Raw genomic sequence first — 72,089 nt, 5'->3', positions numbered from 1 at the left:
ATAACGAGAACTTTAATGGGTCCCTGTGGAGCATAGGCTAAGCTGGCTTGTTTGGCTAAACTCTGTCATAAATATAAGCGCAGTGGAATTGTGCACACAAGAACAATAAAGTCGAGTAACTGCCCAAAGAAGAGAACCAAATAAAGGTGGACAAAGCAAAGTAGTATAAATAAATGTAAATCCAGTGTATCAAATATAAATGAGAATTAAAGACGACTGCATCAGCATATAGTGAGGAAAGCAGCTGAACAACCACTGCTGTCTCTCAGCCACTACCTTTACCTCCTGCTTCCTGCCTGTTTCATGTCACAAAACCAAGACAAAAGCAATAAAAGTAACTTCTGAAAAAAATCAGATACATACCACAACACAGTACTGAAACGTCAGCATATATAAACCGCTTTTTCCAGATGAACAGACAGTCAAAAAGTTTCCCTGCAGTCCACCTCTCCTGATGCTGTAAATGGACCCAAGTTGGCTGCTTGTTAGACAACTAGTTTGCATCAAAGCAAGCAGTCCTCCCTCACAGGAGTACCTTTTAACAACCTCTTAAGTCTTTTAAGCACCAATTTTCCAAATATGCTCCAAGGACACAAAAGAAGTCAGTCACTCCAATCCCTGCTTTAACTGAAGGATTTGATTAACCATCCAGAACGTATTACCTTGGGACACATGACAAGCTTACATCTCTCTATCTCCACTGAATGGATTTTCAAACTGTTTGTGAAACAGCTCCCAAAGGGCTGTATTACAGTACAGTTTTAAAGCACATGGAAATGAGTAATAGTTCTCTGCAAAATGTTACATTTTAAGCTAAAGCATAAGCCCCTGAATCATAAACAACTTGGACACGGACAGAGGAGGACAGGAAACTTGGAGAAGTTACGGCAAAAGTTGTCCCAGCATAAGCCTTTCCTGCTTATTTTCAGAGGCCCGAGAACACCCTTCGTTAATCAGGCAAGATCCACAGTGGAACCTTCAGAGCACTTATTTTTCAGCACTTCACAGTCTAGTACAACACACAGCCTTTACTCAGGACTTAGACTTCCATTATGATGTGTGGAAAGATTTGATAAGTAAAAGTGGACCTACAAAAAACAGTCTTGGGGTCGCGTCTGCGTGGAAATCATGGTCTTGAGCCTACTCCTGGGATTCGCCGTCTCCAACAGCCATTGCTCATAAAACAAAACCAGGAGACCAAGCAGTGGTTTTTCTGTTTCATCCCATAGCTAAATGGCTGCAACGTTGATTTGACACACAGAAGAGTTGTGTCCGGACCCACTCTCCTCTTGAGACATTTTGAAATTTTTTTATCCTACCTCCAGTGACGGTGCAGGCTGCTCCAATGGCTTTTTAAACTGGGCTTTGAATCTTTGCTTCTACTAACATTTACGTACATTACATTAAGTATGGACAGAAAGGAAAAGCAGCGGTGACTTGGTATTTTTTTAAAAATGTGAATTATTTTAACCTGTTGCAAGTCAAAAATATTCAAAATATTCAAATCATTTCAACATGTAGTAATGTGTATGTGTAGACACAAAGCCACAGTAACGATGTCTGCACCAACAAAACAAAACCCAGTAATATTAATTTCCATTATCTGTGGTAAATGGTGCTGATGCAGCACTAGAAATCTTCTAAATGGAAATAACCTGCTCAGACACATCAGTTTACGCTTCTCTCTATCAACAGCTTTTTGCAATATTTACTTTCATCAGCATCAACCTGCCTACTCACACTTTTGAATCGCATCAGGTTCCTGCGGTATAAGAGCCTTAAGAATAATAAAACAAATGGCTTTCTGATTCAAGAGATTAGCCCCTAGCACACAGAACCATTATTCTAGCTATAATACAATTCACATCTGCTTAAAAGAGATGTAATGTGCAGAGAGGGTCTGTCCATCATGCAGACCTGATGCATTAAGTCTTTATTTTTCCTGTACCTATATATTTGCTGTGCTCTAAGGTTCAATAGTGAACGTGAATGGAGGTCTCACAGCTCTTTTTTTTTCTTTTTAGCTTAGAGGTCAAACCTATTGTAAGAAACTTAGGGGAAAAAATCTTTTCTAAAACTAACCCATGGTGAAGATTATTTTTTCTTACATTCAATTAAACAGGGATACTCAGTGTTTACAGTAGAGTCATTACTCAACACAGAGATATTTTACTGAAGCATTTGTCTCAGTTGCATTGCTGACAACATAAAGTAACAGTAGCAATGGCAAGTTGACATTTGTTTTCATAAAGATAATTATTTAAAGCGGCAGTAGTGAGTCTCTCACAGTGGTAGAGAAAGAAAATCTGCTTTCTTTACAGCGCAGACCTGAAGAACTATAGGCACACTAGGGACACCACAAGATAACAGCCAGCACAAAAATACACATGAATGCCATGAGTCCTGGTTTATGTCCTAACCACAACAAATGCTCATTTTCTGACCATGAACAGGCTCAAGCAAAGACTTTTTTTAGATTACAGAAAGGAGGAATTGATTTAGAAATATGAAAATACTTAATTCTCTGGTTTTCCTCACAGTCAAAAATAACGCTTAGAAGAAATCTCAGGTTGAGTCACGTGTGTGCTTCTGAGGCAAACAGCAAGGCAAAACATGGGCGAGGATAAATCTGGATGAAGTCCCGTGCCAGTTTCAGGAAAAGGGTACATAGGATACCACACTGAGAACTGAATGGACAGCACTGTCCACTTTGCCTGAGGGATTACACTTGGCCTAGTTATGTTAATGGAAGGAAAAAGTTATTTTACAGTGAACAAGACTGTTACTCTACCTTCCATAAAACTGAATGAGTTAACTCTAAATTCTAGATAGTCTAGAACAGCTAGATGGGACCTCACAAGAACATAAAAACCTCATTAAAAAAAAGAAACTATACCGAAAATCATAAATATGAGAATCAAAAAGGTGAACCCCCCCCCAAATAATTCATAAATTTCCATGTAATAATGACATATTATCCAGTGTTTTATTGGGTTTGCTGCTGGTGGAAAGGGGAATGACACGACTTTGCTCACTAGGCTGCACAGAAATTGGCCACATAGGGAGACAGAGTTGATCAACAGCAGATCTGAGATGATACCATGCGTAACTTTTCTTTTTTTTTTTTACAAATGAACATCACATATGATGAGAAGACCTCAGACAAAGTATTAGTAAAACATTCGATACAGTTATTCCAGAGTCTTTAATTGCGGGCTAGTCCAGCTGTGCAAGTCACACAAGCAAACACTGGCTGTACAGTCATACACAACAGATAGCGGTAGATGACACAGCATCATGCTGAAACTTGTATCACAGCATTGCATCCCAGAGACTCATACTAGCCCTATTCTTTCTAACAGCTATATTGATTAATTGAAAGGAGCATGCCAAGAAGAGAGCAGCATGTTGGTCAAATCCTTAGTCAATAAAACATCTCATGAACAACACCGTAACCAAAAGAAGAGATTCAGGAAGGTTTCAGCATTGGCAGAATAGAGATTTTTAGCCAGGCAAAATACCAGATAATCCATCTGTGAGAAAAGAAACTGAAACACAGCAATAATATACAAGCGAACATTCAGTGGAGCGTTGTGGCCACGGGCAATCTGGGAGAAAGTGAAGAAAGGAACAGAGGTGTATGAATTCTGCAGGGGTCGGCTCTCCAGGGGCACGCTCGCAGCACTCAGCCAGTTTGCTCACAGGGGCTGGCAGCATGCCAGCTCCCAGATGTTCACCTGGAGGTCTGAGTGATGATATCGAACCTCTGAGGGAAGGCATCCTGCCCTCCTTCCTACACAACATATGCACTTGGGGCTAGCTGACCTCCTGGCCTTTAAGCTGCCTATAACAAACTTGTCTGCTTTACTGCACGTCTCTCTGCTGGACTCAGATGTATCCTGTCCCCTAGCAAATATTGTGTGGCCGGAGGCCTGCAGCCAATACAAACCGTCACCTCAAAGGAGTGAGAGTTGAGTGCCAGAGAAAGAAGGAACTCAGATGATGTTGCTCAACAACCTACCGGTGCAGAAGGTCTGCAAGACTGCTGGATTTGCTGTCTGAGTTGCTGAGCAGCACTGCTGAGCAGAACCACCACTCAGCACTTGATCCCTTCCCAAAAAAAAGAAAGGGAAGAAAGGAGGAAGGCACTCAGACTGAAAAGGTAACATGAGGATCACTTGTACATCTAATTCAGCCTGAGGAGACCTGAAGCTGTTGGCAGCAAATGCTTTCAATGATGAACATCAAGATGTGCAAATCTGGTTAAGAGAAGGAACATGAAAACTGGCCAAAGTATTTTAAGCAAACAGGAAAGTGATTTTTTGGAATGGTATGACTTTTTAAGGTAATAAATTAATTTTACAAGGAGTGAAATCTCATAGATCAAGCAATTAAGCATGCATTTTTAAATAAATTAACATTTTACCTTTAAAACGTTATTACTGAAACCATGTGTAGTGAAATATTTCACAACTCTTATTTCTTCCCTGAAAGCATTATGGCATTTCATAAAGAAGGGAAGGCTAGACGAAAAAGAGAAATAATTTCCTATCTTTCAACAGGAATGTTTGGGGTTTGTTTTTAACTTGCCTAGTTACATGCTTTCTTTTTGCCAACTTCATTATTAAAAAGAAATTCATTCATTGAGCTTTGAGGCCCAGCTGTGAATCTCAGCTGAAGGCAGCTTAATTGCAGTCCACAGACAGTACTGGGTCTACAGCTGGAAACCCCATCTCACATGGCCCCTTATCCTGTCTTCACAGAGAGCACATCAGCACGTGCCAACCTAGAACAACCTCGCTGCTGAGGCCCAGCCGTGGGCTGCTGCTCAGAATAAAATAACCACTTGCAGGCCAAACAAATAATAGTACATCCAGCTAGCTAGTCATCAGATCCCCCAGACCGCTGAAACAATGATGAAGGAAGCTTATCTAAACCATGGTCACAGCAAAGCCTTTGCTAGCTGAAAGAATTCACCCATCCCTGTTACTTACTTTTTTTTTTTTTGTACCTATTCAAAGCGGCACAGTGTAAGTAAATAGCCTGAGTGCATTGCTAGTTTTCCCCTTCCACTCCAAACTCAAAGACACATGACCTTTGATAATATGATCAGTACCCCAGTAAATCCCCTCTTGGTTCCCAGACATACCATAACAAAGTTCCAGTTGAATACTGATGGCATAATTGGGGTAGAAAGAAATCAATTTCATCTTGTGTTAGTATCTCAACAATACACAAGCATGCTACATTGTGAAAAATAAATCTATTGATATATACTTTATTGTACATGTACTAGTGCTTTCTGCAGAGGCTTTGCAATCAATTGGTCCTATGGTTATCCCACACTTCTGTCAATAAAACTTTCACATTCACACCACAACGGATTGCATTTCTAGAACAATATAGAGTGCGTTCATAGATATCATATCATATCATGTGTGCATATCTGTATCTATAAATATATCAACAAGAACATTAGAGAAATATGCTTCCTAATAGGATATTTTTCTCAAAGCAATCCTTTCATGTTATTACTCTTTACAGGTGTACTGCAAGTTGTTTGCCTTGTCATTTAAGAAACTGCTACTTCAATGTTTTGGAATGCACTGTCAACACTAAAGGCTGAAGGGAGTGATATTGATACCACACTCCAAAACCAGCTTAACTTGATTAATGGCCTCTATTGCAATGAGGAGTCACACTGCAGTGCTATGGATTTACCTTCCTATGAATGTAAAGGAAGTGAGAAAAATAAAAAGGAGGACAGCTGTGTGTTTAAAAGGCCAAATCACAGACTTCCAGTGGTCTTTATTTCACAGATTGAAGGGGGTTTTTTTGTTGCTTTTGTCTAGCCCTGGAACTGACAAAGACAGCCATAAATTTAATAGTCAACAAACCTTATGGAAGCATGACATTAAATCTCAAATTAGCATGTACTAAATGAGATCTTTATTATGGGATTTAGTGCCGAAGATGTCTTCATTGTTTATACAACTTCACTTATATCTTTGCAGACAAAGCTAAAAATGCTGCAAGAAAACTCTCATTTCTTTCCATTTTAGAATAAGGAGTTATAAAATGTTAATTAGGCACCCTGAGAAATGGGAAGATTTTAATATTTTGGAAAGAGAGAAGTAATTCAGAAGCAAAGACATCTACCTTACGTCCCCTAACTATATTTCTCTCTTGAATGTTAGGAGGATCCACTGAAGAACATACATTAATTCTAGAATCCTCACAGAATGAAGCAATATTAATATTTTTTTAAAGCGAGCCAGCCATGATAATTGAGGAAAACAGCACACCTGCATTAAGTATATATGCTTTAATTAGAGACACATCTTCTATTCCTCACCACTCAACTCAGTAACCATTTTGAAAGGCCGCCTTTGCTGTTATCCAAGGCTCACTGTGTCTTTTGTGTTTTCTCTACCATCCTTCTCAATGACAGCACTGGATTTCAGAGTTGTAGTACGACTTAATAGCTAGTGTCTCAGGAGCAGCTAATAATAAAGCTGCCTGCCTCTTCTTTGAAAGGCAGAACTACAGAACACCTCATCCTGCTTCTTCTTCCAGTCACTCACGTGTTTACTGAGGAGGTGCCTGTAACCCCAACAGTTCACACCATTTCAGTTCCTGGAGTGGACAGAAACATGCACTGAACAGTGACATAGAACAACTTGGGTCTCAAGAACTTCAGCTAAAACCATTCCCCATGTTTGAATGGTACCACTTTAAAAGTGCACACACTGGTAATAAAATTCAGGGTTTATAGTCTATTGGCTTAGGAGCTAATCAGCCTTACGTGTTAGTTACAAGATACGAGACAGATTACACTGGTGTAATTTGTATAGTAGAGTGGTCAGGACTGTGCTCAGTTTGGGCCACCAATATACTTGAAGGAAAGGCAACAAAAATTGTACAAGGTTTATAAACACAAACTATAAAAAAGCTTAAAGGAATGTGTTACTTGGACAAAGAAAAGACAGCTGTGATAAGCAGTGAGAGAGAAATGGGACACAGCAGTCTGCCGGCATCTAAAGATCACCGTAAAGGTGACACTGGTAAATATTCACCACGTCCACTTGCAATAGAACTAGACGAAGTCAGTTTATCTTGCAGTAAAGAAGATTTAGCTTGGCTACCAAGAGAATCTTTCTTCCCGTAAGGATCCTGAATCACTGAAATAAGACACGGAGAAAGGTGTGGAATCTATTTCACAGGTTTAGAAGAAAAAATATAAATTAATTTCTATCAGAGATACAAGAATGATTAAGACCTACATTTGTATATTCAAAGATTATTATAACCTCTTATGGGTCAAGAGTTGTTGTATCTTAATACCTGTATAAATTTTAAAACCTAATGATCATTTGTATTGATTAAACAAGCACAACAATTTAAATACAAAGTAGCCACATAAACCCACTTGCTTACCCTGAGCTAGAACCCTTACATTAAGACATGCAGCCATCCCCTCTGTTTGAAGTAGACTAACTTTTGCACCTTGAAGTGGATCTTCACCTTCTTTAAAACCTAAGTTCTTCCCCCTTTGAATACTTTTGTCTTAATTTGGTTCCCTATTTTATGGCCTTTCCTTAATAATATTATATTACGGTTTTCTCTTCTCTCTCCCCCCGTACATTTCTTAAACAATCTGTGCAGGCTCCACGACTTCCAGAATTTTGTTAACAGTAAACACTATCTGGCCATAGAGGTCTACCACTTAAGCAAGAGAAAACAGAAAGAAAATAGGTTGTCACATAAGGAAAAAATGCACTTCCAGAGGATCAGCCAAAGATAAAAGGGGGGGAGGCAATGAGTGAAGATAGAATCATTACAAGACCTCTCAATTCTAAATGCAGTTCCTGTTGCGTGCTTACTCATTCTAGAAAATATAAAAAGTTATTACAGTGCTATTGGTATTGTATCCAATGAAATTTTGCCAGTATGATTTACAAAAACAAGCATAATCCCAGTTTACTTTTTTTAATGTACAGGTGTGGCCCCCAGATGCACATCCAAGGAGGTGCCAAACATCCCACAGCACGACAAGTTCCTTGTTCCCAAAACCTGTGATTTAAGTACAAGACAAGAGACGACAGCTGGCTATAACAAACGAGCAAGGCAACACACAGCGTAACAGCGAGTGACACGAGTCAGGCAAGGTCGTTCTTCACTACTTGTTTCATTTGGGGCAGTAGGGAGGGCCAGAGAATTGTTAGCAGTAAGCTTGCAAAGAATATAATTTGCAGTTCTTGTAACAAACCCAAGGCTGAGATCAGATCCCTAGGTTTGAGAAGATCATTATACTCATGCCAATACATTTTTTTATACACATCTTTAAAACAACTATTTTTCAGAGTCAAAAGGGAAAAGGACTTCATTATTTTCTTTTCAGTAAGTATGTGCACATGAAGATCTCATGCATGTATTTGAACTTCTTTCTTACATTTTACCATTCAGTTATTCCCGAAACTTGTTTACACAACTCTTTATCTCCTACATGAATTGAAATCAGAAGGATCAGGGAAAGTTTGTTGTTCAGGAACAGTACTGTGTTCCTTTAAGACTCTTGCGGAAAAGGGCAAATACATTGCTGATGTGAAACAAAAGGATAGTTCCCTAAACTTATTTTCAGAATCAGAGGGAGAGATCTTTCCCTCTGCAGTGTTTAAAGAAGGCAGTACACAGCCACATACCACAGGTTTTTGAGGATACAACTGCACACAAAAGGCCAGCCTTTGAGCCTCTGCCCTGCCTAGAAACAAGACACAAGGGACCAGCTACCCAGAGCGCACCTGTAGGAACGGGGCGGCTGGATCTCTTCCACAGGCATAGCACAGGGGCTGATCCCCAATACAGAAACTCCCAGATTTTTCTGAAATTCAGAGGTAAAAATTACTCACCTTTCATTTCTCCTCTGCTTCTTGAATACTTGGATAAAGCATGGATGCTCTTCAGGAAGCAGACACAGACTAAAAATTCATGCACTCACAGCAAATTTGAGTTTTAGTTTCCAACACAAGGTGGAAAACTCAACATATTGTGCCATACATAGCTGAATCTGAGACATTTGGGGACACAGAAATTATAGATTGAGTAGAGAACAAGTGTCGGAGAGCCATTTTCATAACTCCCTGTGCATACGCGCACATATGTGAGACTTCCCCTGCTCAAGTAGAAGCTGCCTGCTGGGACTTTACAAGTAAATGAAAACTGTAATTCCTTCCTTGCTAACTGAACCTTCAACAAAGCAGACAGTGCAACATTTCCTTCTCAATTTAGCTTCTAGTTCAAGGTGAAGGAGAGAAGCAATTTTAAGAATAACATAGGACTTGGTCTAACTTCATCAGATAAACTCTAACCAAAGACTGTTTTCTGACAACATTCACTAAACCTTCTAAATTGAGCTAATACGGCCATTGAGGTAATATGATTTTGTACATATGTAGACAACTTCTCTCCTAAAAGAAACCAGGTACAGGTCAGAAACGAGGATACAATGAATGTAGGAACACAAGTTTGATACTATTTTTGAGAGACAGGGTAGAAAATATAAATCTGACGTTTATACTCGGCCAGATTATGGGATAAGACTATAAAACAGGCTATGACAGTCATTTTTGTAGTCAAATTTCCAGTAAGGAAAAATGAAGAAATGCTTTTATCTGCTTTATCTATTGCTTCTCTCTTCAAAACGTTACATTCACAGAACAGGCTCTCTTTCCTTTGTATGTGGGTGCTCCAGATATTGCAGTTGCAGTAGTGCCGGTTGCAGCTGAAAACAAACTTCTGCCAGTTCAGGCTAAAAAGGGCCCCTAGCTGTTCTTTAATCAGGAAGAATGTTAGCTGTCTCCTTTTTGTATTCTCAGTAAGAAATCTGGATCCCTTTTAGTCACCATCAGAATAAAGAATTTTCCAAAGCCTCCTATAAGCAGATACCTTCACACAAGATTTTTTTCAAACTACTGAATGCAATTGTAGTAGTTTAAAAATGGCATTCATACACCTGCAAATAAAATATACAAAGCCATAAGGAAGAATCTGGTTGCTAGTCCGAAAATTGTGATGCAACTAGGAAACCTAACAATAAAAGGTTCTTCTCTTCGATGTGAATACTTCACTGGTATTTCCAGAGGGTTACTTAGCTTATTCTAATACTTTCTTTGAATAGTAAACCCCACATTCACACACACCCCCCAATGTTTTTTCCAATTCAACAAAAAACCCTGCCTATTAGTGGTTTTTTTGCCCTCCTTTTTATTAAAAAAAAGAACAACCCAAACAAAAAAAAACAAAACAAACCAACCCACAACCCACCCACCAAAAACCACCCAACGCAACCAACCCAAAAAACCCACAGAAACTGTCGAGATTGTGGCTTTGGTCAACAATGTATATTCCTGAGAACTTTGTCTGGGTGGGAAACTCTCTTATCCTACATGAAACCAGAAGAGACTTCCTGTAAGCAGGAATTTCTCTTAAAGCTCTTGGTTCTTACAGTGAAAGGGAAAAGGCTGGTGCAAACTGTCTTCATCACGTCCTCACCAGCCTCCTCATCAAGCATACCACTGGATGGCTGTTCAGAGCATCGCAGCACTGAGAATGGAGTGTGTTGGAACACGTCCTCATAGTATAAACATGCAGAAGGCAGCCACTGAAAACACTAGAAGGGAAAAAATGCCCACCATAAATATTTCCTTTAATTCAGTTTAAAATTTGTAAGCTCTTAAAATTCCCACTCTTTCTTAGCTTCCTACTGATGAGCTAAACTAGTCGCACATCCTATTTGCTCATATTTAGCACCCTTTCTAGTAGTCCTTCACTTCAGCTGCATGTGCAACACTTACTGCAAGAAGGCAACTGCTTACTTTTTTTTTTCAACACAATTCAGAATATAGAGACATTTATCATCTAAACCTACTTCAGAACATCCTTCTTACTAGTGTTCAGTGCAAGAATAGCTGTAGGCTTCCTTAACTAGTACATCAGAAGGAAGGAGACTCATAGAAGTGAGCTTTTTTTTCCCCTTTACATTTCTGAAGTAATTTTGCCATCCTAAGGCTCTGGGCACCTGTCCCATAAATTAATGCACAAAGATAAATAACTGCCTGTAGACATTAGCTTCAGCCCACAACTTGACAACTTTGGGAGGGGGGGGGGGGGAGGAATAGAGTTTGTAGCAAGCCCAGAAGTTAACAAACATACATTACTGTAGTGCAAAGGAGTAGAGGAGATCTAAAGCCAAGCACTCCCAAATGAGAATGCCCTGCAGCAGAATCCTTTCTTCATATTGAGGGAACTCTAGCTGAGCAGTTCTGCTGTTTCCAGGGCTGGTAAAGGGGGAGAGAAAAAAAATAAAGGGAAAAACAAAGGAAAAAAGGGGGGGGGGGGGGGAGGGGCCAGATGGGTAACATTTCAGGAAATCGTTCTCAACCTACTTACAGAGAAGTAGCTTAAAAACACATTTATTATGGCCAATGATTTAAGTAGGATACTGGATGTGGGGCAGTGATCAAACTCCAAAGGGAGCTCTGAGACCCTGCCCCTCAGCTCGTAAGAAACAGTCTTGGAGAAAAACAAGCAGCATCCAGTTCCTCACGATACTTCGAGTGCTAGGATTGGAAGCAGATGTCTGCAGAGTCTTTTACCGTGTTTCTGGTGTCAAATCGTTTGCTCATTTCTCCGTTCAGTCAGAGGACAGCTTCGACAATCACATTACACACACACCAGTTCACCTCCCTTCTAGAGGGGAACAACAACAACAAAAGTATTGTTTCCTTCAAAGGGGATCTATAGCCATGATTGAGAGGATAATTTGTTCCACAATTCACTTACTGTGCCACGGACTGACTTCCAAACGATTCCAGCAGGATGCACGTCTTCATACATTACGTCCACATCTTCTCTGAATGAGCTGGGCATTTACTTCACGGTGTCACTATCAGGCTACAAGCACACACCTCTGACAGACAATAGTTCAGCCCCCTCATTTTTCTTAGAAACTACCTTTTTTGAAAAGAAGAAAGAAAACAACATACTTGATAGCACCATGTACAAGCCCAAGGAGAACAGAGCTTGACTTCTACTTCCTCAGAAGCATCTGAGGTCAGAAAAGGTTCGTATCCTGGTAAATAAATCTGGCCAGCTATGAGGAGATGGAAAGATGGCTCAGAACCACAGATCGTGGCGGTAATACCACCGAAAACTATTTTATAATTAAAAAAACCAACAAAAGACTCTCAGAGCGCATGCTTCTGGAACAGGGATGCCGAGGAACAATTTGAGGGCGGTACGTATGTCCCCACTGTTTAGCTGTACCAGCTTTGGTTGAGGGCCACAGGCTAATCCATGACCCTCCTTCTGTGGGGCCAGAACTCCACATCAGACATAGAGGACTTGGTGCCCCAAACTCCGCAAGAGCACCACTGGCCCTTGAGGTTAGAGAGAAGGGTACAGGGAAGAGCTTTCCCATCTCCCCCAGCCCTCACACTATCAGTGGAAGGCTTGAAAGCTCCTACACACAAACCTCTAGCAAAGAAATGAAGCCCAGCTGAGGCGCGCCTCTTCATCTCACTTGACACACTGAGAACTTGCAATATTTATCCTTCATCGTTTTTAAATGGTCTCCTAGCCGCTCTTTCCTGCACTCTTTCATTAAAAGCAGGTTAGAATATGGAAAAGAACCACCCCAATAACTACCTCCTAGCGATCAGAATCTCCAGACACGGAGAAGTTCCCCAGGTCCTGCGTATCCAAAAGAGCAAATGAGTGCACACAGACAAGTGCAGACAGAAGGGGACAAGAGAGTATTGACAGGCTTTTATAAACTTTCCATGGGACCCAGTATGTTTTACAGGAGACAAGTATTATGATCATGTTATAAATTGTAAGCTTTGACTTTAAGAGTAAGTCAGTCATAAAGAAATACTAAGAGAAGAAAGAATAAAGCAAGTAGTCATCTGTGAAGAGATAAAGAAACTTTTCAACTCTTGTACAGTTAAATAGAGGACATAAAATCAGGCTTATTTGTGTGGCCATATAGGGCAGGAAAATTAAACCAACATTAGAGCTAAACAACCGACAGATAGGTTATCAAAATTAGATACATCTGTTTGCATTCAGTTTTCAAAACATAACATCTGATTTGTAAGCAATATTTATCAGTAGCAGGCTGGCCACCTGTTGCTATGTTAGACCCACTATATCACCATCTACATCTTTCCTAAGTTAAAAAAAAGGATACATGTATATACATACATATTTCAGTAATGAACCACAAACATTTTATTCTGGTTTTTTTTTTTTTTTCTACATTCTATGTTTAATAATTTCATCTGCTTAAGAGGCAGCTGTTCAAAGTACATGATTTTTCTGAGGCAGGTTTTGCGATCTCTTCTTCATTCCCAATGTGCAGGGGGTCAGTACGACCAAGGAAGGGCAGCCGCTGCAGAAACTCGGTCGCGCTGCCGGGTATGGAGGGTGGAACCTCCAAGGGGAGACCCCACCGCCTCCAATTCAGCAGCACAACTTGGCTTTCTTTTTCCAGACGCTTCACCAGTCCATCACACTCAGTGTCAGTTAACCAAATAACTTCCACTCGTATCTTACCACTCTGTACATTTACTACTTTTAATTCAGTAAAACCCTGTGAGAGCAGTTTAGGAGCCCCTGACAATTCTCACCGGTGGCAAAGCTGAGAGAACTGCAGGAAGAGAGGAGAACAGCTGCTTTGCCTTCCCTTCACTTCTCCAGTTGTGAAGCAGAAAAATCTGTAAGGACAGAGATTGTGATACCGTAGTTCTGGGGAAAATCCACGCTACTGCGACCCTACATAAATCAGTCACATAAGCGGCCAGAGGTACTCTTCAAGTCAGCGTACCTGCCCCTGAAGCACTGACATGCAGTCACAGCTAGAAGTACCGCCATGAGACTCCCTTCCCCTCTCTTCTTAACTCAAACAGCTCAGAAGTAGCAGCAACAGCCTTTCATTATTATCACCCTCTAAGACTGAAAAACCAGTTACTACAGTGTAGGCGTTCAGTGAAATTATTTAATTCTCTGTATTTTCTAAATCACACCAAATAAAAAACAGTAACCGACAAATTATTATTAATGTAATCAGGTATATTAAGCCCTATTCTGTAACATAAAAGCACCAGATTGTTGGCTAGGCATCAACGACACTCAATCCAGCAACAAGAATACCAGGTCTAAACACACGTGCATTGTATTTTGTAAGGAAGATGCGAAACACATGGGCAACAGCCGTAACGTGCACCATCTACACATTTGGGAAAGAAATTGTCAGTAAGAGAAGGAAGTGTTTGCTTTCACCAGCTATGATGACAGATTAAATTAATCCCTCCCGCTTCCATGGAAACTATGAATTAGTTGAAGGATCGAATCTGACACGAGTGAACACTGAAGTTACACTTTGGCTCCCTAGGACAGCGCTCGCCGGACACCGGCGGCCTGCTGCAGAGCCTGGGCGCGGCGCTCTGCTTCGGATTCCGCAGAGGCGAGGTTTGATACAGCAACCTAAAAAACTGAGATTTGCACACTGGGTAAATTAGAGGTAAGACACATCCTGTTTGAGATTAAAACGCTCGTGTCTGAAAGTGTTAAGGTACAAAATAAAACCTGGACAGTGTCCAGATTTGAAGGCTGTCAGGAAGTTTCTGCAGTTATTTCTGCATCGGCCATGCCTCAAGATGCTCTGAAGAAACAAGCTAAGTATAGATGGTGCACGCACAAGGACTAAAAGCAGTATTATTATCAAAGTTGGATTTATCCCCTATAGTTAGCAGAATTATCACCAATAATGCACAACTCTGAAAATGCAAAGCTGACCTCAAAACCCATGGCTTTAATTGCACAGGAAAAATAATTTTCAGAGACCCGTTCCTTTAGCGTGGTAGGAATCTGATTCCCATAACCACAGCCTTTCTTGCTGAGCAGCTCAATCAGGCGAAATACGAGGTCACACGAGCCACAGAACTTCCCACGCGCCGCACAGTTAAACAGAACATCTCACACTCCGTCCCTGTCAGGGTCTGCTCCCGAGGGCATGCAGGTACCCCTCCTGGGGGGCTGCGTTACCTGCAGAAGACTCTTCACCGCTTCCAAAATTCAGCAGCTTAAAGGACATATCAAAAGCAAGAGAGACACCCTCCCCCCCCAGGAACACCTTAAACACTCGGTGCACTCAGTTTAGCAAGATTTACTGCTAAATTTCACCTCCGTGTATGTGAAAGATAAGGTGCTTTTGCCTCTAAAAATTTAGTAGGCAACTAAACTGAACATTATACACAGTAAGCATCTTAGTATTTTATTTGTTGCATCTTTTATACAGAATAAGCTTCACTGATACTTAATTCACTGCAGTATTCTGCTGATGTAGCAACAAAAGATTACATTATAAACAAAGAACAAAATTTTGACTTGAAAATTTTTTTTAAATGTGTAATTTTTTCAGTTGACAAACAGCATCACAATTACTGAAAAGACCTGAAATAAGCACGTAAACTAAGGCCAATTTTTTAAATCTCCAGATAGTTTTTCTATATTTAATCATAAATATCAGAAGCTAAACTCCAGCAACTAAAAATAAACATATCTATAATTTCCTAGCAACCAGGATTCAAATAATGGAGAGAACATACAACAACAAAAAGGTTTCTTTTCACTGAAGTTGACATCTGCGATCTATTTACACCATGTATGTTAAAACTCCGCAAGATCACGGAGGGTAAGGAATTTGGAAATAACCTGTTAAGCATTACTTAAAATGGCACTTTTGTAACTCAGGTCCAGGAATTTAAAAATCGCTAAAACATTGAAAGACAATACACTGCAGTATGTCTGTACCAATATTACATAAAAAAGACAAGCTACTCCATAAAGTGTCACTGAGATGCTCAACCAAAAATAATATACATTTGTATCTTTACCAAGATAGATATTACTGTAAAAATGCTCACATTAAAAAATATAGTTATTATTGTTTGGATTTTCATTAAAACTAGAAGGGACTACATGAGGCAAAGTATGAGGAATTCGTATATAATGACATGCTTCCTCATTTTATAGCACTAATAAAAATAATAGAGAAAGCTCTATTATAAATCTTTAATAACGATGGTACAATTTCCTAGTATCTTTTGAAAACTTTACGACGTGGGCGTATGTGCGTGCAAGTCTGGGCACACGTGCTCGTGTGCACAAACACACAGACCACACCAAGGCGTATGTATTACACACCCGCACATACCCACGTTCCTGCACGTAGCGCTTCTGTAACGCAACCAGAATGCAGGGACTCTTCCACGTGACAACCAAGCGCCACATGCCACGCTTTCTACTCATTTCTCTTTTTATGCTTTATCTAGTAAATGTAATAACACTTCCATATTTGGCCAAACGTAAGCGTTACGATTTTTAAAAGTCGTGAGATGATTTGGACACCACATCATACACAAGAAATAAATGCTACTGCAAATACTTCTGATCACAAGTTCAACGTGAAAGTTCGTCACGAAATGGAATGTGAGTCATTCTAAAAATTAGTATTCAAAGATTAGTTAAACATTATGGCGAACAACCTGGGATTTGTAGAAAGTTTAAAATGTAATTCACATTACAAAGACTGGAGATACTTTATAGGTAGAACTTTTAAATATGGATATGACTGGCATTTATTTTTAAGCTTACTTCTATTAGAAATAGACTTGTTTCCTGTACAGGTGATGCTTTGCCTATACCATATACAGTAGAAAAATAAATTCTTTAGCAACCTAGAAATAGTTTATAAAACTCTTGAAGTTTCATTTTCTTTGCTAAACATGCCAAGATTAGACTGACAACTATAAATAAAAGCTATATAGACAACAGGTAAAGTAGAACAAGTTAAGAATACTACAATTTACAGGACAGACTTTATTGTACTATTAATTCCTGTGTGCTTTGCAATAGGAATAGGCTTGACTTCTCTTTTTTGTTTATGTTTTCTTAGAAAAGATAATTACTTGCAAGAATATAACACAATATCAAGATAATTTATAATATACATGTACTTCAAACAGCAGCCGGGTTTATGGTATCATAGTAATCCAGAATGATAATCCAAGTCATAATTAGAAGTACAATACCTAGGACATAAGTGGGAAAGGCAATTTTTATTTTGGGAAAATGGAGCAAATCAAACTCTTAAAAGCCTTAATTCTCAAAATCATCTATTTACTATAATACATACAAGACGATCTTAAATCTTGTTATAAGTGAAGATTACAACAGTGACCATCATAAAGCTTTTTTTTTTTCTTAAACTACACAAAACATTCTAGCAGCTGAATGAGCCAAAACGGTTTTCTTCTTTGCAGGCCTAAAAAGGTTTATTTTGAGCATGAAAGGAAAAAAAGCTGCTATGAAATGTCGCACAGGTAGTGTTTATCTGTGGTCTCCCCTCTGCTACAATTTGTAACCTTCTAAATCTTTTACCACTAACAAAATATTTAACCAAAAGATTTGTTTAAATTAAGCAGCATTCTTTTACAGCAAAACTGGTACCAATGTAAAAGGAAAATAAATGGGGGGGGGGAAAAAAAAAGATATAATTTAAAAATATGGTGCAAAAAAAAAAAAGAAAAACCTCAGTCATTTGACTTTTTAGTACAACATACCACAGGAAAAAAATATGAATACAAGCTTATGTGATTTTATATATACACACTCCAAAGAGGTTAATTGTCAGTACCCAAAGTATTTATTGCTATGTATTAGCAATGCATTTTTGTATATCTTTAAAGGGTCACATAAAAATAGATTTAAAGAATAGATTAATTGAAGTCCTAGATTAAAACGTTGTTTGGTTTAGAGAATTTTACTACAACAAAATTCATGTTTATGTATGAAAAGTTATACAACCTTATATGAAAAGTGTCATGAACTATTTTCTAAACACTACATGTATTCCCAAGTGGGAAAAATTAAAATATCTAAAATATATTAGATTAAGTTTACAAGACCATCAATGATCTTTTAAACATGCAGCTGTTTACAGAATTAACAGTTTTACAAAATGTTTAGTTCAGTAATGGAACATAAAGAAATAAGTAGGCGACATCAAAATATTTGTACAATATTTGAAACTCACTTTTACAACAAGCATGTCCTTGGTATTGTGCTGTAAGAAATAATAAGCAAGTTCACCCACCCTTAACAAACTGTCCACAGGTTTACTTACAAGTAAAGATGGATGGTGAGGGATTGTAAAATTCTCAACAGTGCATTTTGCATTCTTCCATAAACCATCCTAAGCATACCGTCACATAAGTAGCCAGGAGATTACAAAATAAACTATAGCTGGGCTTTAGTTGTTTACACAGAATGCCTTAATGTGAATAAAATTGCCAAAAATAGCATGTTAAATAACAAAAACAGCCATAAAGCAGGCTGTAAGCATTGAATGTTTCATAAATGTATTTTTTTTAAATCATTAAATTTCTATAGAAAAATTTTATTCACAATATAGTGTGACAAACCGTCACAGGAATGATATAGTGATTGCAATAAGGTATCATGCAGCAGCAGCTTTGTACTTTATAGCTATTTTTGCTTTTAAAAATTAAACCTCTCCAGTCATGCTTATCACATAGGTTTTTTATCTGCAGTGTGTACAAATGAGGAACACAGTACGGGATATAACAAAAAGATGTCCAGTCAGCTGGATGGGAATTATTTTTCATAAATATGAAGTACATTACTGTATCCTGAAACATGCATGTCTATAGCTTGACGTTACTGTCCAGTGCCAGGCTGCCTGCAATCATCATCTATTCATATAATACCAAGAGGGTCTGCTGGTAGTTGTGACTGTATCAGCTGAGGCTGCAGTGGTGGCGGTAACTGAAGAGGTACCATGGGTTCCACCATCTGCACTGCGTTGGAAGGCGGCGGCTGACAGGCCACTGGGTTGGGCGCTTCTACGATCTCTCCGTTGTAAAAGAAAAATTGACACTGTTGAATGAAGGTCTCTATAACCGACTGGTGGATTTTGGTGGTAGAAAGAAACTCTCTGTTTTCAAAATCAGGTCTCATCAAAGTAGGCCAGAAACAAATCGATAAGTTATCTGCAGTCATAAAGTTGGTTTTATTTTGCTGACTAACCCTGAAATGAGAACGACATGCACAGAATGAATCAAAACTGGTATGCAATCAACTGAAAATATTTTCATAACTCACTGTAACCATTATTACTAAACAATCACAAGATTTCTGTTACTTTCCTCCATTCAAACAATCATTCTTGTTTTCCTTAAGCATTATGCAGAAGAAAGTTCAGAAACCAAGACTTCTCCAGATTTGGATAGCTAACAAATATAAATCTGATTAAGCTTTTAGCAGAGAAAGAAATTCAACATTCCACCAACATTTTCAAGTGACAACAATAAACAAACTTTTAATTTCTCAACCAGCTACAGGATTTTTCAAAATTAAAATTTCTTCCATTAAAATGTATAGAAAAATGACAGAAAGGGCTTCGTAATGCAGGGCAGTCAGATATTAACTAACATCTAGGGTACTCAAAGAAAAAGGCATCTCGTTATATCACATATTAAAAACACACACAAAAAAACCCCAAACACAAAACAAAACAAAAAAATAAAGTGTTGATTAAAAAGCACATCTCTGCAGGTTTTTTCATACTGGCCAGCAACAGAATTTGGCCAGGTTGTAAAGAACATCATCAGTGGAAATGCCACCAATATCAACACATTAATTTTATTTTCCAATATATAATGCAAAGGTTTCCAACTGGGTTTCTCCTCCTAAAAGTTTCCTGCTTTTAAGCAGAGGCTGAAACAGGTTCTTCACTTATGATCCAAATTCCTTATTAAAATACTATTCCAAGAAAAAACAACACACATAAAACCCAACAATTTATCATCTACAATTAAATGTCTCCTCAGAAAAAACCACATTGCTTTTCAGAGTAATAGGCTAAAAAGAGCCAGGATATTTTGTTTTCAAATAAATACATTCTGAAGTCACATCACAATTTTATCTAGAAGTAATAAGTGAGAGATACACGAAAAATTGTGTGTTAATAAATCTGACAAACACCTATGATATTCAGCTGGGAACATGCAATTCCTATGTTCCACTAGACAGCACAAAGATCACTGAGCTACAGTTGCCCTGCAGAAGTATATGGAAAATATAACTTCAGCAACTTGTCAGTTACAGTTTTCATGATTAACAAGAGCAGACTGCAAGAATTTCTGACAGCTGGCTGCAGTCCATAGATTCAAAAGCTGTGAAAACCATAGTAAACAGTAGAATTAATGCTATAAGAAAATATTTTCACTCATTTACAATACACGTATAGTTGGTAACTATAAAGGGTAGACTTCCATTTTAGCATGCACATTACTTATTTCAAATAGCGTGTGGGCACACAAATACTGCCTCTCAATCTGTTTTGAATAACTTTGGTCCAAAGGATATTTGGACACTATTTCTGAGTGACAGTAATATTCATGCTCTCTTTCCTAAAAGCATTACATTTTAACTTTATTTAAGGATTTAAAAAGCCTATGAAAATATAAACGCAAGCTTACATTTTGCTTAGCATTTAATTAGTTTTCTTCCTATACCAAATTCTTTTGTGTACAAATTCCTCCTAAACTATATTCTAGAGAACAGTGAATGAGGCTGTCACAAAGAATTAAATAAAATTTAAGTGTAGGACATTGTGATGGGACAATGAATCTGTCAGAGTTTTGAATCAGAACTGCCTGTACCTTCTCCCTCAAATGAATACAGTGAAAAACACCAAAAGAGATTTCAAACTCTATAATGGTGTTTCATTAGAGAACAAACTACAACAAGGTAAGTTATAAAACTGGGGAAGACAATAGCACCTGCTATGTAATAAAACTGAAATAAAAGCCAGATCATCTCTTTCGCAGACTGCTTTTTTTCCTGTCATTCTTCCTCTGATTTTACCATCTTTCAAGGGGCTTCTTCAGTTGCACAGGATAAAACACAGACCCTCCAACATCCTTAAGCAAACCTAAATTTGATTATGTGTTTGGTCTTCTCATGCACCCTTTTCCCCCCTGCCTTGTCATGAGTTCACTGCTTGCTGTCTCATATTGTTTCTTAAAACTAATCTGATCCAGTTATAGACTGCTGCTGCTGTGGACAACAGGTGAAATTTGATTCTTCCCCTCTTCTCCCTCTCCACCAGCTTTCTGGCATCAGACCACAGGGTGGCTGCAGGGTCTCTGAGATCAGCTAGTGTATTCTGTGAAAATTATATTTCTCCCATTTCTGTTTTCCTTCAGAACATGCTGCAGCTGAGTAATCATTAGATCCAACAAAGGAAGCAGTGGGAACCTATGGCTAGGAGGGAGAGAAAAGGGGAAGAGCATTGTACCTCTTTCCCAATTGCAGCTCACAACAAGATTAAACATAACGAGCAATCAACTTCATTCTTTCCTGTGTTTGAGCTTTACCTCTGTCCTTTCTAAAGGTAAATAAAAACCTACCAACCTGTATGTCATCTCCTACCAAACCTTTTTAATACGGTCCTCCACAGTCTCGTCCTGGAGAAATTAATGGGTTATGGCCTAGACAAGTGGTCTGTGCAGTGGGTGGGGAACTGGCTGACAGGCCGCACCCGAAGGGTGGTGGTAAATAGCTCTGTCTCAAACTGGCAACCTGTCACTAGTGGAGTCCCCCAGGGATCGATATTGGGCCCAATGTTATTCAACATCTTTATAAGCCAACAAGAACCTCATGAAGTTCAACAATGACAGGTGTAAGATCATGCACCTGGGAAAACATAATCCGGGAGTGCAGCCCAGACTGGGACCCACCTGGCTGGAGAGCAGCTCTGTGGAAAGGGACCTGGGGGTCCTGGTGGGCAGGAAGCTCAACATGAGCAAACAGTGTGCTGCAGCGGCCAAGAAGGCCAACAGGATGCTGGGTCGCATCAAAAAGGGCATCGCCAGCAGAGATAAAGAAGTCATTATCCCTCTCTACTCAGCACTTGCCAGGCACACCTGGAGTACTGTGTACAGTTCTGGTCCCCTCTATACAAAAAGGACGTGGACAGGCTGGAAGGGGCCCAGAGAAGGACCACCAAGATGATCGAAGACTGGGAAGCTGCCATATGAGGCTAGGCTGGGAGAGCTGGGTTTGTTCAGCCTTGAGAAAAGGAGGCTCAGAGGGGATCTTCTCATCACCATGTACCAGTACTTAAGGGGTAGCTACAAAGAAGACGGAGACTCCCTTCTTACAAGGAGTCCCATGGAGAGGACAAGGGGGAATGGACACAAGTTGCTCTTGGGGAGATTCCGATTGTTCATGAGAGGAAAATTTTTCGCAGTCAGGACAGTCACCATTGGAATAATCTCCCCAGGGAAGGGGTTGACTCGGCCACATTGGACACCTTGAAAGAGTCGTCTGGACAGGGTGCTGGGCCATCTTGTCTAGACTGTGCTCTTCCTAGAAAGGTTGGACTAGATGATCCCTGAGGTCCCTTCCAACTTGTGATTCTGTGATTCCCAAACTACTTCAGAAACTTCTTGTAAGTGCTTAGCAAATGTCTATTCACCTTCTTTTAAGTTCATTCAAAATGAAAAATGAAGAGTCTTTTTCTTGGTCCTGCCACACTCTTCCACTGCAAACTCTTCAGGAACTTCAGGCTATAAACCTGCTCCATGATTAGACTTTAAAAGCTGTACACCTATGTTCTCCCCTGACTTCAGAAGTATATTACGCCCTACTAGCCCTTATGTGTAAAGGGAGTCATTAGGAAGACCAAACATAAAACACAACCAGTATCAAAAAAGCCAATGTCAATCCAACACTGTCCTGTTTAAACTCCACCTTTAAAACTCACTTCTGCTTACAGTTAATCAACCACAATTAGATAGCTAGTATGCTCTGAAAGGTGCCTATCACACCAAAGAAAAATTCACCTCACTTGACATCCATTATATTCTCATTGTTATTGGTGTCTCATATTTAAATAGCAAACTCATCTGGGTAATACTTGTATTTTTTGTTTCAATAACCAAGTCCTATGCTTGTGGACCCACCAAAATAATACCAATCACCAACCACTATTAACAATACAATACCACAGTTCTTACTCTAATGACATATGATGTACAAACTAAGCATTTAAAGCATCAGTTTGTGATGAGGAGAGAACTCTTCCACCATGTAGAAGAGCGTTTTACCTCATTTAACAAAAATTCATTTGATGAACATTTCCATTTTAATTATATACTAGCAGTAATTTAACACATATTAATCTCAAAAATAAATATAGACTGTAAAGAATTTAGTTACAAGGTCATTTTAAGATCCTGTATCCACCTCTGTATGTATCTTCAATTGCTTACACTCAAGCACTTTTCTTGTTGAATGGAACACAACTACCTGACACTGCAGATGAGACAAAAAGTGACAGCCTTTTTTTTTCTTACTTAAGAAAAGTTTATTCTGTTACTAGCAACCCGCACTGTAAATCAGTCATCATTAAAAGAAAGAGTGGGCTGGGGAGCAAAGGCCAGTGTAAATCATTTACATTCCCCAGTAAGTTCCGTAATTAATATATTTAATTTGTAGATATGCATGCATTAAAACCTATTCAGCAATCTTGAAAACTATATTTAGCTCTTTTACTTGCAGCAGTGCAGGTACTTGACACTGTGCGTTCAGCTGTGTTATGCAAATAGGCGACCAGCTGAAGACTTCTGACAATCCAGAGATTGCTACTCTTCCACTAAATTCAAGTGACATGAAAATTTCTACCAGGTCCATTAAGAACTACTGAAACATTTCAGGTAACTAACAACTGTGTCAAGTTTGAGATGTTTTGTTTTACTTCTGATACATGCAAGCACATCTTGCAATCTATAATATGTAAATGCTTAGAATTATATCGACTGATATGATTTTTAACTATTTAAGGGATGAATTTGTATTTGGCAAGCCTGAAATGGAAAAAATGATCCATTTCCCTGCAAAGGAAAATGGATAACTTTATAAAGCTTTAGCAAGTCGTTTTTGTGATGAAGTGTCAAAGCAGATGCCTTAATTCTGAAGTTTCTCATACATTCAGTGAAAAGAGAAGACTCCTTCCAAACTGCAAGAGAGCACCTACATTCTCTCTGTTGACTAAATAGGGAAGTTAAAAGGTCTCATTTCTGCTCCCATATTACTCGCCCACTTAGATCGTTACAAACACCTGCAAAAAACACACACTAATCTGGAAATATTTAACAACTTAAATGTCATGAAAAGATTATTGGTTTATGTATATAAAATTGTCTGATGGAAAGCACCATTGTAGAGAAGGACCTGAAAGTCCTGGTGGACAAGAAATTGAACACAAGCCAGCAACATGCCCCTGTGCCAAAGGCAGCCAACAGCATCTTAGGTTGCATTGGGAGTGCTGTCAGCAGGTCTAGGGAGGTGATCTTTCCCCTCTACTCAGCACTGCAGAGGCACATCTGGAGTACAGGGTCCACATCTGGGCCCTCCAGCACAAGCCACATGGACATACTGGAACGAGTCCCATGAAGGGACACAAAGATCATCAAGAGAATGAGGATCTGTCAAATGAGGAAAGGCTGAGAAAGTTGAGACTGCTTAGCCTGGAAAAACCTCAGGGGAAGCCTTATCAGTTGTAAATATCCGATAGGAGGGTATAAAGATGGATTGAGACTCTTTCTGAGTGGTGCCCAGTGACAGGACAAAAAGCAACAGGCACAAACACACACATGAAATCCTGTCTGAGCATAAGAAAATTTTTTACTGTGAGGGTGACTGAGCACTAAGACAGGTTGCCCAGAGCGATTGTGGAGTCTTCCCTCCTTGGAGGTAGTGAAAACCCAATTGGGCACAGTCCTGGGCAATCTGTTCTAGCTGACTCTGCCAAAGCAATGGGGTTGGACTAAACCTCCAAAGGTCCCTTACAACCTCAATTCTGTCTAAAAATGCAAAAATATATCACGAGCTAATCTTTAAGTGACAGATTACTGGATAACAAAGTATTTGGTTGAAAACGTTATTTTGGCAAGGTTTACATAGTTAATCAGTCTGATTCAGTGGATTTCACAGATTAATCCCATTTTAGCTCAAAAAGAAACACGAGTAAGCTGGTCTTTTTCTTCCTGTTTATGACTGAATATAGTGCACTTATGCATGTAGAGGGTCAGATTATAAGGTAGTATACATCTAATATAAGATTCTACTAGTAAAGAGGGAAATATTTTTTAAAGAGAAAGCCATTAAATTTTCATGCAAGAGGCAAGATTTAGGAAGCAAGTGTAATCAATTTACTGTTACTTATAGCTTTGTTCTACATTTTACTTATTCAGCAGGGGCTTGGGGTGATACATTTCGGATTGACTGAAGCTAGCCATGCTTTAAGGGGCCGGGGGGGGAAGCTGGGTGTAGGCCAAATGACTTTCAGGTCCCTTAAGCCTATATTTGACTCTAATTGTATTAGCTACTTCCGGGGGGGGGGTGGGGGGAGAGAGAAAGGGGGTGGGGGGAGAGAGAAAGGGAGGGAGATGATGCCAAACATTTGTAGGCCAATAAACTCTGAGAACAGAATACAAAAGTCTTTTCTAATCAACTTTTAACTATTAGTTTTGTTTTCCACTTTTATACTAACAGGTGAGGAACGCAGCATGAAATGTTCAATTCTAGTAATCAATTCATTGTTACTAGCACAATCTTTTTTGCAACTGTTACAGAACACAAAATTTTAGTAGAAAAATACTGAACCTGTTTAGATGCGTTATTACGTATTTGAAGACATCATAGTTCACTGGGTGGAATTTCTTCACGATTTCTTTTAACTCGTGCAGCCGTTCTGTCTTATCTAGGATTTCTACAGAAATAAGTGACATTTTGTGATACCTCTAGAAAGACATACTGAATGAAGTTTTGCTAAGTCTTTTTCCTAGTATAATGGTACAGATAAGATACCCACAGAGAAATACCAAGTGAGAAAATATTGGCTAAAATTCCTATCTGCATATACTATTGCATAGAATAACTTTTTTATTATAAAGGTAGCTACCTAAACACAAAAATACTTTTCTGTATTTAAGCAGAATTTTTTATCTGTATTTAACAGCAAAGAATCACATGATTAGCTCATTGTCGGCCTGTAGAATAAATAACAGAGTGACAGGGTCATTTCTTGTTAATTTTCCTTTGATTGCAAAATATTATGACTTAGATATATCTATAAGATTTATTCCAACTGAAGATTTGGGGAAAGGAAGACATTCACATGAACTCAGAATATCTTAAGCTTATCTGCTATTCAAATAAAAAAATTAGATGCACCTGGTGCGGCTATTTTAAATATACTGTTTAAAGGAGAACACGGGTATTCACAGGCCCAAGGGACATTATTTATGCTTCAAAAAGGAAATAAGCAACATGTAAGAAAGGACTATGGAACAAGATAACAATAAAAAAAATCCAAACAAACAAACAAAAAAACCAACAAACTAATGCTGTTGCTGAAACAGTTAGGGAAAATGCCACTAAAATATTGGAGGACCATACATTCTGCAGAATATACTTCTATTCCGTGATTATTCATACCATAAAAAGGCATATAAGCTCACCTCTATTACTTTACTACATTGCTAAAAAGAAATTTGAGGTACCCTAACACCATAGAAATGTTAAATACACTCCCATATACCCCAAAGAGAAATTTAAAGCAGTACTAATGGCATTTTAAGACAGTAAGTCCACTTATATTCTAAGCTATTGCATGTTTTGAATGAAATTTAACTGATACACTTCTAAGAAAAATTAAAACCTAACTAATTACATAAAACAAGCAATTTGCCTTAAAAGTACAGCAGAAATACCACAAGTGGGTTTCTATAGATATCATCCAAAATAAAACATTTCTAATGCACTCTATATTAATCAAGTCCAGGCCCAAGTATTGAGTTTACACTAGTATTTTCAAGTTTTGAACAAAAAAGCATTAAGACGACTGTATGTCACAATTGTATCCTGCAAAAATGCACAGCAGCCATCTTCTGAAGCAGTTTGCTGACAATGCAAAAGAGGTACTCTTTAAAAAAAAAGGGAACAATGTAGTAATTTCACTTGGAAGTGTCTGGAAAATATTTTTATGGCCAACAAAATTAGGCATTTCATCTTATAAGTATTTCAAAAAGAATTTCAAAACATCTAAAAGCGAATTACTATAATATTCCATAGATGTGCCTGATTTCTAAAGTTTGCTCCGACTGTAAGACTTTATGAATTCAAGGATTGTTTTTTTTTTCCCCTGTTAACAACTGCAATACAGTTTCAAGAGCTCCTGCACTAATACAGAATGGAAAAAAGTAGATTTCTCCAATTACATTTTCTAGGAAAAGGGAAAATAGTTAAGTCACAACTTATTTAGAAAAAATAACATTATGTTTATTTCATCATATGGTTCTGTTAAAGAAAATAAAAAAATGTACACGTCTAAGGAATTTTAAAAATATTTCAGTGCAGCTACTCCTTTCAACTTAAATGAAGTAAAAATTGCAATAAGGGCAATCAATATAACATAATTAAATCAAGACAAGATTGTTTTTTACTTACTTGATGTTTCTAACAACTCTTGATGCAAGGAGTAAGGAATTAATGGATCTGGTAAATCTGCAAAAAAAGCTTTAAGAGCCCCAGCCACTGCATTTACTGTTACTCCCATGGATTCCAGACTGATATTATGATCTGTAAAACAAAATTAAACAGTAGTGTAAGTAAAACCTACAGCTATCATTCCTCATAGTATTTTTTGAAAATAAGAAATTATTCAACACACTGAAAATGTTGCCAAACATTTGTTAAAAACAGCACTAAAAGGTAAACCTATGGATAAACTACCACCACTTTGACACACATAAAATAAAATATATGAAAAACCGACAGTATAAGAAAACAGTAGAAGATCAGAAAAATGAAATTGTCTAATTCTCCATGCCGAATTAAATGGTTTTCTGTTTGCCGTTGACTTGCTTCTGATTAATCAATTTTGACCAATAGTAAGTTTTAAATTCTATTTCCCGATTTTTTTTTAAAAAAGGTACTTCGATTCACAGAATTCATGCAATTGTGTTCATGGAACCACGTGAAGGAACCACGTCCTTTAAAAAAGGACGACAAAACATACCATTGACCACACATGGACAAATCCAGTATTATACTCAGATTATCTGAAACTGCAGAGTGAGGCATAAAAAAATCGTAGCATTATCATCTCAGAGAAATTTTGCTACTTTTCACAGGTTCAGCTTCATGATTAACATCCAGGAACTTTTAAGAAGTGTTTTCATTTTAAAGTATCAACTGAGATAATAAATTAAATGAGAAAACAGAAGGAAAAAAAATAATGCCGACCCTCTCTTTTAACACAAAGTGAACAGCATAATCTACCAGTCATATTCCAGTATATTCTAGCAAGAGAGAGGTTGTGTTAGAAATTTATTATCAAGATTCAACTGTTAATCTGTATAATTCAAGAGAGCTTTCAATAAAATAGGTATCAAGTACTACTACATTTTAGGTGGGGGGGGGGGGGGGGGGGGAAGAGAATGCCTTCATGCCTAGAATTGATGGATTGTTAACACAAGCAGCAGCTAGGACTGCATTTAAGCTCTTTTAAACACAAGAATACCATTTAGAAAATATTTTGACAGCACATAAAACCAGCTGTAACAAGATTCGATCCCATCTTTGGTTTATACACAGCTTCATTGGCAACAACCTGGACTATACCAATACAACCTAGCAGAGCATTAAGTACTCAGTGCTATGGAAGTCAGTTTGAAAGTGCAACCCTTTTATGTTGCACTATGATAAACCCACGGAGAATTCAAGTTCTGTTTTGGCTTTAAATAATGAAATGTCATTACCTTGATCAAACTGTTTCTGAATGTTGTCTTGATCTGTTTTATTCCCACTAACGCGGTACAGGCCTTCAGTACACAATCCTTAGAAGAGGAGGAAAAAAACCAAACATATTCAAAACCAAGCATATATACTATAGATCGAAACAGAGGAAGTCATAATTACTCAGAATTATTCAGAAACCAAGAGCAGGAATAGAAATCTTAAGTGACAAAAAAGTAATGTGTTAATCATTATAGTGATATAGGACTACCAAAACACAAAATACCAGTTGCCTGTGAGTCTACCGTTCCATTTAACATGGGTCAGAGGAAACCACATTTTAGGATAACAAGAATCTGGCTGAAGGCATCTGTGGAATAATTTAGCAAAAATTATTCTCTTCCTGATCTCTCTGAGACTGTTGTTATTGGCATCTTTTTTTCAAACCATCAAAAATCTCAGTTCTGGGTTTTGGTACACACAGAATTTACATTTTTTAAAAACGCCTTCACAATGTGGGCTTAACAACTTACCATGGCAAGCAATAACACACTAATAAAATGCTCTGCAGAAATACCAAGCATTTATAATCGATTCCTGATTTTTTTAATTTCATGGTATAGCACACTTCTGTACGAGACAAGGACTTAATCTTCTAACACACCTTCCTGTTACCATTTGTATTTTATAAACTTTGTATCAATATCTCCTCACTTCTTTTCTAAGGTAAATTATCACATCATTTACAAGTCTTTCTTCAAGGGGCCAGAGAAGAGGGGAGAGGGAGAAGGGTCTTAGGAAGTAGAGGCTCTCCAGGCTTCTCATTATTACTTTGTTTTACTATGCGTTACAGAGCTGTCATAATTACAGCAGCCATTCTAGGTAAACAAATACACCTTTATTACACACACACACATTTACTCCACTCCAGTGATTAGGCTTCCAATTACATTGCTACCTTTTTTTGCCCACAGCCAGTCACTGAATGAAAGTGTCCATCCTGCAAATCACACCATTATCCAAGATCTTTTCCTTTGTTAATTTAGAACCCATTAAGGAATACAAGGAGTTTATAGTTCCATAATTTTCCAAGTTACCTTTACGGGTGCAAAATTATCTATATGCTAGTTCTCCATAGCAGTACATGGTTCTATTTAAAAATTCACAAGTTTTAGAGCTTTTTACCATCACACCCCAGTAAACTAAATGCATTTTAGATTATCAGATCAATACATAACTCCTCTGTCACACCACAGTCACCAAGTGTGCCTTTTTAGTTACCAAGAAACCCTACGAAACCTGTTAAAATGCTTGAAGTACAGAAAGCACTTAACTGCTTCACACTGCTGGGAAATTTACACCAATTAGTTTGATACCAACTCTTCTAACTCAGTTTTTCCTTCTTAATCCCTCGACAATTCACATGTCTCTCTACTGGCTGCGTCAATGCTATTTTAGTAAGCATTTCTTCAATAAACTTTCATATCTACCTACCATTTAGCTACTTGCCATAGCCAAGAGTTTTCTCTTGTAAACATATACTTAAACAGTCCTTTAAAATAAAAAACAAAAAAAAAACACCAAAAACAAAAAAAAAGCCACACCACACAAAAAGCCCTGAGCCTCATTCACTGACATCCTCAAAAAGCACCAGGAAGTATACTTCGGTGGCACAGGGCAAAAAGTGGTTTCAGTGATTCACTGGCTTCTACAGCTGGAAGGGGCTTCAAACCTGTCTTCAAAAGAATGCCCCAGATGCGCTATACGCAATCAGACAAACATTTTGTGAATATTCCTCTTCCAGAACTTGTAAATAAAGAAATTAAAAAAAAAAAATCACTGGCAGATAAGAACAAGCTAGGATCATGATTCTCCTTTTTTTAGTATGGGAGAATTCTCGGTTGGAGACTCCACAGCCCCCAGGGTATTCTGTGTTTTATGCAGCTACTATTCAATTTCTTTCTACACAAAAAAAAAATTAATGTGCTGCAATAGCATTTTCGGAGAAGTCTGATCCAGTCACTGTTTAGTAGGAGCATTTAAACCTTGAATACTTGAACTGGGCTGCTCTGGAGACAGAGATGCTTTATTGCTGTATCTGGGTTTTTTGTTTTTGTTTTGGGGTTTTTTTTTCTCCTATTTTATCCTGTAGCAGACACCTCTGTGCTCAGACCAGTACAGCTCTAAGAAACATAGAAAGACAACTTAGAGTACTTTTGAAAGTTTTCAGGTTAAACAAGGAGATGCCTACTGAATTTAGACACCTTCTAAAAATAGCTAGGTGCTGCAATTCTCTATTAAGCTAACTAAATTTGTCTTTTCAACTCCTCAGGCAAAATTTGTCTTTCTTGTATATTCTAGAAAGTAACACTTCATGAAACGGTTGGTCAACTGTCATTATAGTGTTTCTCTCTAAGGCAGTCAAGAAGACAAGTTCAATCTGTTTGTGTGCATACACACAGCTAGAAGCCTGAAAGTATAAATTTAAAGTAATGCTTCAACTCTCTCTGCAGTTTTTTATTATCCAACCAGATCTCTGCAATCCTTGTTACACCAAGATCTTCACCGAGTATAAGACATACTAGTTCACTACTTCTCACATATCTATCCATATTGAGAGACAGAGCATGCAACATTTATTTTTTCTTGATGGCTTTTTAAAAATTCAGTTCCTTCATCTGCAAGCCCATTGATTTTTTCAGAATTCTTATCCATGTTCTTATCCTGCTTCCTTTCTTGTCCAGCTGTAATTTTCAAGATATCCTTACTGTACACAATGGCTGTTATAATATTATATATCGGTATCTCATGATTTATTTGCTTCTGTCCTGCTAACTTTACTGCACCTTTAAGGTTTAAAGAAATAGATCCTCCTTATTTCAAGTCAAATAGCCTACATACACTTCAAGACAAAGATCATCTCCTTTGCCTAGACTATTCCTTTCTCAAAGTACCTCCTAGCACCTAAGAAATTCTCTTCTTGCACTTGCTTTTGTGCTGGTGATTGTGATCAGGGTTCCATCCCATCTAACTGGAACTGCACGTGGGGTACAAAGCATTACAAAGACAATGAGCAAGGTGGATCTGCACCTATATGCATATTCAGTTTGTAGGACACTTCCATTCTTAGGCACCAATATATTTCACAAGTCTTGGTTCCTCCATAGAACACGCTAACTTCAGCACAAGGGCAGACCAAAGTCTACCTGGTACAATATCCAGTTTCCACACCAGTAAGTACTATATGCTTGAGGAGAGCAGTAGGAAGAGTAGGAGAAAAAAAAAAACAGCAATTTTTTCTATGGTACATCCTCCCAGTTTCCTGCAGATGGTGGCTTACATAGGCTTTTGCATAAGGTGTTGTAATAGCCACTCAGGAATTTATCCTCCACTAAGCCATCCAAACCCCTATAAGTCATTTACTTGTGGTCTTTACAACCACCCACAGCAAATGCAGTTTTGTAATTCAGGAACGTACACCATGAAAGCACACAGGGTTTATGCTCAGTACCTCAAGTTTTCATGAAATCTTTTTTTCTTGATTAATAAAACCCAGTAATTTCTCTACTTTTTCCATCACCAGTTTTTTTTAAAATTCTTATCATTTCCCTTCCTCAGAAACTTTCTAAGCTAATCAATTCAGTCCCTCTTTATCCAAGAGTTACTAACTGTCATATGCAGAATCTTTTCCAGTTCTTTTGTACTCTAAGACAGGCTGACCTGAATTGTAACCGGTATTCAAACTGTGTGCAACCACGGAATTACATAATAGTGATTTTCCCCCATATGACTCACTCTCATAATTCTTTTAATTCTTTTTGCTTGCTTTTTAGTAAGTACTGAGAGTTAAGTTTTCAGACAGCAGTCTATGATGATTTTAAAGCCTTTTCCTGAGCAGCAACAGCTATACTAATATTTAGCCTGCTGAGAAGTCACAATCTGCCCAACTTGACGTCCATAGCCAGGTTCCACTATCACTGTTCTATGTTTCTGAATACATGCCACCCCATCACAGCAAGTCTGTCTCTCCCTAGTGTAATTCCTTCCCCTACAGTGATCAGTCGACCTTTTCAGGAATCATTCTCCACTGAAAGAGCTGAGACTATCATTCCCACACCTACCTTTGTAAATTTTGTGATCTATATAATTCTATTATTTTATTCCACGGATTGACCTGGTATACCTTTTCTCACCCCCATGCTACCTAGACTACACAGGGCTAAGGGAACTGCCACCCCATTGATCCAGAATGGCGATTTCTACGTACACCTAGAACATGTAATTACAGAGCAAAGAATCCAAACTCTTTCCAACTAAGATGATTCTAGAACTAAATTTACTTACATAAAATCCATTTAGAAGTCTACATTTAATGTATGTGTGTATATCAACACTGGCATTTAAATATCCATTACATTCAATTCACATACTGAAAACCAGAACCAAAAATAAATGTTTTACTCCTCCTTGTAATAAAATAATTTACAGTATATTGAAATGTTCAATAAAAAGTAAGCAGCATAAGAAAATAAGCAGTACTTTTACAAAGACTCAAAAAATAGGAAGCTCTCATCCAATGCTGAATTAACATTTCTATAATTCACATTAACCAATTATTAAACAAGCTCTCAATCATTTTATGAAGTGTCACTCAATCACATATTTCATGGCCTGTTCATTTTGAAAAAAGAACAATAAGACTTCAGTTAACATGACAGACACGCCTACGAAAAGGGAGGTACATTCTTTACTTCATTAAAAATGGATGACATCTGAAGATGCTCTAATTTTCCAGGCTGTTTTAGCTGTTTGGTCACTTGGGCCTGGAGAAAACTAGAGGAGCGGCATAAATCCCATAAGCACTCTGCAAAGTATATTGACATCTTGGTCTTATCTGCATTGTTTAGGAATTTTTTACATAAATCCCCATGATGTTTCCTTTGAAGAGATACCTTAATTAGCAATACAGCTCAAGTGTACAACATGTGTTTATGAATATTTCAAAACATATTTGTTTACAGTTTTGAGTGATTCTCTCACACTAATAAATTAACACATGTGCTCCTCCTCCATCCGTCTGGTAGTCAGTCTTCCATTAGGAGAAACAAATGATGCCTGTTTTCCCCTCCTCTCAAGTGTGGACAGGGTTTCCTCTGTGTTGATTCATTCCAAAGTTATAACACACAAACTGGTGTATAGTTTCCTAAATACTGAAACCTGTTCTATGCCAATTTTGAAGTGATCACAGAAGAGATCCTCAGGAGGTCTAGTCCAACCTCCTGCTCAAACATGGGTCAATGCTGAATTCAGATTGGGTTGCTTTTTTAAATCTGATCTTGAATTTCTCCAAGGGCTGAGAGCCCACAATCTCTTTGGGCAACCTGAACCAGTGCTTAAATAATCTCAGAGGCAGAGTTTTTCCCTTCTTTCTAGCTGGAACCTCATATTTTAATGATCATTGTCTCTAATCATCCTGTCATGTACTTCAGTACTTTAGCCTGGCTACATCTTCTCAGTAACCTCCTCATAGGTATGGGAAGACACTTTTGGGTCTCTCCTCAGCCTTTCCCTCTCTCAGCTGAACAAACCCACAGGTCAGGAGCTCCAGCCCCTGACCGCCTTCTGCTAGACGCAATCAAGTTTGCCAACACCCTTCTTCTAGTATTTTAGATGAGGTCTAAGAAGTGCAAAGTAAAAATGAATAATCACTTCTGTTGCTGTAGTGCCTACCTTTCTGTTGGGACAGTCCTATACAGACCGCCTCGTCAGCAGGATGCACCATGGGCTTATGCTTAGCCTGTTCTCCACCACGAACCCCAGATCCTTTTCAGCAGCATTGCTGCACAGTCAGTCAAGTCCTCAGCATGTACCACTGCAGAGGTTTAGTCCTTGCAGTGGTAGCTGCAGGGCTTGGCATTTGTCCTCGCTGAATTCCATGAGGTTCCTGTTGCCCTATTCCTCCAGCTTGTCTACATTCCCCTGAACAGAAGCCCTGGCCCTGAATATATTAACCACACCACCCACTCTAGGATCATTTACAAGCTTGATGAGGGTACAAAATGTACTGTAGGGCTATTTAACTCTGTTGTTACTGAATCTATGAAGACTCAAGAGTGACAAAATCATGGCCTATGCATTTTTTTACTAAACAGACAGTTTCACGGGCAGTTGAGTCAACTTAACTGATCATTGTGACTGAAAAAGATGGTCCCTGCCCCATCAATCACTGTTTCTGTCCTTCCCTTGCTCCCAGTTACATAGTCCTGCTCCCTGCCTTACACTTGTTCTGACACATATTTGACCCTTAACTTACCAGCTGTAATACTAAACAGCAGGACCACGTCCATTTTTGCTGATGTAACTTTCCAAGACTGAACTCCACTGATTCAGAGACATCTGACAAACACCCAAAATGAAAAGTGGCAGGACCATACAGCAGGAGAGGATTTTATTGGCTGTTACACTGCTTCTTATGAAACCACCCTAAGCGTGCTGGGTCTCATACACAAGGCTGAGGAGGATGGCCACTCTGGCCCTGGTCTGTTCTCTCTGTCCAACAGAACCAACTCCTAAAAGCCTCTAGCTCTCCCAAACCCCATAAATAAAAGGGGAGATAATCCATGTGAATTTCTGGATTTTGCAGCCACTGTGAATATATTTCAGTTATTTACCTGCCTTTTTACCTTAACTGGCCCTGCCAACCTATTTTCTTTGCCTATTTCTACACAATCCTCATTCTCCGGAGACAAACTTTGCATTATCTGTACTTTCAATGTCAAAATCTGGCCTAATGGCAGACTCACTGTAAAAGACCTGGGTATAACTTAGGTGAGAGGAAAATTCACACACGGCAATATTCTTTTACTTGAATTACATCTGAAATTGTAAATTTAACAGCATTACAAAGAGTTATAATTATCAAAACCAGTAATTCTTGTACATATACCAAGTACACAATTTTTAATTTCACCTATAGCTCTCCACAGAGACCATGTGTGATGTTAAATGAGATGTGGCTCTGTAAAATTCATTCTTCCTTCTTTATTCCATTCCTTGTCTCACATAAATTGAGTAACTAAATTATTAAAATACATATTATTCTAATAAGCTTCTCTTCCCTCAATTGTTTCATGTAGAATTAACACCATATTAATGCTATCAGTTTTCTATGAAGTAGTACGGAATCTAAAATTTCTAATCTCATCAATGAAGCACATGGATAACAATATTCTACAAAGATTTCTTTAAAAATATTTGAAAACCCAAATGAAAAACATATACAATACTGCTATTAGAGTTTAATATAGTCAAGAGCTACATTTATAAAATGGCAAAACTGTGCTAGTATTCATAATATAAATTTGACCTCTCCTTCCTTGGTAAATAGAATGAAATATAATTTATACCAAACTTTTCACCAATACATAATGATGCATACAAAAAGTAAATCCAAAACACCAATTGAAAGAATACTGAAATATTAGAAAAATGCTCATATGCTAACACTATTGGTTAGCATGAGTAATTTTTGCCCAAATCATTATAAATTTGGGAAAGTTAAAAATAATCAACAACAGTACATGTTGACTAGCACACAAACAATACTTGAAATAAAGTTGGTGACATGTAAAACAGCACTAAAATGTTGGTAACAAAACACTCAAGCTACAAACTTGCCATAAACATGTAAGCTTTTTACAGTTAAAATTAACATTCAATAGATGTTTTTACATGGTATTGCAACATAAAATTCAAATCATACCAGTGTTTTGTTGAAGTTAAACATTAAATTAGCCTTCAGAAACCTGCATTCCTCTCTCTCAAACAAAACTATCAGAGTATGAGAATATCCTTACTCTCTACATGATAATTCTTAGAGAAAGACAGAATTCATAACATCATTACAGTTAAGAGAGTTCAGCTTCAAGAATTCTCTCACTTCTGCTGCCTACATTTAGAAAAAATCAGTTGTACTAAAAAAAGTAATGGTCTACATTAGATTTTTTTTTTGAAAGATTAGCAATTCCTTCTCCCCCCCGAGCATATCTTACCGTAGCACCATTATTTCTACACAAAACCAGCCACTACAATTTTCTTAAAAATAAAAACTGAACCTTAGTTTCCCTGCTGCATACATTTCTATAAATCTAGTTTGCAGAAAACCAATATACTTTAAAAGTTAATTTCAAGTGATGTAATAAAATGACCTTCTGTTCAGCCCGTCAAGAGAAAGCAACAAAACACACCACAGCTGTATCATCAAAATCATCTTCAGATGCAGAAGCCCATAACTGAAAATAACTACCAATGTCAAAAAGTCAATTTAAGTAGCTGACCTCAAGAGCAAGTTACATACTGATCTGCAAAGCATTTGACAGAGGTAAAAGTATACAAACATCGGCAGCTTATACGTTATGCTATGTCACTAATGACGGAAAAGTGTTTACAGAGTCTGTAAAAGGTTACAGATAAGATCACAATATCTTTACCAAAAAATATGTTTTCCTGAAAATATTATACATTTATACCAAGATGTTTAGTGGAAAACTTGATAATTCACCATTATCGAGTTACTTACCTGAGAGATAAAAATTCTTTTGATCATCTTGTTCAATGAACCAACAAGAAAGAGGTCTGACAACCAACCAAAGGATTACTCATCCTGCTATAATTACAGTGAATTAAAAAAATGAAAAGGCTTCTATAGATAAAAGGTTTTCCTATGGTCATGGACAATGTGCAAATACACAGCAAAGTTTGTCTATGATATTTAGCCAACATTTCCTCATTCCTTATCCAGAAGTGAGTGTTATTAAATTAAGATAATCTTACATGGTATTGAACAATTTTGGTGGTTTTTTGTGTTTGGTTTTTTTTTTTTTTAATCAATAGGTCCCAACTCTCAACAAGACAAAGTATTATGTCCTATTACTGCTTTGTACTATTACTATCAGCAACAGTAGGCCCTGCTGCTGAAATGGCAGTTCTGATACATATTTACTGCTTACCAGGCTTAGATCTGCTCAGTTATTAACCACTTTGCTCCCTGAGTTTCTGCTTCCATATCATCAAAAAGATTCCAAAGGGATTCAAGCCCTACATTTTCTTTCAAAAACAGAAATTAGTTGACTCCATAAAGCTAAACCAGTTCAGAATAAAGCTTCTTGTTGGAAAATACCAAACTAAACAGGAACATAGAGAAAATACCTACATCTGCAAGCCCTGACTTAGGATCCTGTATCTCTACCAGATCTCCCTTTCACCTGGCAGGATCCATATGGCTCCTCAAAAAAACCCCAACAAATCTGTTGATTTATGAAAGGCTAGAACTTTTCAGCTCCTGGATATACTTTACTTTTTTCAAATTGTCCCTCTTCTACTGATGTGCACTACTTTTTTTTTTTGTGAGGATATTGCACAACAGTATGATAAAACAAAAGTATGATGGTATTTTCTGCATGCACCCAATTCTTTAAGATTTATGGTGGAGCAAGAATCTTCAAAGACACTTTCTGATATTATTTTCTCATCTAAGCATCCAAAACAAAGCAGAGGAAACTTTTTCACACTGCTTACTCTATAGTCACAACTTAGATGAGTGGGTAAAAATTACTGCCTTGTATAATTTCATCAGGCAGAGATAGGGAACATTAAAAATTAAGATTAGCCCTTCAATTCAAGATTAATCATATCTTCACAAAAAACTGCAATTCAGCCACAATGCAAATTACATGTGGTAATACAAGGGGAAGGAGCTAAACTCTATGAAAGTACCTCAAAAGGAGAATCTAAAGAAATATGTCACCTGTAAGAGAAATATACTGATTAGACTCATTCAAGAAGAGTTAGAAAAGACTGCACTTCTTGATTGAAACGACAATGACAGTAAACAGCAATATTCAGTTCAGTTAGTACTGATAGCAGGCTGAATTGCTAAGATACAGCTGAAGTATTGGATGACCCCCAAGCAGCAGCCAAGCAGCTGATACAGTAACTATCAAATGGGAAGGGTACCATTCTGGACCCCAGCCTGAAGCAACAGATCCTGACTTGCCTTCTGCAGACTGATCATCTCCAAAATCGTATTTGTGGAATTTTCTCTGAGTCCCAAAGTCAGTGATGTAAGGCTATCTCAGTACAGGATTTGAAGGCAATGCAAGTGAACATCGTCCTCTCTCAAAGGCAACAAATACATTCTATCAGAACACTGCCTCTGTAGGCATCATGAGATACCTACAGAATATTAACACGATACAAAAATAATACACACCAAAAATAAAACTCCCACATACAAATATGGAAGCTGAAAAGAACAACCAAAGCTACTTAAGCAGAATCCAGAGTAGGAGAAAGAAAATTTCAATACAGATCAAAATTAGAGGTTTTGTTCCCTCTTTACCAAGTGCTTAGCAGAAACAGCAAGACAACCACTGTCTTCACAGCCACAAAAAAAGCATGCAGATGGCACAATGTCCAGCTTACACATATGGCCAGAATTAAAATACTCCAGCTTTCAGTGGCTGCACAGCAGCATCCCAGGATGAACTAACGTACACCGAACCAGCTAAAGGAAAAGCAGTACCTCCTGAGTCACTGCTTTTGAGGTGTCCCTCACATTTTGAGCATAGCAGCAGCAGAACTAAACACGTTTTCCTTCAAAAACAGGTCATTAGAGGAGAACGGAAGTGTTTATCTTCCGGGTGCTTGAGTTATTTGAAAAATAGATAAAGAATCATGTTCCCACACTATTTAGTTCTCTCCCTCACCCCATAAGCTGGTGAAAATCCTTTGGCAGAAATACTAGAATTTCTTTCAAAACTCTACCACAAAGTCCACAGATACCAGACATTACTTTTAAGCAAATACAATTTCCTTTAGATCTGGATTTATAATTTTGTTGTTTGAAAGTATCATTACGAAGTTAAACACGCTCAAATTTAAGATGTTAATTCTAGATTCTACAAAATTCAAAAAGTCATTTGGTCTTCATTACTGGTGAATGTCTTATTTAGCTATACATAGTAGCTCTATGTAGCCGTCTTTAAAGAACACATATTGAGACAGTGACTCACCCATAAAATTATGTTTGTTTGGTGTTTGTGGGTTCGTGGTTGTTTTGGTTTGTTGTTTTTTTTTCCTACATATAATAGCAAACACAATATATATTAAATTGTATATACCACTCTATTACTCCTTGCCCATCTTCCTCCTTCCCCATTTTTTTCCTGGGTGAAGTGGGGAAAGCAAAAGCAAGAGGGAGGAAAATACAGCTCTTACTTTTAGGCAAGGAATCAATAGGAGGTAAAGGTTAAAGGCAGACTTATACTTACATCTTTGACTCCCAAAAGATCAGTACCTCAGGTTTCACGTAACTTTTTTGATTACAGTAATGCAGTATACAAGTCTTCAAAAACAGCTATTAGGCTCACCACCTGCAGTAGTTCTTCTGGAAACACTACTCTTACAGATGGCATTAAAACTGAATTTTAGTTGAAGAAAGAAAACCCTTCAATTTTACTCTTGCTAAAACTGTTACTGTCATCTTACAGCCAAAATTGGATTACAGAACTAAGAAAATGTTGGAAAAAGGTGCCGTTTTACTTCATCTGAACAATACCAAACTGCAGACACCCATCAAAAGATGGTCCCGCTCGTGTTTCAGCTCCAGTCTGTCTCACACTCTCATTTGCTTCAGATAAACCAATATAGCATTTATGCAACTTCAAAGCAAGTAAGATCTACACACTAACTGAAAACAGGTACCTGCCATCTTTAAAAACAAAGAAAAAACCAAACAAAACCCAACCACAGCTTACTCCCAAACCTCAAAACAACTTCCCATGCCCAAATCTAGTCGTCTTTGGACCATATTCACCTCATGGTCACACGCTAAATAGGCTGAGAGCAGCAAGAGAGGGAACAAACACACAACCAGGGAGCAAGGAGAGAGATTAAAACCATGCTATGAAATTTCACCCTAGTGCAAACTCATATATGTCAATATTTTACCTCAAACTGGAAAACTGCAAGTTAAACAAATTGCTTAATATTTTTCATTACACAGTATTTAAAAATGTTTCTGTCTCTATAACAAGTTACAATGCAAAACTAGGTTTACCAGCAAAATAAAGCAAGCAAGCAGACTAATTAAGCCATACCAAGTACCTGCTTTCTGCAGTTGGAAAAAAGTGGATTTCAGAGCTTTTTAATATATGAAGTAAAAAACATTGGCAAGTGAGACATGTAAGACTGGAATGCCATTAGGTTAGAAGTCATTTGGCATTAGAAAGTGATATCAGCTTTCTAAATTATAGGAAACAAACGTTAAACTTTGAATGTTTGTCAAAAAGAAACTAAACATTTGTGTAAACAAAGACAAAAGCCCATCACATATTAAGCATACAATTTAAAGAACATATTCTACTTTTAAAATGTGCTTTTCCCACAATTATTTATTTCTAGGATAAAATTCTGAAAGTACTTTAAAACAGAAAATGAGAGGCTTTACTCATTATGCAAAGTGGGAAAGTCTTTCCTCCAACAGTTCTCCTATCTTACCTGTATCTTCAATGAATTGCACACATTTTTCAACAAACAGAGGTATCGGTTTCTCAGGTGTAACCAGATCCTGTAGGGGCATCCCAAAGTAATTACTTTCCCAGTTTCTACGGATTGGAGGATTGAATGTCTTAGTTTTCTTTTTCGGCTACAACAAAACAAAGTTGTTTAAGTAATATTCAAATAATATTTTAACTCATATTGCAACCATTCAGTAAAAACAAACAGATCATACATCTATCAGCCATTAAAATTCCTCTATGGCAAACAATAAAAATAAATGTACTTTTAAAATAGCATATATTAGATAAAAAGCACTCAAATAACTTCTAATAGATTTGGTCATTTTTGTATCACATTAGGAACAGGATGACCCAATGCACCAGTAATTGAAATACCACAGGAACAAAAATAAACACACTGCATGTTTAGAGTGCTATGACAAGTCTTCACATAGTAGCTTTCAGCACCACTCACAAAGGAATCCACATGAATCACATTTGAACCACACCTCTACAGAAATTTTTAGGACAAGACCGAAGTATCATATTGCAAAAAAACCTGAGTGTCTTCTGTATGCATCTCATTAAAGAAACTAAATAATCTTTATATTGCAACTACGCTAAAATCATGATGACGCAGAATGTATAGCAATCAGTCTCAGAGTTAGAGTTGCAGGCACTCCTATTAAGCACAATTGCTTCATTACAGACACAGGGTTTTAGCCAAAAGGAGGTTTGCACCCAATAAAATCTAATAACACGATGAGTTTCACATGGAGTTTTCTTGCTTTTTTTGACACCCACACACACCACCACCCCCCCAACAGGGATTTTTATCCGTTCATCTGGTAAATCACCTTTGGATGCTTACAAGAATTATATTGTATCAAACACCGTGTTTCACCTCTTAACTTTGACCCAAATATTCAGAGATGGACATATAAAGTGGTCAATCAATTGGCTGTACGGTGGCAACTGAATGTGGAAACTGAATAAACATCACAATTAAAATCTAGCATTTTATCTTAAAGTTTATATACAGTAAGAAGTTAGTTAAAAGCAGTTACTTTTTCATATAAAAGCTCTTTGGTCAACATCTAATAGTAAAAAATAAAAAAAAGCACAACAGCCAGATTTAAATTTAATAACAAGGTTTCTAGAATTTTATAAGACTACACCTCAGTTAACTATTAAGACAAAACATGTCTCATTTGTGTTTCACATCTAGAAAACTCTTGAATGTCAATCTCTGTGGAACAAAATAAAAGGGGGAGCATTAACCTCTAGACTTCTGTACCATCAAATTTACTTAATCAGTCGTTACAGACTACCTAGAACTTGAAGTTAGCAAGGTACATATTCATGATTGACTTGCCCACTGAGGATCAATAAGCTGAAGCTGAACTCTGTGGGGGAAAGTGGAAACTACAGCCTAAAGAACATTTCTCCAGTCATCAGCCTACAGCATCTGTGGAATTTCTCCAACACTTGATTAAAAAAATAAAATCTGCTAATCAAAGTCTTGTAAGGCTTTTTATGTGAATGCCTCTTTGTATGTCCTTCCTGAAATCAGCAGCAGAGTACCCATGATTGACCATGGTAACAGAGGGCTAATAAAAAATTAGGCTTATCTTTAAAATTTGGGATTTCTGTAAAAGGTTTAGCACTTATAATTTAGAAGGAAGGAACATTTAACAGAGAGTTCTTCAAAACATTAGAAAGAAATTGCTCTCCAGCAGTTAACTTCTCCCCAGGTTTTACATTAACTGAAAATTTAATAAGAAGTTTAAGAAAAAAGCTTAAGATAAAACTTTAGGAAAAATTCTCATGACTAAAGCAAACAATATTCAAAAGCATTCTTTTCAACTGTCAACTCTTTACATAACTTTTATTCATCTCAGATAAGATATTGATGGTTCCATCAGTATATAGCTTCAGATTAAAGAGAGCTTTTCCTTCCTTCCTTCTCACTGCAACAGTCCCCTGCTCTGAAGGCCCCAGTACTCAGCCTAGTTCACCGGCCATTTTCTCTTTAGTGGCAAAATAGTATTTATTTAGGCAAGAAATTTATCCAGTTCTGGTAAAGAGCAGCTGAAAGGGCCAATCTGAAGCTGAAGAACATGTAGAACTCACTGAAAACATATTTATCAAATGCTGAATGCATGATCATTTTAGAGATACGTACATTAGCGCAATGAAAAAAGCAAAAACAAATAGAAATTTTTTTTCCCAATGTGTTCAGTGCACATCACCATCTTAAAATAAATGGAGCAACCCTCAGACTGTGTATTCCAGAACCAGCAGATAGAAAAAGCTTCTGTGTGTCTCTTCGATTAAGACATAATATTAGCATAACATAATTAAATATAAACAAATTTTGTTAGTGTGAGTGGAAAGCAGTCTGGTTAATGGAATAATAAACTATGGTTTTACAGAATTTTTATTACAATTATAATAGTAATGAATATTATTATCTGTGTAGAATACCTGGAAATAGTATGAAATATCAAATATGTCTGCAAAGCCAGAATAAACAATGTTTTTGTCAAATAATTGTCCTGTGTTTATTAGAATAAATAAGGGTCTGAGATATCAAGTATGAAACTACACACTCAAAGAAGCACAAACATTTCTTAGATGAAATGTCTACCCGAAACAATCAGTGTAATTTGGAAAAATTGAATTTTTTTCTAAAGAATTTAAATAATAAAGAATATAAGAATGAAGAAAAGAAACTGAAGTCCCTTTCAAGCTGATCTAGAGGTAGGGTAGGAGAATTAAGATTGCACAAGCCAAAGTCAGAACAATAATTTTATCAACTCTTTCCCATTACATATAATTATGCATTTTGTCTCTCTCCTGTCCAATATTTGTTAAATATCTCTCTTATGATTTCCTTTTCTTTTGGGGTATTTGAGTGTGTAAACTCTCCAATGACAGTGCAGATCAAATTGTCCTGGAAATAACACTATCTACATGATCTTCACAAAAAAATAATTCTGCAAATTAACAACAAAACTTTAAGCTATTAAAAAACAACCATGTTATTTCCTGATTTGAGACTTCCATATTTTAAGTGGCATGCGTAGACTTCTAAAGGAGGGACTTGATCTGAACAAAAAGGCATGTTACTGTGCAAAAGACCTGGTCTTTGTCAAAAGATGAACTGACTTCAGGAAAAAAAATACAGGTCTTATTTCTAACAAAAATAAGCCTTAGTTAAAGCTTTTTTTTAATCCCTGTTCCCCACTCTGGGAAAATAGCAGCTTTTTTGATCCATGAGTTATAGCACAGAACTTTCAAATCTGCCAGTCAAGATAATTAATATCATAAATTTATCTGTGTAAAATTAACTTTTAGAAGTTCTCTAATGAAACAATATTTAAACAAAAACACTGTTAAACATTAAGTTATTAATTTAGTTAAACAGCATCTGAAAAAGGTGAACCATTTCTAAATTCCTAGATTTTGGCAGACAGATTACGATTTTGCCACAGGTACTTTTTTAGTTCAATAGTTCTGCCCAATACACCTCCTCCCCACAAAACGGCACCCACCTAATACTGCATACAGCAAGTACTAATCTAGGCACAGTCAAAGAAAATTTTCTGAGCTGCTTCTACATCATGATAAAAAGGGATAATAGGCACCAAGTCAGAGAAGACAAGAACCAGCATAAAAGTTGCTAGTTATTCCTAGCAAAAAGCTCATTATTCCACATACCACTGTTTCGTGATAGAAAAACACAAGCCCAACACCATAAAGCTGAAATATTTAGTTTTCATATAAATCTGAGGGTTTTCTAAATGGTTGCTGCACTAATGTTGAGCTTCTTGCCAAAGACAACTTATCTTCATATCATAACAGAGGTTAATGCCAAACCTCCAGCTGATCCTTACATACTTTCGCAGGAAAGCATTTTAACTCCAAGAATCCCAAACTTGCCTTGTGTTGCTGATACCAAAAGCATTTACCTGCAATATTGCTTTAATTACAGAAGTTTAATCACTAAAACATGTGTTGCAAAAGATTAGCTGAAGTCCTTTTAATGAAAGGCAAAGTAAACATGAAAACATGTATTCTAGCATGGCACAATATCCAATTCTTGATTTCAAAACCAGATATATTATTATAAAAAGCATAAAACTGAAAATGTAAATTTAAAGTATACTGGAGATTAAGCCTCTTGCCTGTACGGACCAGGGAACCAGCTAAGCAGCACTCATCATCTAGAGAGAAACTAGGCTGAGGCTTCAGCCAGCTGTGACTCTTGAGAGTACAATGCACTTAAATACAACCTTTTAAAAGTTAACTTAGAAAACTAAAAAACTGCCCAAACCTATCTATTAAACCCCTCTACGGATGGGCTGCTTACTCTAGCAAGTCCTCTCCGTTTAAAAGGGGCTCCCCTTCATTTTTGCCCCCCTTTCACTTCCATCCCACCAGAACTACCATCATAATTCATTTATCAAAGGGGAAATTCAGCCACTTCTCTACCTCCCACACACTTTACTATTACTTTTAATACAAAGGAAATTTTCTGCCTGCTTCATTTGCAGTCAGCCCTAGGGTCATGGAGGGAAAAGTCAATATTTTGGGGACTATTAAACTACTTCATAAAACCATGTACCATGAACAGCATTCACTTTTATGAAGCATTTATAGGCTTAATAAAGTACTTGTAATCTCTAATTCATGGCTAGCTCGTCAGAACCTATACGGTATATGAATAATACAGATGCTGGTCCCTAACATGCTCTTTCTTCCCCTCATAACTTCTGCCATTTTTAGAGTTCCAGCTTGTTACACCAAGTTTTAAACTACAGAGGCTCAAGAAGGCATATGGCTCCAAATGTGCATTTTAAGAGTGCTAAATTTGAACAGATGAAAGCTGAAAGTACAGATTTGGATATTTTCTATACCCCTCAGGGTGGGGGGGGAATCACTGCACATTCCAGTCTGAAGTAGACAGTACTTTGCTAAGCCAACCACTGAATTTACACAAGAACAGCTGAACAAAAATGTAAGCTGATCTCCCACTTGTCACATGTTTACCATTGCCTTATTAAAACTGAGATCAACACACATGGGCTATACAGTTCCTGACACTATTTCAGTAATAGTTTCAACATAAAATTTCAGATAGTTTTGAAATTATAATGAGAACAAATTTAAACATAGAAAAATCAGTGTGAAATCTCTACTAGTTATACCGTGTTCTAAAATAAGTCAGAGTAAGACATGTGAGAATTCATCTAGGACCTAGTAGATTTTTCTTGCTTAAATACTGAGACAAGTTTTCATACTAATCTAAATGAAAAGACACCTTACGATCATCTTGGTGTAAAGGAAAATAGAAATAATGTAATTCACAGTTGTCTTTGGAACCAACAAATATTGTTTGCAAACAAGGTTACAAGGCATAGTATTTTAAAGCGCTGTTTTTCAGATTTAGGTTAACAACACAGCTCAAAACTCCAGTCACCATCAAAAAAAACCCCACCCAGACCTTGAACAATACAACTACTGGTCAAAGAACAAAAGCAGTGAAACATGGCATGTCAAAGAATTATCACTGGTCAGTTAATTTCCTACATTGTTTACAAGATCTCTTTAGTTAGGATTAGTTTGCAGAAGGACTTAAAATAATTTCTTCCGTACAAAAACAATGCAAGATACTCATACTAATCTTATTCCTACTTTTACAAATGTATTAAGAAAACAGTTCTTCCGTAACAAGGCAAGATGGCTGCAGAATTTATTTCAAGATAAGGCTCTGCCTTCCCCTTTGTAGAAATTTATTCATGAGATTTGCTGTTCTTGATATGCTGGGGAGGCTAAAAACTAAAACAACTATATTTTCAAGAGGGGAAAAGAATATAGCCTAAATTAGACGCTCAGCATATCTCAAAGTTTTCACAAAGATAAGAGCTCTAAATTAGATGGGTAAATTTTTTAATACTCATCAATTCCATAGTAAAGCTAAATAACTGTGACTCTATGGAATAGCTACAAGTTTCCGCATCAGGCACACTTCCTGTCGTACAGGGAGTTACTAAATTAAGACATGGGTCAAAAATAACTTGCAATTATTTAATGTAGCAATAATAATAATAATGGATAAATCTATAATAATTGATAAATAATTTTTAAAGTATTTCTATCAAACTTGTTTACAAACAAGAAGAATATGGTGAGAACAATGAAAAGCCAAGGAGCACTGTGCTTTGGGCCTCATATCAATGCATAAACTGCATGACAGTTGCAGCTTTAGCGTTATTGCTCACATGAAGAGGTTCCTCCTGTCTGAGATGTAAAAAGGCTTCCTCCAACAAGACCCTTATCCTCTAGGAACGTTCATTGCTCTTTCACTTCCTGAAATTTTCTGCAATTTCTCTCTGTTGCGCCATATCTCCAAACTCATCAAGTTAAACTAAAGACAATTTATTATTTTAAAGAGACTGGTGTGTACCAACACAATAGTGTCCTATACTAGACTTATTATTAGTGTTGAAGATTCTAACTGAGATAAGCATCTACTTCCAGTTCTCACTTGCAATTTTTGAAAAAGACACGGAGATGAATAAGCACACATCTCAGTTGGAGAGGTCTAACTTGGCAAAGTCAAAACAGCTGAGGCAAAGCTGCCTATGAACATTGTACTCTGAGCTTAGTTCCTCCAAGTTCGTGAACATTGGAAAGGAAACAAATAATCAAACATAGAAAGCATGTTTATATAGGGGAGAATGCACTCCGGAAAGTGCATCTACTCTGAGAGATACTTTGCATAACAGCAGCAGAAAGGACTAGGTGCTTTTTCTTAACAGAAACCTTTTTAGGAAAAGTTCCGGGGGGCGGGGAAGCACAACATAGCTTAACAAATATTGGCATACAGCATGCACTTGAACGCTTTCACAGTGTGCTTTCACAACTCCACCCCAACTTGGCTAAAAAGTCCTATGACTCTGAAGCCAGTCTACTTTCTTTTTTCTCCTTCTCTCCTCTTTTCTTCATATACTTTCCTACCAGAAAAAGTTTAACAGTCCACTCGTTAACAGCACATGAAAGGCCATACAAGAAATTTTTCAGAACATTTAGAAACATGGTAATAACATAAAATAGGCTAAACATAACATAAAATAGGCTAAAGGTGGGTGTATCGTAAGCTGGATTATGCTAGACTGATTCAACCTTCCCCACTGAAAACACGTATCCCTTTCTAGAGACAAAAGTTTGTTTCACCAACCTGGACTCCAGTAAGTCATTCAATGATGGCTTATACGAAACTACTGTGAAAAGTGGAGTAAGAGAAACAGGATGATATTCAACAACAAAAAGTACCAAGTTATAGACTAATGGAAAAATCATGCACTGGGATATGCATGTACTATAATGCACATGTACTGTGTGTATGTACTATAACGTGCATGTGCTATAAACCACCTGTACTATATGGCAGGAAGTCATTAGCTGAAAATTACCAAGGACAGGAATAGGCCAATGGTTCCTAAAGTGACAATAACTGCACAGCTAAGAAAAGGTCGGGTGCCATCACACAATTGCACCAAGTAGTAATTTCTAGTACAGATCAACAAACATTAAGATTATATGATACACTGCCATGACATTCTTTGCAATACTATACAGTTTCAGTCATCCTCACTTAAAAACCTAAGTTCAGAGGCAATTACAAAACATTTTTTAATCTTCTATAACTCAGGTCAAGAAGCAGCCATAACCTGTTCACCTGTTCAGAGGTGACAGACATCACAAAAGGAAAAAACATTTCAGAACATTACCACAAGGAAAGGTGAAAACTGGAGAAGAATCTCTGTACATTTACCAATACAGAGGAAACAGAAGTTCTGGAGGAGTTTTACAGGATAGTGAGAATGAGGGGATAAAATTTTCCAGAGGAATTATTTCTGTGTTAACCAAAAACAGACCTCAAGGATGGTTCTTCCAGTTCTGACTGGCACATAGAAACAAGATCTGAGAACACAAACACAGTGTTATGGACAACAACAAGGACCAAAGCACACTTGCTTAACTGATCTCAGTTTTAAGTTGTTTAATTCCCTTTGTCAGTAAGCAATGTTAGAGAACCTTGCAAGTAACGTTACCTACTCGCCACAATTTGTCACTATACTTTCCATAGTAAAGCATTTTAATTTATGCTTCTGAATAGCAACACGTAGAACAAGTCTGAGTGTTTACTTCTGCCTTTAATAATATGTTCACAACAGATCCTTTAAAAAGTTTGGTACCTACGCGTTATCAGATTGGTCAAACTATGGCCATTAATTTCAGGGTTGTAAAAAGGAAGTGTCATTTTTCCTATTCTGTTTGCCAAAACTCCCTTCCTCCTTCCTACCCATCCAGCTCTTGCTTTCTTCCCTTCAATTTTTTACCGGAATCCTACGATCACTCTATACCCATCCCCTGCCCCCCTATATCTGTCCTAGTACCCATACCTTTACATGATTTCATCTTGTAAGCTGGGAGACCTGGGTGTGAAAGCGTTTTAAAGGCAGACCCAGAATAAGAAAACATTTAAAGATAATGTGTTTCAAGAAAGAGGCGCGACCTTGCTGAAGGATGTCCCTTCTGTCCCGATGCTTTCACACCATCTTCTAGAACCTCCAGGAGGGAAGTAAATACTACTTTAAGAAACTTTCATTGTGTTTAAAGTAATTGTCATAAGTCGGGGTGGGGGAAGACAAATTAAAAAAAAACCCCAAAACAAACGAATCTTCCCCAAATTCTAAATGTAAAAATCTGCATAGGCAAATTCTGTCTCTAGACAAAACCTGCTTTGCATAGGTGAAAACTGAAGTGGAAAAACCACAAATGAGTGTGCACAGGAGCTTTCTGCAATACCATACAAGAAACCCACCCAGAAACACCACATCTCAAACTCCTCAAACCAACAAAGATGAAAGTAGTATCAAGAATGTTACATCCTATGTGGGCTTTAAAAAGCAACAGCATACTACAAAGCCGATTTAAAAAAAAAAAAGACCAGGTTGAAAACTGACAGAGCTAATAAGGACCTTCGACTTCAAAGGTTGATTTTTTTCAGACAAATTCATTTTATTCATAAGATTTCTGTATTTCAGAATCACTATAATTATAGCAAGAATAGTTACACGTGTATCTTATGTTCCCTTTACATACAGGTGAACAATTTGGAAAACGTACCACTAAGAGCTTTAAGAAATATTCAGAAAGGAGCACAAAAGTTTTATTTATCCCCTTCACATTCAAGGGGTAAAAATTCTCAAAAAAAAGGCAGGTAATCTGATAACAATGGTGCATTAACATCACTCACATGGACCAAGTAACACCCAACAAGGAAAATACAATTTGAATCATTTTTTGGGTTTTTGTAATTAAAGACTGCTAGATGCTCATCTAAAACAACACAGGAAAACATGGTGAATAAGTTCCGAAACTAATAAAACTGCATCTCTCTTGCAAAAAAAATCAACAGCTAGAAAAACCAATGAGTATATTACAAACTAGAATGACTCATCACATAAACTGGAACTACTCTCACTTGAACATAATGCAAGTCAACAGACTTAGAAGTCCCTACTTATCAAAAGCACTACACACTCAGTGTTCTTAGATATTCTGAATGCTTGCAAACATTTTGGCTATCAAGTTAAATTTGCTTTCTCCATCATTACAATAATTTGTGCTGCTACTATTAAAAGTTTTCTCTGACTAATTTTAAAGTTATCGGCCCTGAACCACAACTTGCAAATAAAAAAAAAAACAACCAAACCCAACCACGAAAAAACCAAAAAATTAAACAACCCAAAAACCAACAACAAATAAAAAACACACAAAAAAAACCCAAAAACAAACAAAACAAAAAAACCCACAAAACAACCAAAAAACCCCCGAAATACCAAACCAAAAACCAACCAAATCCCAACAAAACCAAGAGGTACATTACAGAAAACTTGAAACAGATCTTGTACTCATCAAGAGTTTTAACCACTACAAAAAACTTAGAATGGCCTGTAACTTCCGACTCAGGCTGCCTCTCAACAGGCCAAAGCCAAAAGTAGAGGCTTTGGTAAGATATCAGGGGGTTTACTAGCACAATGCCAGAAAGAGAAGATTCCCACACCATACTAGATCAACACAGTTTAAACATAAATATCCAACTTGGAGGAACTGTCTGTCAACGCAGTAGGATGATTCTGAATACTATATTTCAATTTCTATGTGGCATGATTATTTCAGTCAAAAGCACATAAACTATTGGTTTCAAAAACATTTAAGTTTCCCAAAAATAACAACTTCAAAGTGTTTTTAACTATATGTTTTTATACCCAGAAGACATCATTATCTATGCTTATGAGCAAGCCTTAAGAAAATTTAGTGCCCTTTAAATCAGTCATGTGTAATTCAAATCACAGCTGCATACCAGGAAGTGAAATTCAGAATTTAATCCATTAGTAAAATTTAACTATGGTCTACTTGAACAGAACTTATTTCTAAATGCTATTCAATTACTATCAGATTTAAGGTAAAAGGACATTTTTTAAATGCTATAAAAGACAATATTACAAAGGTCAACTTATTTTGAGACAAGAAAGAAAATATCTAACTGACCAGGAACACTCCTGATTTAATGTTAAACGAAAACTATATGCAAGGCAATGATTGCCGACCTAAAATGAAAGTCTAAACTACAAGGAGTATACATCCAGTACCAATACTACCCTGATATAATAATTTTTGACTTACTGTTTTAAAAATGAAGTAATTATCAAGCATAAAGATCAAAATAAAACGTAAACTTTTTCACACAGCATATCACATTATTATTTAGAAACCTATACTAGGCAGGCATTTTGTTCACTTTTTTTATGTTTGAATGAAGAATTGTACTGGTAGCACAGCTTTCAACTTGATTATCTGCTTGCCCACACTAGGAAAATGCAATAGTCAGTAAAACCACTATACAAAGTTTCCTTTTCATGCTCATTTTGGAGTTCTAGCTAGACAACTGAGAATTAAAAAGAAACCACCCCTTTCATTTACCAGCCCTAAACTTCATTCCAACAGCCAGAACTGCAAGAACTGAAAGAACCAGTTCTACCCGAGAATTCATAAAGGAGCTTTTTTTTTTTTTTTAAAATAGATGTTGTGATTAACAAAGAAGGATCTGTGGACCAAATTCTGCCTTCACTTACTCATACGGAAGGAAGGCTGCACGTGAACATACAGAGGTGAGAAGAACCAAAACTTATTGAACAGCTGACTAGGTAGACAAACCATCTCATTCCCTCAGGTTTGCTAGTTCGAAGCAAGGTGAGTAGAAACTCGGACAAAAATCAAATGACGCTGCAACAAAATTTTAAAGCACCTGTTTCAAAATTGGATGCAATTCTCACATATTTTGACTCTTCCCTTCTTACAATGCACCAGAAGTTGCAGATAAAATTTAACTCAATCAACTTACCTTCTTATCTTCTTTTGCTTTATGGGGTTTCTTTTTCATTTTTTTATCATCCAATTCTTGATCCGATGTAATAGCAGGGTTATCTATGCCACCCTTCCACGTTTCAACAGGTGAAAGAAGTGGGTCTTCTTCACTTCCACGATGCCTTCCTTTTCTTTTCGTTTTAGAGGTGGTGAAAGCTTCATCATCACTTGCATCTGAATGTGTTCTCCTATAGTACGACTTAGCTTTGCTGAACAGTGTCTTAGACTTATATTTGTATTTTGAAGGCCTTCTCTCCCCATGACTTTTGGATATTCTATCAGAAAAACCATTTTCTTCCTCACCTTGGGTATTTATAACAATTGAGTTTCGAACTTTAATAATACGATTCTGACTATCATCTGGAACCGCGTAGATGTCATCTGCAAAGCCTTTATGTTTGAAAATGGTGTCAATAGGTTCAGCGTAGTTGTCAGATTGGTCTATATCTTCCGGTGGCGCCGCAGGCACTCGCGAAGGTTGCTTCCTGGGGTTTTTGCCAATACCTGCCTCAATGGTTTTCAGGAGGTTAGGATCCAGTTTTTTCACATTTGTTCTTGGAACAAGTGGTTTCGGTTTTATTGGAGGAGGCACTTTATGGTTGCGTTCATGGTCATGACAATTGAGTGGTGTACTGTGAATGGGATACTCGTTTCCTTCCAAATCCAATCGGTACTTTGAACGGTCACTAGGTGCTGGGAGTAACCTTACATCGTCACCAATTGGACTGTAAGGTGGTGGTCCTTCAGTATCATCCTCTGAATCTGGATAATTATAGTCAAGGGAACTTCCTCTGGGAGATCTTGGAAAAACATCTTCACTTGTATGCGTTGTTTCCCTTGTGCTGTCTGACATGTAAGAACTTTCAATCATGTTTTTCTTCTCTAATACGTCACTGAAGAACAATGTGAAGACCTCAGTTTGGCGATGATATTGAGATAATGAATATAAAGCTGTAAACTTTGCAGTAATCTCTGTTGCTATGTGTTCTCCTTCTGTCATGAGTTCCTTGATTGCTTCATTCTCAAAGAAGTCTGCCTGGCTATCAGTAACAGCCACTAACTGGACAGGAATCGTATCCTGAACTTCAGAAAGAAATGCCCGAAGCATTCCCATGGATGCCTTCCTCTTCGCAGAGTACACCAGTATATATCCATGAACAAGTTCATCTTTCCTTACACCAATCGAAGAATGATATGACAATATAGTTATCTGTATTCGACGCCTCTTCTCACCTATTATTTTATCAAGCATCAAAGAATTATTCTGGCCAGCCTGAGCAGCACTACAGGAGTGGGAGTCAAGGAAGGGTGAAAGAATAAGATCCACACTAAATGGATCACCACACATGGCACACATGACAATTCTTAAGTCGGCTTCCGACAGATCTTTAATGGTGGGAACTGGACTTACAACATCAAAATTGTGTTTAACTGCTTCCAATACTCCCCTCAGAGCTTGTTTTATTTGGGTCTCATTAAATTTGCGTGGATATGTACCAGCAGGCACATCTACAAAAGGACACTGTAATTTGTTTGCCAATTGCTGTCCCTGATGTCTCAGAATAGGTAGATTCTTGCTAACACTGTCCCTCTGGTTAGCCAGTATTAAGGTAAACGGCAGATTAGCCATATACCTGTCTCTCCTTATCTGAGATGCTTCAGCCCTTATTTTTGCAATGCACTCCCCAATAAAATTCAGTGATTCAATAGAGTTAAACACACAGAAACAACCGTGTGGTTTGAAGGTTGAGGTCCACAAATGAGTCAAAAGGTATGGGGATTTTGCATCAACTGGCCTAAGATCTAGTTCATATATTTTTCCATCTAATGCATATTCATCATCAGTGGATTGTGTCCGAATTTCATTTGCCAATTCTTGTGCAAGGCCATCTTTGCCCAAAATGAAAAGATTGACTTTATCAATGTTGGCACTATCGTGGTATAAATTTGAGCGGCCATGGTCTAGTTGCAGAAGACTGTTGGCAAGTAACTGCTCTACTTTAATGTCCGTGCAATTCTGGCCACTGAGACAAGTTTCTTTAGTTGGGTGATAAACAAATCCTATGTGTTTAAGCAGAAGAGATTCTCTATCAGGTGCAAGTTTCTGTAAAGCTTTGTATCTAGGTTCTTCACTCAGAACTGCGTGAATTTCACTCATTTTATCTGAACTAGGTGTCGCATTAAGGTCCAGGTCGTAAAACAGCTCTGAATGTTCAAAGAGCATTTCCTGAAACTCCTCTTTGGCTTTTTCAACAATCTCCCTCTGATGCCTACCATACACTTCCTTGCTATCAGCATCAGTGATGTATTTGAACGCCTCATCCTCCACTACAAAACATATAACTTCTTCCCATGGCTGTCCGGGTGAAATGAACTGGATTTTCTCAAGAGTTTTTTTGAATTTCTCCTTCATTTCAACCCTCCTTTTTTCAGATATAAGATGTTGCACATGGTTTTGATAAACTTTTTCTGCCTCTAGCGTAGTGAGAAGGTCAAATGGAATCCTTCTGTCATTCACTTTATCTATATGGTCAGTTTCATCCCAGGGTGTTTTTTCAAGCACTACAAAACAGGACTGGAAGTCAGGCCTTTTCTCCATTAACTTCAAGGCTTCTGACCAGCTCAAGTGTTCAATCTCATCAAGATTTGACAGAAGAGTATTAAGGGCTCTTGGCAATGCATTAATGTATTCTTCTTTTCTTTTTCTAATATGTTCCTGTTTAAGCTGCTCTATGTGTTTTGAAAATGTGTTTTTGGCCTTTTTTGTTCCTTCCAAGTTTATGTACTCTTCATAATCAGGGTGGTTTTTCAGTTTATTACTAACAGTTTTCCAAGTTGCATGATAGTCTCTCACAGTTTGGACAAGTTTTTCAAACTTATCTGTTGCTGTAACAACTAACTGTCTTTGAGTTTTATAGGCATCCAGATAGGGGATTATTTTAGGTTTACCACGAGTTTTATCCATCATTTGTACCAGTGCTGTAAAACATGTTTCAACATTGACATTGAATCTTGCCGACGTTTCCACTACCACAAGGTTCTTCTTATTTGAAGCAAAGGCTTGAACCTCTCGCAGATAATGGTCCACACATTCATCACATTTCGTTGCTGCTATTATTATGGGTTTTTTAGATTTTGAGAGCTGGATATAGAGATTATTCACAAATTTAAGTTGATCATCAAACTTCCGATTGCATCCTTGGCTTACGTCAATGCACAATAAAAACCCATCTATGCTTAATTTCCCTTCAGGCATTTGTTTTTGCTCAAAGTCTTGCTCCAAGCCTAGCTGATCTGTGCAAATGTACATTAGTTTTTCTGCTGACTGCAGTTTGGAGGCAGCTGCACGTTTTATATATGGTTGTAAATTCGTACTCCGATGAGGCAAGAAAGTCTGATCATCAATGAACTCAGTCTGTTCAATTACATGAATTCTGCACTCAATTCCATCCTCACCACTTTGTGTTACGTCACCCCAGTACAAAAAGTGATCATTGTTAACAACTCTTCCTCCAAAGTCAATTGTGCTAAGCACAGAGGTATGCTCAGGATAATATTCATCTGCTTTTGAACGAACGAATCTATTGCACAAACACGACTTTCCAACTCCACAATTACCTTTATCCTTTTCAGTTCCAGACAGTCCAACAACACTAACAGCATAACATGGGGGACGTGGCTCTTTGTTTTTTGCCATCATAACTTTCCTCTCATCCTTTTGCAATTTTCAAGGTAGCTGCATGCAGTTTTCATTCTGGAAAGGTTCCTACAAATTTAAGTTGTATATCCAGGGTTCCAGAAATAGCTTTCAGTTGTTCTTGCTTTAGCTTGTCATTGAGAGAACCTCAGCTAATTAGGATGAGAAGCATCATCTTCCTAAAGAAAACAAAGAGGGGGAAAAATTTTTAAAGATTGCAGGTATTTCCTTCTAATATTCATGAGAGAAGAGATTTTAGAAAGCACTTTTGCTTGCTCACCCTGAAATTGTTTTCTATGTGTATGAAAATTTTACTACTACTACTGAGATCTTAAACTCATAATTAATTCATTTTAATGCCATTGATATTATAAGTTTTAAAATAAACAGGTTTTAGGCACAGTTTAGTAACAGTTCATCACCTATTTTGATAGGTGATCAGCATACTTCTCAAAGAAAAAAAACAAAACACCCACCACCATACCTAAATCCCAAATCATTGTTTTCCTTCATAGCTTATGGGCCCTAGAAAGCATTTTCCACTACCATAAACACAACATGAAAACCTCTAAATGCAACCCAATATTCACATACACATACCTCTATTCACGCTCATACTTCCACTAGATAGCATGCTTACTTATGTGAATAACATGACTTTTGTGTGCATTGGTAGGTTTGGTTTTAGGTTGCAGTAAAGGAACTTTCAAAATAAGAAGCTGTAAAACCAGTAGGTTGGCAATGTAGCTTAGCCGGTACCTATTTGCAGAAGTAAACTATTTGTATACTAAAAGTAATCTAACAACTGTAAACCAAAAATACTATATCTACACTCAAACTTCCACAGAATTATTACAAGGTTCCAGTGGCTTTATTGAAGCTGTTGTCAAGTATAACTATTACTACTAGCTCTCAGTTATTAATCAGAAGACTTTGCTAACATATATACTGCAAATAGAAAGATATTTACTGTTTCAGAGACAATTACATTATGATGAAAACATAAAAAACTGAATGGCTGAATGACTGGGCCCAGCAGGTTGTGATCAGTGGCATGAAATCTAGTTTGGGGCCAGTAATTAGCAGTGTATTCCAGGGGCCAATACTGGGTCCAATACTGTTCAACATCTTCATTAATGACTTGGATGATGGGGCAGAGTATACCCTCAGCATGTTTGCTGATTACCAAATTAAGAGGAGTGGCTGATACACCAGAGGGTTGTGCTGCCATTCAGGGAGACCTTGACCGGCTGAAGACACAGGCTGACAGGAACCTCGTGCACTGCAAAGTCCTCCATCCAGGAAGGAATAACCCCATGTACCAGTGTACGCTGGGAGCCAGCTGGCTGGAAAGCAGCTTTGCAGAAGAGGACCTGGGGATCTCAGTGGACAGCAAGCTGAACATGAGCTACAAACGTGCACTTGCGGCAAACAAGGCTCGCAGTATCCTGGGCAGTATTAGACAAAGCATCGCCAGCAGGTCAAGGTAGTGATCCTTCCCCTCTATGCAGCACTGGTGAGGCCACACCTGATGCACCGTGTCCAGTTCTACAGTACGAGAGAGATACGGAGCTGCTGGAGAGTGTCCAGCAAAGGGCCGCTAAGCTGATTAAGGGACTAAAGCACCTCTCATATAAGGAAAGGCTGGAAGATCTGGGCCTGTTTAGTCCAGAGAAAAGGCAGCTCAGGGGGATCTCATCAATGTGTAGAAATATTTGGAGCAAAGCTGCAAAGAAGGCAGAGCCAGACTCTTTCTGGTGGGATCCAGTGACAGGACAAGAGGCAGAGGGCACAGACTGAAACACAGGAGGTGCCATATGAATACCAGGAAACACTTTTTTACTGTGAGGCTGACTGAGCACTGGCACAGGTTGCCCAGAGAGGTTGTGAAAGCTCCCTCGTTGGAGATATTCAAAAGTCATCTGGACATGGGCCTGGGCAACCTGCTCTACAGAGCAGGGAGGCTGGCCAATATGACCTCCAGAGGTACTTCCTACATTGTTCTATAATTCTGTGAAAATATTTTGATAAAAATACTTTTCTAAGTTTCTTTGTAAAAAGAGAACTGTCATATAGCACTATAAATGAAAGGTACAGACTACTGTACTTAACATATTTGGTTTTACATTTGTGGAGTACAAAACAACAACAAATTTATGTAAATAAACCTGTAAATAGCCCTTATATGAATAAAAAAAGTATAACAAGCATCAGTAGTGAAATTTTAGTCTCAATGTTTCAGCTTTATTTGTTATGTATGCTGTCATTCTTAGAAACAATTTGTTGAGAATGGTACTGTAGTACCTTCCTTTCGTTTAAAAAAAAAGCATAGGATCTGTCACCCAAAAAAGCTCTCAAAATCTGCTTTAATACTTGTAAAGCTACTTCACGGCTGCTAAAACATATCTGAGTTTGAAGACATGCAGCAGTAAAAGTAGTATTTGTGTCACTAAAAGTTGCAACAGAAGATAAAAATACTGAAACCTTTACTATCTTGCACAGAATCATTGCCTGGCCAACAGAGCTTTCCAACTTACTAACACCTAGAAATAGAAAACCAACATTCTGATCAGAAACAATATTTGTAATGAAATTCATTGACCAAAATATTAAATAAAACCCACACATATAAAACCAGCTTTCAGTTATAGGAACCATAATCAAGGAAAGGCTCTTTTTTATAAAAAAGTATCAATTTCATTACAAAATGAAGAGGAAAGTGAACTCAGTCTAATTTTTATACTTGAGAGTTTTCATTTTACAAGAACTGAAGCTTTTATACTGTGTTTAGGAATGATTTTTCTTTTTTTCTTTAAATCAGTTTACTCAAAGACACATTCTGAAGGACAACTTGTATTTTAAGTTTTGCTTTTTACTGTTTCCACTGTGTTTTTTATATTCTTAAAACACAGAATTTAGAGCTAACAGAAAATGGCTCTGGGAATAAAAATACTTTGCAAAAGTGAATCCTTCACAAGCAGTGTTTATATTACTACAAATAAACCCAGTGTTTTCTTTCTAAAGCAAAGCTTATCATAGTATCATCATTCAGACTATTAGAATGAGAAGTTTAGTCAGCATTTCCACTACAAAATGTTTTCTGTTTACCACAGCACAATACAGATTCAACATGGACTAAACTAGAGCACAAAAATCTTCATCCACGTGTTTATTTCATTTAATTGGGAAGACGCTGTCAATTTGCAACTAGTTTATAAGAAACAATCAACACTTTCAGATATCCTACATCCTCGGGTAGCACAGGTTCTTCCTCCTCCAGCAATAAATGTTTTGTCAAATCAATACATTTTTAAGTGAATAAGTACAAAGAGTAAGGTGAAATGGGACACTGTCGAAGTGAAAACAGTCTCCCACAAGATTTCTGACATGGAAGGTTTTCACCATAGTGGGAGTTGAATCACTAGTTATTTAAAACCACTGTGGTTTTCTTTTCATTTTTTATACAGTTTCTTTTCTGCACTGATCGTACAAAGCAAAGTCACAGAATGAAATCTATGTTAATTTAGTAATAAACCTGGTAAAAACCTGACATCATAATGGCTTCACATTTACTATGTAATCATTATTAAACTGCTCCCCAAATGGTAGATTTTTCTTTTCAGTATACCACTAATTTAAAAGGTACTTTGTTTTGTACATTTTTAAAATATTCACACTGGAAATTCATGCTAAGTTAGTTCAACTACCTTACTTCAATCTGCCTAATTCTGTTATAACAAATTGAAAACAGTCCAATTCATTACCCCTCCCGCCTTCATCTTTGTTACAGATTCAAAGGAGGAGTAGTTTGATTTCCCCAACTTCAGACTTCAAATTGAAAATAATGGAGCGTTTCTATGTTTAAGTAGAAAAATTTTTAAGAACTACAGAAGATGCAAAGTGTATGACATCACTGCCCGAAGAATCTCTGACCTTCTACAGTTGTACCATAGGACCTTGTCTCTACAGGCTTTTAGATCTCCAAATGTAGTTATAAAGAAAATAAGGTGTAGTGTCTTGTTTTTATTCACCCATACCTCCCCCCTTAAACACAAGATTATGAAGACCTAAAGCCCCAAACTTACTCTTAGGAAAACAAGGCCCAAAGCACAGAAGATTATCCTGCTGTGATCTTCCTGCAGTAACGTCACAAATTTAAACAGTGTCCTTCAGTAAGTCCTTCCCTGAGGGATCTGAAAACAACAAGTAAGATTCAGTAATAATTTCAAAAGTATGAAAGCAGAAGTAGCAATCAGAGAAGGTACAACACTCCACCTAGGCCTAAGGATTGTTCTCCTCATTTTAAACCTACAAACAGAACTCAGAGCTCAAGCTGGTCTTCCTCTAAACTTAGAGAGTACAAATCCTGTAAGCACAGCTACAGGATTTAACCTGGGACAGAGAGGGCACAATTCTCCCTAAGTGACTGTGATTTCATAAGCTCAGCTTGGTATTTAACAATACCAAGGTTGCAGAATCCTCTTCTGAGAAAAATGAATATAATATCTCAGATAAGACACAAAATGTGAGATATAAAAATCACTAATTACTTGTAGAAGAATTTGGAATTGTAAAATATCTAGAACATAGTTATGTAAGATGAAGTTGGTATAGACAGTAAGTACAAAATATATAAAATGAATGTACATCTAAATACATGTATATAAATTTTATTACCAGAAAGAGTACTGCCTACTTCCAAACCCTTTTACCTGTAGTACAGCACTTTATGGCAGAGATGCTGCTACAAAGTAATCAAAAATGGAACTCTTCCACAGAACTTCTACTGTTTTTATCCATGCAAAACCCAGACTTTGAATGTCAGGACAGTGATGCATATATTAAGATGCAGAAAAGGAAAGGAACTTGAAGCACTTGCCCTGGATCAGTCACCATCCCTGGAGGTATTTAAAAAACGTGTAGGCACTTAGGGACATGGTTTAGTGGTGGACTTGGCAGTGCTACATTAATGGTTGGACTTGATGATCTTAAAGGTCTTTTCCAACCTAAAAGATTCTATGATGTAAGCCTAAGGAAAGGTGTCTTTTTTAAGCAAGGTACAGCACCATGCTGTATATGTGATAAACATAATATCAAGAAGGTATGGCAGAGCTTTTTCTTGGTCTGACACTTATGATTATATTCTTAGCAATTCCAGTTTGCTTTGGGAATAGCATGGCTAACTGAAAAAGTCTAAGCTTTAGTAAACTTTCTTTTAGACAAAAAAGGTCCAGCAACACTGATAAGCAACAAACCAATACCACAATAATACTGCAATTCTCAGCTTGTGGTACCAAACAACAACAAAATAATCAGGCAGCAGGCTATCAGTCCTGCACTAAGCCTGCCCTAGCCGCAGAGCTAAACTCTATCACTTGAAAGAGAAGACAGGAGGTAAGTCACACTCCCTGCCCTTATGCCCTAGCTGTGGCACTCCTCTACATCCACAGCTAGGTGAGCAGAGCAGATAGTTGCGCATGAGGAAATGGACTACGTGACTCTGAAGGAGAGTCTGTGGCAGAGCAGACAGACTGAGAGAAGAGTGTCTCTGCCTGCAAGAATGCATCTGGGGCTTGGGGGAGGGGGACACCAGCCATTTTGCAACGCACACTGCCATAAGAGAAAGCTCAGAGACAGGCCCCACAACATCAGCTAGAAGGAGCATTAAGAGGCCAGAGAAAGCCCTATTTTCACATACATGTTTCTCAAAGTCTTCTGAGCTGAATTCTAAACATTGGCATAGAATGCCATGTTATTAGCAACTAATGAATACTAAAATAGTTATCACCTATCATTATTTAGTAATTGTCGCTGCACAGGAACTTGTAGATGGGTCCATAGCCAAGAAAATCACTGATAAATGCTGAGTATTTCTGAATACCTTCCAGAATTGTTTTCTGAACCTAAAAACAGTTACCATCTACAGACCTAACATGTCTGAAGCAGAAATGTTGTCTGGAAGCATCTACAGAATTGCCTATGACCACAACAATTTAAGCACCTGCAAACAATGCCAACAGGGAAAGTGTTTTCCCACAGTCCTTTACTCACTCTCTAATGTTGTCTAGATGCAACAGTTTATGGACCAGTATGTTTCAGGGTTAGTTTCAAGTACCATAGTCTTGTGACAGTGTTTGTAAATCAGCTGGGCAAGCAAAGAAAAGTACAAGTGAAAACAAGGGCCATCACAGTCTAGTCTGCTTTGCAGGGTACAAGAATGCACCAACAGTTACTGTGGCCTCTACAGCTGATCACAAAGTAAATGCAAACACAAGAGATAACACTGAAATGGTTTGTAGGATGACTTTAGAATGCACAGCACTTTCAAATACCAGAAGAAAATGATTCCAAGGAAGTTACAGCTCTCGATTCAGGCTACTGCTAACAGTAAGTTTTTATACCAAGTCATCCCTCACTTCACACTTTGAGAACCAAAACTTGGCAGTGGAAAATATTTAGTACGGTATCTGAATTCCAAGACCTATCAGCACATCAGTAATTACAGCTCTACCCAAAACTTACCAGAATAACAATGCAACTATTTTCACGTCAAGAACCGGGGGATGGCGGGGTGGGGGGGTGGAATCTAATGCTGATGTAGATTAAAGTAACTTGTTACTTCTCATTTAATATTTACGAAGAGGTATCTTTTCCATTCAAACAAGCATAGGAAATCATCTCTTTAAATCTAAATCCTTCTTAGAAAATAAACCAGATATGGAGTATACCAATGTCATCAACAATTTCAATTCACCAAAGTCTGTTGATTTCTAGCGATTTAACGTGCCCTGTCCTCTTTACTAACATGCCAATATTCTTGCCTTCACAAGTGCTGGTAATCTTAATAAGTAACTTACAAACAAGGGCAAATACAATGCTCCCTGGTAAAATTCCCCAAGTACCAGCCTACACTAGGAAAAAAAGGTTCAGGTTGCTTATCAGGAAATAAGCTTAAACAAGAAATAACAAGGTAGTAAAGGACAATGCCTTGAAATGTCTTCAGTAGTGACACTGACTGAAAAGGAATACAGTTTAAGTGTTACAGTGATTAGTCATGCTAGGTAAATGAAGGATGAGAATGGATTACCCCAACTGCTCTTCATTTCAGATTCGGTTAGAACAATGGCCAACTACCATCCCTAAAGGAGTTATGTAGCCTAGATAATTCTTTGCATACAAAAGCAAACTAATTGATTTATGAAAAAAAAAGAGAAGAAACCTGACCGCCCAACTTCATATTACGGATCAATGCAAAACCATGTTTTAAAACAGTTAAAGCTCTTAGTTCTTAACTTCCAAGTTTACTAAATTTCTCCTATTAATAACAATACTCTGAAAACCTTCAGTGTGTTACCCAAAATTAAATCAAGGCCTAAACTTTATTTCTAAATTGAAAACAAAACATCATTCTTTAGCTAGAATCTAGCATTCCAGGGAGCATCTATTATCATTGCTGTTCACAAAAAACAACACAGCAAACAAAAAAACCACCCAACCTACATAAATTAGACCAAAGCACAATAAACAGCTAAACTGCAAATGTTCAAATTACCAGCATTTCAATACTCTGAACTTAGGCCTCTCAAGTTACTTATCTACAGATTTCTGAATATCTGAGAGCATTCAATATAGGTTCAAAGCCCATATTTTAACAGCAAAGGTAACGATACAATTTTACAGGAAAAATGAATCCTTAATTCTTTTCACACAGGGGAAGCTCCTACTAAAGTCACGCATACTGCTCAGAGAAGCTTCTTAGTGCAAGACAAGCTGATCAGGCTCATGTACAAAGTTATTCAGGAAGAATACAAAGGAACTAATGGAGAAAATTTACAAAGGGGATCCAAGAAATAACTGACAAAAACAGAAGAAAGAGAAGCAGATGAGGAAGGAGGGATCAAGGTAAGGACAGAAAAAAGGGCTAAAATGCACTTCCTGCAAAAAAATAAATTTGCATTCTGGCAGCAGCAACTTCAACAAATTTCACTGATCCACGTATCTGGATCATTTCATGTTATTTTGCTTGATAAGGAACTGCAGTATAGAATTCAGGACACGGCACCATAAGTTTTGAGACTTAATTCAAACAGTAGTTTGTTGTTTAAGCTTGTACAAGCCATATGCATAATTTTTACTTGTGTAAAATGAGAACACTGGTTATCCATTACTTCTTTAAGTTAAGAAATGAGCAAGTGAAAAGCCATATGTAAGCAGCAAATAATATTCTGCACACTAATTAGCAAACTTAAATTAATGCCAAGATGCAACAATATACACATTTCCAAGGTTGTGCACGCAGGTATTGGTTTTACTTCTTCAAATGCTAATTTCTTCTGTTATGCTTGTATGTGAACTGATGTAGAATTGCAAAAATGGGTGGGAATTGTAACTCAAAGCCAAAGAAACAGCTCTAATTTACCACAAAAATGTAATGTGCAGAGCTAGCCACAGATTAATTAAATCAGCTTCTGATAGGTGTTAGTGACTAGAAAAGCACAGCTAATACTCAAAATCAAAATAACTTCACAACTGCTTCAGATTTTCCTGCGAGGAATCTTGAACACATTTGTCTAAGTATTTCATTGCAATGCATAAATATAAGGAAGTGATGAGAGGGTTCAAGCAATAATCTGTAAAATATAATACCTTTAAGAGTATTTTTCAATACTGATGAGAAAAAAACCCAAGAATATTCCAGTTCACTTACACTGAGCTTTACGGTAAAAATTCTCAGGGGAAAAAAAAGGGGGGGGAAAACAAACTAAAAAACCTATTAGGAGTATTGTGCACCCATTAAGTTAGAAATAACACGGGGTGGGAAGGGGGGGCACCTCGCCATCCCTAACGCGGAATTCTCAGCGTTACTGGGACTACCTGAAACCAAACTTTTCCTTGCAGTCACAAGTACGGCGGAGGGCATTTGAAAACAGCGGGACGCTGAGGTGAGACACGGCGCGATTTACTTTAAACGCCCAGCTAAAACAGCTGAAGGTGGGGGGAAGCGGCCCGCCGGGCGCGGGGCCGGCGCGGAGCGGGGCGGGGCGGGGCGGGGGGGCGCCCCCTAGCGGCCGCGCGGGGCTCCCGCCGGCACGGCGACCTCTCCTCCCCAACACCGCGGGCTCCTTCCAAAAGCATTCCTTCGTTATCACCGAGCGAGGATGCGTCACCGGCTCCCCTCTGCCGGCACGCCGTGCCCGTGCCCGCAGACGTGGCTGCTTTCGGCGCGCCGTGCCCGCACAACCCCGCGCTGAGCGCCCGGCTTCGCAAACTTCCCTTCTTCCAGCAAGGGCCGGCGAGCATCAGCCCCGAAGGGCGCCCTGTACCTGCCGCGCTCTCGAGAGCGACGCACCACGCGCTAGCCTACTGAAAGTAGTGGAGCGCTTCGGAGTTTTATGCAACATACTCCTGAGGGATGCCAGTACGTGGGATTTATCTTCTGTTGAGAAAGTGCTTTTGGAAGTCTTCAGAATCCATCAGCATCCCTTCAATATCTTTATTAAACAGAATGGTATTATTTTTGCATCATCTACTCAAATAACAAGTCCCAAAAGGGAAACTTATACAGAACTATCTATTACTATGATCGGGGCTTTTCTTTCCTGCAAAGTTTGCACACGGAAAAACACCTACAGCTTTAGGAAAGCACGTTTCATCTTTAACCTCAAAAAGATGTGCAGCATTTGATTCTGTTAGTGCTAAATATAGCGTTTTAAAACAATTTAGTCTGAGCCGAAAGTATTTAATTGGATTACATTACACATGCAACACCTTAGCTAAAATAAAGTCCAATACCAGGGAGTGGCAGGCATTTGGTTGCAATTATTTACATTTTTACAACGCTGGCAGCTGCTTTATAGAGGGATACTTTAAAAGAAAAATGCGTACTATTTAAGCTCGGTATGCTCCAAGCTTAAAAGCAACTTGTTATACTGAAACGAGCTAGTGATAATGTAACAAACGCTTAAACAATTTCTGATACTTTAAGTACTACAGACTCTTTTAAAAAACTATGGTATTTGCATCCCATTTCCTAAGCTCTAGTAGCACTGAGTTTCAGTAGAGTGCTTTTAAGACTTTTAGCACTTCTTAAAAATAATTCTCAAAGAAGCACAAAGGAAAATAAACCTTTATACAAATGCACCTGGATGAATATTTGTAATATGCTCATCTTAGATATGTATTATAAATTTTAAATATTACGGGCTTTTTGAGAAAGCACTTAACTCCGGACACTGATGTCGCTGCTGAAATCAGCTGTCATACCGAAGAACCTTAGGAAGGTAAGGCAGCACAACAGAAGAAAGCTCCCTATTAATTCCTCATTCATTTATGAAATGAATATACAAGCATCAGTGCTGTAACTGGCTTCAATGCACAGGTTTAAAATGGACGTCCAATTGACCAGCAAATGCTGTTCTCTCTTTACTGTTTTTACTCTGCAGCGTAGAGTTTTTAAATTTCTATCAAGGATCCTTATTAAGAAAAAAAAAAACCAAAAAACACAAACCTCTAGTTATCTGCTGACACTAAACTAGAGAATACACACATACCCCCACAGGCCTATTTTGGTCTAGATTAAAAACGTTTTCCTCCTACTTAGCAAGGAAATATTCCACGCTGATATCAAAAGCGATACAGGAGAGGGCAAAAGGGGGGTACTGAGGAAGGGTGGGGTAGATTCTGGGGGGAAGGTGACAAGTATGCCTTCCTTTTAAGTAAATGGGTCTTTCTTCTATTTTTAATTAAAACAGTGTTTTATACTCCTTATGTCTTATATACTCCTTATGTCCTATATTTACAACACCGCCACATTATATCTGTGTATCTCTGGTGCTTTCCTTGGGTGGAGAGTCTAAAGGTTATGCTGGTTGAAGGGATTCAAAATGCTTGAAAGCTGCAACACTGCAGCCAGCTACCCTGTTTCAAAGCCTTAAAATCCACCTGGTGGAAAAACAGAAATGCACACGCATCATTAGGAGAGTGAAGTTTTCTGAAATTTAATATCGAGCGATATTTGAAGGTGAAAGGAAGGAGGAGAGGAATTGACAACTGTTCAAATTTAGTAGAGAAGGAACAGAGCAGAGGAGACGAGAATGAGTAGAAGGGGGCGATAAGGAGGAAAAGAAGTACAGAGAAAGGAGAACAGTAAGGGGGGGGAGGCAGTGGGAATGGGAAAAGGGAGGAAGCTAAAGGAGTGGGGGGAAGAAGAGAATGAGGAAGGAAGAAGAGAGGAGCAGGGAAGCTCCCCTTCCTGCCTGCCTTCCTCCCTCCCTGGAGAGCCGTGACCAGCTGGCAGCCTCGTACAGCAGGCTCAGACCCTCCCATTGCTCAGGCCTTCATCACCTGTCTGGGACCAGGCGCTCCGCTCCCTGCCCTTCCTGCCTCCCCTCCCCGGCGCGGCGCGGCCGAGGGGCCGAGCCGGGGATGGGGGGGGGGGCGGGGGGCAGGCACCCCTCTCCCCACGCCAGCCCCAGCCCCTCGAACTGGTTACAGCCAGCGGCCGCCGCACCGGGCTACGGCCGCCGCCGCCTCCCCCCGCTCCCGCTCCCCTTCCGCCCGCCGGGCCGCCCGCTCCGCTCCGGGCCGGGCCGGGTCCCGCGGGACCGGATTCCTCCCCTCACCTCGCACCGTCGGGATCCGGCTCCTCGGCGGCGGCGGGAGCGGCAGCATTCCCGGGACGCTCTCTCCACGCCGGCGCCCCCGGCGGCTTTTCCTCCCCGCGGGGCTCTCTCCGCTCTCCGGCCCGCAGCTCCCGAGCGCTCCCGGCCGCCGCAGCCCCGTCCCGCCTCTCCGCTCCCTCCCCGGCGCTCTCGGCTCAGTAATGGCGGCCGCCGAGCCTCCCCGGCTCTCGCTTCGCTGACGGAGTCTCTCTCTCCCCCTAACTTTACCTCAGCAGCTTCCCTCCCCTCCCCCCCTCCCTCCCTCCCGCCCGCCGCCGCGGCTCAGCGCGCGCCCGCCGGGCCAGCTGCGCGTGCGCGGGGAAGCGCCTCTTCCTGCTGCCGCTGGATTCCCTGGGAAGCCTGGGAGAGTGCGCGCGGCCGGCCGCCAGCTGCGCGCGCCGCCCCGCTCCGCCTCCCCTCCCTTCCCCTTCCCAGCCCGCGCGGGCGCGCGCGCTGAGCACCCAGCTCGTGCCCCGGCGGCCGCGTGGGTAGCGCGAGGAGCCAGGAGGCGGTGGGCCGCGAGTTCTAGTCCCGCCTCGGACAGCGGCGCGGGCCCGGACCGCCGTGGCGATCCCTGCGTGCGTGTGTCCGTCCACGCGGCGCGTAGGCGACGGCGGGGCTTGTTCCCGAGCGGGGCGGAGGGGATGGAGGCAGCTGGAGCCCAGGCTGTGCTCTCACCCAGCAGCCATGCCCCCGAGGGAGGAAAATGGCGGTGGGCTGGGGTGGAATTAAAAGGTGCCAGAACGTTCTCCCACTTCTCTCCTGCCGGGCCGCTTGCAACTTTTCGCAATGTTTCCCACGTTTAGCCAGCATAACACAGCGGCTCTTACTCTTTTTGAATCATTAAAAAAGTGAGGACCGGCAGCAGAGACCGCTCTGGGGCCTACAGACGGAACCTGTGCCTGCCCTGTGAGGGAGGCGTAGGACGTTGCTTCACAAACAGTACCGGCCACCTTGGAAATTCAGGAGTCAGACGAGGCAGCCAAATGTTAATGCACGCTTTTCAGCGTGATCCCCTCGTGCCACCATTTTGCAGGTAGCTAGCGGGAGGTAAAACGCCTCCCCCGCTCCGAGGGGCCTCCTAAGTTGTAATGAGGCCCGCAAAGCACTCGCGCAGTGATGGTGCTGCAGAGCGATCGGTGCGCGTATTTGTGCTTCTGCCTCTGGAGCTTCCACAGGCAGTGGTAGGCGAGGTATGGCATGCAGCAGGAAAATTAGTAAGTAGGTGCTACTCTGTCCACGACAGGGTATCTGAGGGCATCATGCTTGGACGTATTATTTTTGCGTACGCAGAAATGCATATTCTATGCGTCATTTATTACTAAAGATAGTTTTCATGTATGCTTACAAACATACAAATATTTTACTACCAGCTTTACTCCTGGCCTAGTCCAAGTTTTGAGTGTTTTACTTGTAACCATAATATACCAATATACCAATATAACCAAACAATATGGTTTGTTCTGTGCAATTTCACATACCGCATACACATTGTAAAGTTTTACATCTGAAAATTAGGAAATTAAAAGGTTTAAAAATTCAGATCCTTTCTAAAGACACATTGCTGTAAACCTGAATTTTTGAGAAAATTCTAACTAGCTAAATCTTTTTGTGTTAAATTTGAACAAAAAGCCTTGTGTAGGCGCTGTCTTACAGAAAAGTATTTCTAGAAATACTCATCTTGGGTAGGGCCACACTAAAGAGACGTAAAATTATTTGACACTGTAATCGCAGCATCTGCTCAAGAGTTTTTGCAGTAACATCCTAGTTGTAAAAAAAAAAAAGGCAAGCTAAACAAGCCTAAATCAGAACTTAATTTTAATTTGAATTGTCTGATTTTTAGTTTCTTGGGTTTTTTTTCTTCAAAATACCTACCTTGAGGTAGTAAAGCCCCATTTCATATTGCCAGAATCAAAACCTTATATTCCTATGAAAAAAAATCTTTTGAGATTTCTTAGCTTAATAAAATAGAAATTTAAAGGAGTGTGATCTGCATCCTTCTGAAACTCTGCATAGGTATTAATTACCTTAAGCAGCTAATATTAAGGAATTTTCATAAAGTTCCATCTTGTAGAAGACGACCTTTAGGAGACCTCTTATGTAGGAATTGATTGTATCACTTCCTTTGATCTTGATCTGAGTAAAAAAAAAATAGACCCAGCAAAGCAAGTTGGCTTACATAGGTATAGATGTGAAAAAAAAATAGTTTAATGAAGCAGGGCATGAGCTTGGGAATAGCAGGAAGCCTTTCACAGCAAGCACAAACCTGAAGCATGCAAGGACGGCGAGGAGCACTTCAGTTAGAAGCAGGTGGCAACACCTTAGTTACAGGGAGGGTGGAGGTGCTCTCTTCAGAACAGGCACAACTTGCAACAGGCACAAGTAGCTTCCTATGATGTTAGTCCCCAGTAGACACACCATCGGTTCCAAAAGCAGTCCTCAGTGAAAGAAAGGAACAGGTTTCCAGGCAGAATTAGATCAGCTAATTCTTCTTCCTCTGACCCTAAATATTCCCCTCAAAATTAATATAGTACAGAAAGACTGTAAAGTCAAAAATTGATTTTCATATAGATTCATATAGATTTTCATATAGATTTCCTCACTTCAGATCAATAAGAAGAAACTGATGAGCAGAAACTCCATTTGCTTGTTGCCTTGCAGGAAGCATGCAAAGTTCTGGCAGGCTACAGTAGGCAGCTTTCGATGATTTCGCAGAGCTTATTAAGCTTTTTGATTTTGGATAAAGCTACAAACAGTCAAGAATTATGGCCAATGAACCAGCAAACAGGGTTATAAGCAGATTTATGACACAGTGTTCTTCCTAGACTCTATGAAGTTTATAAGCTTTGCAGTTTAATGTTAACTATTGGGTAGAGGTATATGCATAGCCCATTTCAGATGCTTATTAAGAAGACATGCAAGGTTTATAAAGTTTCACAGGGAAGGTGGTGAGAAAACTGCAAAACCATGAGAAAACAGTAGACGGGTAGTTTTATGCTCTTATGAGAGCACAATAATTAGAGCTATAGGACTGCTTAAGATTTCTTGCTGCTCAGGAAGCAATAAGATAACTGAAAACAACTCAATCAAAGTATTCTTAATACAAAATTTTATTAAAATAGTTCAGAAGTATTTGTGAATATTTGTTAGAAAAAATATTTCGAAAAATCTTTTCCATGACTGAGAAAAATAAAGGGAGCATTATAACTTAGAAAAGGCGTAAAAATAAAGTATAATAATGAAATCAGATTAATAATTTAGACGGGTTAGTGTTTTGTTAGTTGTACAAAAAGACATTTCAGAGAAATGCTTTATTAAACCTTGAGAAACTCAAGAAAGTCATTAATGACATGCAACAGTTGTTATTTATAACAACTATTGTTATTTTTAGCCTTTTTCTGTAGCAGGTTTCCCCTTAGAAACACCCTTATGCTGCGAGGCTGATTATAAACACAAATAAAGTAAGCACCTTCTAGATACCTAGAGGCCTATGCAAGGTGAGCAAAGAATGGGTAGTTTGCTTCTATGTTCCCTTTTGGACAGCAGGGCCCTAGGAATAGAAAACACCAGCAGCAGCAATCCATTTCCCAGCCTCTTTCTGTCTCTTTCATTAAGCAGGGCCAAATGAGAAAAGCTCACATCTCACTTTCCCCTTGCTTCTAGAATTAGGGGATTGCAAACCACAGATCAGATCAGCAATGCGCACCCTGCTCA

General features: G+C 38.4%; 1 protein-coding gene across 2 annotated transcripts; it reads right to left on the bottom strand.

Moving 5' to 3' along the window:
• Positions 1 to 17,161: 17,161 nt before the first annotated feature.
• On the bottom strand, positions 17,162 to 68,616 carry ARHGAP5 (Rho GTPase activating protein 5). Of its 2 annotated transcripts, XM_064460233.1 has the most exons (8): positions 68,337 to 68,616; positions 60,801 to 60,908; positions 52,996 to 56,894; positions 41,512 to 41,659; positions 28,977 to 29,054; positions 27,664 to 27,795; positions 25,819 to 25,924; positions 17,162 to 19,171 (listed from the first exon to the last, which is right to left on the bottom strand). In XM_064460233.1, exons 3-8 carry the CDS (start codon positions 56,716 to 56,718, stop codon positions 18,841 to 18,843), a joined length of 4,518 nt encoding a protein of 1,505 aa, XP_064316303.1. In that variant the 5' UTR covers positions 56,719 to 56,894; positions 60,801 to 60,908; positions 68,337 to 68,616; the 3' UTR covers positions 17,162 to 18,840. The 2 variants fall into 2 exon arrangements, with proteins under 2 accessions (XP_064316303.1, XP_064316304.1); XM_064460234.1 differs by lacking the exon at positions 60,801 to 60,908.
• Positions 68,617 to 72,089: the final 3,473 nt, after the last annotated feature.

The sequence above is a fragment of the Phalacrocorax carbo genome, chromosome 9 (assembly GCF_963921805.1).
Source record: "Phalacrocorax carbo chromosome 9, bPhaCar2.1, whole genome shotgun sequence".
Taxonomy (NCBI): domain Eukaryota; kingdom Metazoa; phylum Chordata; class Aves; order Suliformes; family Phalacrocoracidae; genus Phalacrocorax; species Phalacrocorax carbo.
The sequence above is the reverse complement of the archived record's forward strand: the minus strand, read 5'-3'. Positions and strand labels throughout refer to the sequence as shown.

What these genes read in the sequence shown, in the direction of transcription:
- ARHGAP5 (XM_064460233.1), bottom strand. Translation starts at nt 56,718, where the DNA reads ATGATGGCAAAAAACAAAGAGCCACGTCCCCCATGTTATGCTGTTAGT. An exon ending in AAGCAAAAGAAGATAAGAAG is followed by an intron (nt 41,660 to 52,995) that starts GTAAGTTGATTG and finishes GTTTTGTTGTAG; the next exon opens with CCGAAAAAGAAAACTAAGAC. An exon ending in GCAATTCATTGAAGATACAG is followed by an intron (nt 29,055 to 41,511) that starts GTAAGATAGGAG and finishes TCCTCTTCTAAG; the next exon opens with GATTGTGTACTGAAGGCCTG.